Consider the following 60,948-nt stretch of genomic DNA (forward strand, 5'->3'; position numbering starts at 1 on the left):
TAGGCTGTGTCATAATCAAGAAGCAGCTGGGTGACTCAGTCTCCAGGAACAGAGCAGGATTTCAGTTCCCACTTCAAACCCAAACTAACGGCTGAAGTGGAATAATCTGATCAGGAATCATAGAGTTCAGCCATTCTGAATCTGCAGAGCTTCCCAGCAGACTGATAATCACTGTAATGAACAGCAGTTTGCTAGGATTTCCAACCAGGGATAGGCCCACAGGAATGTTGCTCGGACCCAAACCTGGGTCAGGAGCTTGTTGAACTCAGACCAAGAGGACAGTGATCCAACTTTGCTCAAGATCACTTTGGGAGCACTAAGCTATCCTCTAAGACCCTGGAATAATACAATACTCATTTTCCCAAGAAAGAAGTCATAGTGCCTAAAGCACAATGGCTAAGCCCAGATATTTTCCAAGAAGTATGCAGAGCTCAGTCTGAACACAAAGTCCACAGTCAAGAGATGGGTCAGAAGAACAAGCAAATATTAAAATATGTAAAGAGGAAATCTAAAATATAAATCCAAAAGGAGGGCTTGAAAACTCCTCCTGGCAAAGTCTTAAAGCAAACAAAAAAAAAGACAGAATTCCTGGAAGAATGAGAGTTTTTAAATGATTTTTTTAAAAGGGGCAGCTAGGTGGCACAGTGAATAGAGCACTGACTGTGGAGTCAGGAAAACATGAGTTCAAATATGGTCTTAGCTACTACCTAAATGGGCAAGTCACTTAACCCCCAGATGCCTCAAAAAAATGAAAGATTTTTAAAACTAAATGAAAGTGCTAGATGTAAAAATGGGGAAAGAAATGGGAAGTATGGAATAAAGCTTTTGAAAGAGAAATTAATAAGTTGGAACAAGAGGTACACAACTTTACTGAGAATTATAACTGACAAAACAAATGCTAAAGACTATAAAACAAAAAGAAATGCTAACATTAACTCAAAAGATTGGAAAAAATAGAAGAAAATGTATAACCTGAATGACTTAGAAACCAGATCTCGAGAGAAAAGGAGAGAAAAACAAATGATCATTGGACTGCCTAAAATTTATTACCAAAAAAATAAGCATAAGACAGCACATTTCAAGAAATCATAAAAGAAAACTGCTCAGATATCTTAGAATCAGAAGGCAAAGTAGAAATAGGATGAACCTGAGTGGGATATTCTCTCTTAAGAGCTAATATTCCTAGTGAAGTCCTCTCAGGGTTAAAAATCATTAAAACAAAGACGGACTATTCCTCTTAGACTATTCTTAGAAGACAGAGAGAGAGAGAGAGAGAGACCTTGCATTCCAAGTCAGGCACCCTCCCGACACTGGGGAAAACAATGGACTATTTCCAGAGAGACCTTGCAGTTTTAGTTAGTCACCCATTTGATGATAAAACTATCTTTCCTGGGAGAACAGTAGATTGTTCCCATGAGAAAAACGTTTGCATTCCAATGAAGCTCATAAGACTACCCTTGTTCGATGATAAGTAGACTGTTACTTCTATAAGACAGTTACAATCCTGAAGGCCATTCTCACCCATCTGGATGGTGAGATCATATTTTATGAAAACCTTTCATTCTTTGTTGCTGGGGTAGATTTTCCCAAGTAGAATGTAACTCTAGGGGTGGCTAGGTAGAGTAATGGATAAAGCACCGGCTTTGGAGTCAGGAGTACCTGGGTTCAAATCAGGTCTCAGACACTTAATAATTACCTAGCTGTGTGGCCTTGGGCAAGCCACTTAACCCCGTTTGCCTTGCAAAAACCTAAAAAAAAGAATGTAACTCTGAAGACTTAAGTAATGAATGGACAGAGAGGGACGATAGGGAGGAGGAGAGGATCGCGTTAGGCCAATTCGGGGCAGCTCCTTGATCTTCACTACCTTTGGGAGACTTGGAGTGTGCCCTTTTCTCAAGAAAAGCCAAAATAAACTTTTTTTTTTTTTTTTGTTCATAGGAGTCTCTATATTTTTTAAGTGGATTTCTATCCCACACAAACCCATAGGTTACCCCCTGAAAACCCCCCAAAATGAAAACTCCCAAGAATCTTATAATCAAAACCCAGAGCTTCCAGGTCAAGGAAAAAATACTGTAAGCAGCTAAAAAGAGACAGCAAATACAAAGAAGCCACAATCAGTCAATCTAAAAGAATGTAGAATTGGGAACATAATATTTCTGGAGACAAAGGATCTGGGCTTACAATAAAAAATAATGTATCCAGCAAAACTGAGCATAACCCACAGGGGGGAAATGGATTTTTAATGAAACAGAGCTTCCAAGTATTACTGATCAAAAGACCACAGCTGAGTAGAAAATGAATACTACAAATATTAGAGTTAAGAGAAGCATAAAAAGGTGAAGAAGAAGAATCAATGTTATGGGATTAAAACTAAGACTAACCATTTATATTCTACTAGGAGAAAGCAATGTGATGCAGTAGGTAGAGCACTGGCCTTGTAGTCAGAAGAATGGGAGTTCTACTCTGACCTCAGACACTTGTCACTTGCTAGCTGTGTGACCCTGGGCAAGTCACTTCACCCTGATTGCCTCACATCCAGGACCATCTCCAGTCCTCCTGATTCCTATTTGGCCACTGGACTTTGGTGGCTCTGGAGGAGAAAGTGAGGCTGAGGACTTAACATAGCTCCCCTCACTCAAATCCAATTCATGTGTTTGTCACGGCATTATCTCCCTGATGTCATGGTCGTCTTCGAGAACAAAGGACAAAGATCATCATCATCATCAAGCCCCTCAAAATTCTATAATCATTAGAGGTCATAGAGGGATTCTAATTATAAAGAAGACTAGGAATGGTTCTGTTGCATTTTGATGATCATAAAAGAAGACTAAAAAAAAGGATAAGATGAATATATTTAAGGGGGAAGAAGGGAGAAAATGAATGGGGAAAAATGATCTCACATAAATGGAGTGTACAAGAAATCTAATCAAACAAGGAATGGGAGAAGTGTGCAGAAGTGACTTCAATACCAGTTCATAATAGGATGTGAGCCTAGAACATTTTTGTGGTCCAGGATATTGGTGGACCTGGGAAGCATGAGTTAAAACCCTCATTCTTACAACACTAGGTGGAATTGTAGTGAGCAAGAAAGTTCTGATGCAAACCTGGGGAAGCTGAGGTTAACTTTTCTTCCATTTGGATTGATCTGGGACCTAGCTAGGGCCCCTTTAGAAAACTAGAGCATAAAAGGAGATTTAATAGAGCAGATTCCAGATAAGATGACGAATTATCAGCCTTCACTAAACTTCAAGTTTCCAGGTTGAAATCTTTTTTTCTTAAAACAATGCAAAACCACAAAAAGGGTTCTTAACAATTTATCTTAATGGATTTTACATGTCTGGTTTACAAGTTTATTTACTTTTACTCAAATATACTCACATCAATCTCAGAAAGAAAATGAGATTCTTGGGGCAGCTAGGTGGCGCAGTGGATAGAGCACTGGCCCTGGAGTCAGGAGTACCTGGGTTCAAATCTGACCTCAGACACTTAATAATTACCTAGCTGTGTGGCCTCGGGCAAGCCACTTAACCCCATTTGTCTTACAAAAAAAAAAAAACCTAAAAAAAAAAGGAAACGAGATTCTTCAGGAATTTAAACTTGTACATAGGGTCATTTTAAAACCTTAATGTAACTCTTACTTGGAATGGCAAAAAATGCCTTTAATATTAACATAATGCCAAATTGATTCAGTCTCATATGGCAAACTTCCACTTGAAAATAGATCTATTGTTATGAGGGCTATCTGCAATACCATCACTTGATTGCAATGAATTAAGTTACAGATCGAAAAGTTTAGTAGGCCCTACTATGTAAATATTGTTACAAAACTCTCTTCTGACAGTGTTTGTCTTTCTTAAGAGAAACAAATATTCCTGGTGTTACAAGGACAATCACCCCAAACCTTAAACCATACATCTGTTGTGAACCTGTAAAATGACAGAGGTATCTTTTTTTTAAGGATTTTGCAAGGCAAATGGGGTTAAGTGGCTTGCCCGAGGCCACACAGCTAGGTAATTATTAAGTGTCTGAGGCCAGATTTGAACCCAGGTACTCCTGATTCCAGGGCCGGTGCTCTATCTACTGTGCCACCTAGCCGCCCCCAGAGGTATCTTTCTTACCCCACCTTAAAGCAAAAATAAAATTTTAAAAGTAGAATTTATCAAATCTAAGTTAGTATAAAATAATTTTAAGTATTATAATAAGTAATAAAATAAATCCCACAAAGTTCTTCACATGCAATACATCCCAATTATCACAAAACTTCTAAGTATCTTCATTGCAGGAAAGGGGTTTACAAAAGGAAGGATTTATTGGTTTAAGAAGGGAGATCATATCTAAATTACTCTGATCACAAATGCCAAAGTTTTACCAAGGTCTTAAGATTTATTCAAATATAATTTTTCTTTGTCTGCATAGAGGGCTTATTTGAATAGCACTGACAAATTCGCTATCTTCCATCTTAACTTATCTAAATACATCCTTAGATGGAACAAGTTTGACGGTTTAAATGACCCAATTTCTCCCCATCCTGTGCAAGGAGTTTGCCAGAATTTTATAACACTGATACTTTTTTTTTTGCAAGGCAAATGGGGTTAAGTGGCTTGCCCGAGGCCACACAGCTAGGTAATTATTAAGTGTGTGAGGTCAGATTTGAACCCAGGTACTCCTGACTCCAGGACCGGTGCTTTATCCGCTATGCCACCTAGCTGCCCCCAACACTGATACTCTTGCAACAGGGTTAGATTTTCTATTTTCTCCCCTCTGTAAAATTCTCAAGGTGACTCCCAAGAATTCAGTTCAGAGATGAGGGAATTAAGGAACTTAAAAGGTGATTGATCTCATCTCAAGAAACTGAAAAATGAGATGGGGATAGGGGTGGATGTTGCCTTGAGCAATGGAAGAAACATGGTCAAAGTGAACAATTTAATTATAAAACAAAATTTCCCTGTCCCAATTTTCCTCTATTATATTCCCCAGTAACTCCAACGAACAAATTCACAATTTTTCATGTGGACAAATACCCTTAAGTCAAATCCCTTTCAAATATTGGCTTTAGAGGGTGACATCACATGGTTAACCTTTTCATTAGCAATGAATTAAAATGACCCAAATCAAGTGGCTTAAATATTGTTAAATGCCCATTCAGATTTTCTTACAGAATTTGTCTCAAAAATGTTGGATAATTATGAAGTAGTTACATTTAATGAAAAGGATAACAAAAAGCATAAATGAAATTAAAGTTCAATTTTGCATTTTTTTTTCTTTTTAAACCTAAGGGGATTTTCCTTTCCCAAAGTTCCAGGTCTCTTATCCTCCCGTTTTCCATCACTACAAGAACTTCTAAGAGCATGCAGTGGGCTATGGTACCATAGAACTGCACCAGTGGGTCTCTGGCTACTCCAAGAATATTAGGTTGTTTAAAATTTCTTTAGGACTGGTCAGAGAAAACCCAATAAGGGTCATTACTTTAGGGTCAGATACAGTGTTGTGATGAACACCCCAATTTTAAATTCCCAAATGTTTAGTTTATTTGAGGATATATTCTTTTACTAATAATTCTAGCTGTTCTATTTACCAATATTTCTTAATATTATTTCAAAACCAAAATTATGCATTTTTCAAACTTTAAAAACTCCTTAAGTTAGTTCTATGTATTTTCAATTTACAGAAGATCTTACAGAGATCAGTTCTGATAGTTATCTAATTGAAGAGATAATAAAAAAATGAACATTCACAGAGCAATGGCCAACCTTATAGCCATGTGACCTAAAACTGTGCTTCTGTTTTCTCCTTAGATAATCACCTCAACCACCTTTCTTTGTATAGCATATAAATTTCTCAGTGCCAAAATACCTAATATTAGGTAGCTCTGGTGGAATAAACTATAATTTGGTATTGGAGCTTAAGCCTAAGAGAGGCCTTGAGATATAGAAATACAAACCTGCAAAAAAAATTCCTGCCATAAACTTGGGACAATTCCTTCTTACTCACCTGTCCCTGCAAAGTGGAAGATGCTTTTCTTTATCATGGTTCCTGCCTCATTCCCAGACTAGCCCCTAAATGAGAATTGCCTCTTCCTCTGGGATCTCCCCTGCAACTCCTAGATTCTTAGTTGACTCTCCCAACTCTTTCCTCTGGGAAAACAGCAGGTTAAAGATGCTAACATTTAGCTATCTATTCATTAACGAGGGTCAGATTCTTTTACTTCAATTCATCCTGTTCTCCCTAAGACTTTCAGCTGAACTGTCTCCCATTTGAAGTTAAACCATTCCATGCTTTTCATACTCTAGCTTGGCCTAGAACTTGAAATCTTAAGAGCAGATGATATCTACAATTCCCTATCAATTTCCCAGTTATCTTGCAAAAGCCCAAAAGAATAAGAGGAGGCTTCCTATTTTTAGACCATTTGTTTTAGTGAGACTGAGACGAGGATCAACTAAAATTGCACTTGGATTTCTCTACATACAGAGCCTCAGTCTTAGCCTTCTGGGTCACACTTTTCCCAAGCATTCACTGTTTCTGGAGTTCATTATGTTTCAGACAATTGGTTGCTAGAGAGTTTGCCTAAGTAGCAGTGTGCTGTTAGGATTTTAATTTTATCTCAATGATCACATCTGAGCACAACTTAATTCAGTTCAAATCTGGATTCCATAATTCCAGGAGGCATATATAACTTCAATTTGGATTTACAGTTGTCATGTAAAATGTTTTAAAATTTCCTTTTATTTACTTTCTAACATGCTTATGTTAAACATACCTTTCTTATGGTTTAGAAATCCCAAACTTTTCCCAGCTTCCATTTTTTTAATCCTTTTTATTTTCAAAGTCTTTCTAAATCCATTTTACAAATTTTCTTTTTAAATATTTTTTAATGTACTGCTTAACCATGTTCAGAGTCATTATTAGATCTTATATTTACAGTGAAATAATAATTAAATTTTAAAAACTTGCCTAATACTAGTAAGATACAGCAGTAAGAGATGAGAAAGATATGGAATGGCAATTCTCAGATGCATAAACTTTATTTAAAATAAACATAAATTACTTTACACAAATAGAATGAGATCTAAATAACTGAGCAAATATAAAGCATCTCTGACGTACCACCTCACATCTCTCAGATTAGCCAATATGACCAGAAAGGACAATGATCAGTGTTGGAAGGGATGTGGGAAATCTGGGACACTAATACATTGTTGGTGGAGCTGTGAACCCATCCAAACTTTCTGGAGAGAAATTTGGAACTATGTCCAAAGGGCAACGAAAATGTGCATACCCTTTGATCCAGCAATACAACTACTGGGTCTATACACCGAAGAGATGATGAAAAGGGGTAAAAACATCACTTGTACAAAAATATTCATAGCAGCCCTGTTCGTGGTGGCAAAGAATTGGAAATCAAGTCAATGTCCTTCCATTGGGGAATGGCTTAGCAAACTGTGGTCTATGTATGTCATGGAACACTATTGTTCTATTAGAAACCAGGAGGGATGGGAATTCAGGGAAGCCTGGAGGGATTTGCATGAACTGATGCTGAGTGAGAGGAGCAGAACCAGGAAAACACTGTCCACCCTAACAGCAACATGGGGGTGATGTTCAACCTTGAAGGACTTGCTCATTCCATCAGTGCAACAATCAGGGACAATTTTGGGCTGTCTGCAGTGGAGAATACCATCTGTATCCAGATAAAGAGCTGTGGGGTTTGAACAAAGTTCAAGGACTATTCCCTTTAATTTAGGGGGAAAAAAAGATATTGTCAGATCTTGCTATCTCTTATACCTTTTGTTTCTTCCTTAAGGATATCATTTCTCTCTCATCACATTCAATTTGGATCATTGTACAACATGGAAACAAAGTAAAGACTGATAAATTGCTTTCTGTTGGGGGGGGGAAGATTGGGGGGAAAATTGTAAAACTCAAAATAAATAAAATATTTTAAAGTCTTTTACAGTGGAGTATCATTATAATGTTGCTGCTAACTGTATACATTGTTTCCCTGTTTCTGTCCAATTTGCATCGATTTATATAAAAATCTTCACAAGTTTTTGGGAGACTATCCTGCTTTATGTCTTTTATAGCCTCATATTATTCCATCACAATACCACTACAGCTTGTTCAGTCATTCCCCAATTGATGAGAATCCCCTTGATTTTCAGTTTTTGACATCAATGGATAGAGGGGATAGAGTGCTAGGCCTGAGTCAGACTCCTTTCTGACTCTTACGAGCTGTTTTACCTTTAGCATATTACTTAACCCCGTTTGCCTCAGTTTCTGAAAATGAACTGGAGAAGGAAATGTCACTCCAGTATCTTTGCAAAGAAAACTTGTAAGTGGAGTTTGGACATGACTGGAAAAACAACAAAAATATATTTTTGTGCAAATAGGTCCTTTCCCCTTTTCCTTGATCTCTTTGTGATACAGCTCTAGTGGTGTTATAGCTGGGTCAAAGGGTATGCACTGTTCGATTGCCTTAGGACATAGTTCCAAATTATTCTCCAGAATGGTTAAATCAGTTCCCAATTTCACCACCAGTACATTAGTCTTGTTTTTGCACATCCCCTCCAGGATTTGTCCTTTTCCTTCTGTCAGGTTAACCAATCTGATAGGCATGAGGTGGTATCTCAGAATTTTTCATTTGTATTTCTCTATTCAACAGCGATTTAGAGCAGTTTTATATGACTAAACAGCTGTGATTTTTTTCTTCTGAAAACTGCCTGTTCATATCATTTGACCAATATATCAATTGAGGAATGGTCCTTTCTTTTTGCAAATTTGACTTATTTCCTATCTGAGAAATGAAGCCTTTCTCAGAGATGTTTACTGTAAAACAAATTTGGCCCCACTTTCCTGTTTTCCTTCTAATTTTGGCTGCATTCGTTTTGTTTGAGCAAAAGTTTATATAATTTCATGAAGTCAAAATTATTTACTTCCTGTAATCCTTACTATCTCTTGTTTGGTCATAAATTCTTCCATTATCCATAAATCAGACAGGTACATTTTTAACAGGTCCCCCTTATTATGATATCACCTTTTATGTGTAAATCATTTATTCATTTTGACCTTTTCTTGGTATACAGTATGAGATGTTGGTCTATGACTAGTTTTTACAGAACTACTTTCCAGTTTTCTCAGCAGTTTTTGTCAAATAGTGAATTATTGTTGCAAAAAGCTAGGATCTTTGGCTTTACCAAACACTAGATTACTGTGGTCATTTACTCCTATATAGCATATACCTAATCTATCCCACTGACCGACTCTTCATTTCCTAGCCAAGACTAAAATTGTTTTCTTGATTAATGTGGTTTGAAATCATTCCCTTGATGACTGCTTTGCCAGTTGCATTTTATTATTGTTTTTCCTAGCTCCACGAAAAGAATTCTTTGGTAGTTTGATTGGTATGGCACTGAAGAAGTAAATTAATCATGTCAGATATCAGTTCAGCCTACCCATGAGCAAGATTTCTCCATTCATATCTGACTTTATCAGAAGTGTTTTGTAATTATGTTTATATAATCCTGGGTTTGTCTTGGCAGTTATACTCCAAAGTATTTTATAGTGTCTGCAGTTATTTTATTTTTAGGTAGGCTTTTTTGGGAAGGCAAATGGGGTTAAGTGGCTTGCCCAAGGCCACACAGCTAGGTAATTATTAAACGTCTGAGGCTGGATTTGAACTCAGGTATTCCTGACTCCAGGACCGGCACTCCATCCACTGTGTCACCTAGCTACCCACTCCTCTGCAGTTATTTTAAATGAAACTTCTATGTTCCTGCTAGGTTTTGATGGTAATACAGAGAAAAATGTTGACAATTTATATTGGTTTATTTTATATCTTGCAGCTTTGCCAATGTGGTTTTAATTTTTCTTTTTTTATGATTGTTTTTTTTTATTGTATTTGGGGCAGTGGGGTTAAGTGGCTTGCCCAAGGTCACACAGCTAGGTATTTACGAAGTGTCTGAGGTTGGATTTGAACTTGGGTCCTCCCAACTCTAGGGTCAGTGCTCTATCTACTTGCACCACCTAGCTGCCCCATAGCTAGCATTTCTAACAAAATATTGGTGGTGAGGATAGATACCCTTGCTTCACCCCTGATGTTATTGAGGTTTCCAGTTTATGCTCTAGAGAAAGTGCCTTTTTAAATACTAGTTGTCATCTTAAGATTTCAATTCTTCTTATGCTTTCTAATGCTCTGATAGGAATGGGTATTATATTCTCATCAATTGGCTTTCCCCCCATCTATTCATGCTTCCATATCGAACCAGTTCCACATCCTGAGTTTAAGTCTGATCTGGTATATGATCTTCGTGATATGTACTTATAATCTCCTTGACAGTGATTCATATTTGTATCAACATTTATTAGGGAAACTGGCCTAGAGTTTTGTTTTTGCTCTGCCTGGTTTAGATTTCAAAACCATATTTGTCATAGAAGTAGGATTCATTCTTTACTTTTTTCAAATAGTTTATATAGTATTAGAATTGTTCTTTAAATGTTTGGTAGAATTCTCTTCTAAATTCATCAGTTCGATTGTTAGCTCTTCCAAGAGGTCTTTCCAGATTTCCTCCCTCCTCCCCACTTTGTATTTGCTTACTTGTCCTTGTAAATGGGCTGCATCCTCCAGGGAGAATACATTTCCTTTGGGGTAGGGGTAGGGACTATCTCATTTCTCAGTCTTTAGTGTCTGGCACACCATGGGCATTTGAAGCTTTTTGACTAAAGGGTCACTTTTCCCCTCCTTAAGGACTGGGGGTGGGGGTGGTCCCTGAGCTCTGCCTGGAGAAGAGCAGGTAAAACAGAACCTTTTCTGACAACATACTTGGCTATGAAGAGCCCAAGAATACAGGCCAGTGAGAGATCCTGATCCCATAGGAGCCGAAGCTGGTACCATCTAATTGGGTCTTCGTGGCCTCATTCTTAGGTGTGTAGGTAGAAAGGATGGGGGATATCTGCTCACCTAGGGAGCAGAAGTGAGAGCAGGTATCACAGAAATACTCTGAACATTCTACCATTGACCAGGCTGTTAACTTGAGGGATAGGCAAGGTCACCACTCCTATGACCAGATGGTACTATGTTACCTAAGATGTCTAGGATGGTAGATTCAGGCTACCTGAGATGTAGTGGAGCCAGCTAGCATATATAGATTCGTCTAAATCTATTTGTGACCTGTGTACTTGGTTGACCGTCTATATGATATGCTTGAGGAAAATGGCATGTCATTTACAGATCACCTCTGAAGGCTTGTGAATTGCAGGGAAAACCAGAGGGCTGGGCCCTTTGGATTTTGAGAGCACAAGAGAATCCTGCTCAAAGAAGTGTGGAGAAGGCCTCTAAGCATTCAAAAGAGAATCCTGAGAGTTGGGAGCCACAAAGAGCAATCCCTGGACACCTCAGCCGGTTGTAAAGCCAGACTAAGATGGAGGGTGGCTTCCTGAGGATTATCCTCATCTCTGATACCTCAATGATAAAGGACTCTTGGGGAACCTAGGGGACTGGGACTCTTTCTTGCCTAGTAAAGTCAAAGAAATGCCCTTCAGAGGGGAATTTCTTAAAGATGGGTGCCCCTGTTTCCCCTTCCCTGGTGCCCCACTCTAGCTATCTGCTTACCTAGCTAGCAATATGAAGCAGCCCCAGGCATCAATTAGAAATTCAGTTTATTAAAGGTAATTCTAAATTAACTATGAAGGAGTGCATATATCCTGAATTTGAAGAAAAAGTGATGGGACTAGGGAATGTGGGGGTGGGGCAGAGCTCTTGTGTCCACCCCAAAGTCATGCCATTCCTCCTGGACCCTGCTAGACCAGATAGAAAATTCCTGCCTATGAGGGGCCAATGGCCTCTGGGAACCAGGGTAAGAGTGGGCAAGAAGACTGCACAAGCCAAAGGCCTGAAGAGGATGCGTTGGGGAGAAGAGAAGGGCAAGAAGGGGGAGAGCCTTGGCTACACTACGAGCCCAACTTGGCTAGACCAGGGTATATATGTGAATGGGGTGCGAGGGGGGAATGTGATTGAGTGACTGAGTCCCCTCCTACTGGGACCTAACTATCCCACCACCTGTTACATTCAATTTCCAAGAGAGCTGGAGTGATCTGGAAAAAAGTGCAAGAGAGGATTCCTGGAAGGAGTAAGGCACTGGGGGAAGGGGCCTGAAAATTCTGCTCTTGCATTGGGGAGCAGGCACCAGGTGGGCCTCATTCCCCACCTTGAGATGCCTTTCTCCAGGGAGGGCCCAAACACGAGGCCCACTTGGGCAACTCACCAGGCCATGCCTGCTGTGAGGTAAGGATGGAGGGAGAGGGGAGAGAGAGGCAGCACAACGGCTCATTGGGTGCCCACTGTCCGTTGAGGGATGCAGCCTTCGAGCTCCAGGGCCTCCGGCCAGCCCTCATACTTGTTGGTGTTCTTGCTGTTCTTCACATGCTGTGGAGCAGTCACGAGGAAAGGGAATGATGGAGAAGGAACCCTTGGATGGGCATCCCTAATTAGCAAAGGGCCCAGGGCAACTTATCTTCCCCTCTGGAAAATAGGCTTCATTTTGGCCTCCTTTCTAGGGGAGCTTAGGAGTGGAGAAGGAGGGGGAAATCCAGACTCTAGCTCCAGTGGAATAGGCCCCCGGCCTAAAGGGGGAGCCAGCTAGAGTCATTCCGGGCAGGGTGGGGGGAATGACCCTACAGACCTGCTCAAAGGGACTCTTGTCCTGAACTCCTTTGGCACCGACAAACACCCAGCTGTCCCGGAAGGCCAGTTCCTTAGCATTAGTGCTGCCAAGTTCACTGAAGATTTTCCTCGTTTCATCATTCATCCTGTAACAGAAAAGTAAAAAAATCTGGGGCTTGGGGAGTGGAGATGGCTACAAGAAGGTCAAATGGGGAATGGAGAGGTAGAGGCAAGAGCTCAGCTCAAAAGCTTCTTACTTGGTGGCTGGGTCATCATAGGAAGCCACAAACACCAGTGTCCCTTCGTGGAGCGGCCGGATGAACTTCAGTAAATCATTAACATCTGGGGGAGAGGAGAGGAGAGATACACTCACAAGATACCATCTGAGTTCTCCCTTGGGGACACTGGAAACCACTCAGTGGAGCCTCCTACGGGAGAGGTGAAGTGCCGTTCGGAGAGTTGGCGTGACAAAAGCTACTCGAGGCCAGGTCTTGGTGCTCCCACTCTCCAGAAGTTCCCTTGGGGAACCCTCCACCCAAGACATGGGATTGTTCACCCCCCTTTGCCCTCCCATCCCACTGTTCTGCATGGGCACCATACATAAACATTACTTTCACAGCAGCACTTTTAGGATTAGTACTCACTGCCAGGTTGATGGCTGACCATATCGTGGTACCTAAATGTACCTTTGGCAGCAATAAATGATTGTTTGGAGGTCTGTGTGCACTGGCAGAGGCTAAAGAATGTCCAGTTCCCAGAGGAATGGAGCAAAGGCCTCGGGAAACTGAGCTCTGAGCAACTGAAAAACTCAATGCTTCCCGAGAATACAGTGACACCCATATCTCTTCTCTTGGCAGGTGGGAGCAATTAGAGCAGGTAACAGTTACTGGGTATCTTTGCTTAATTGTTTTTCTGTGTCACAAAACCAGGGAGGATTCCACTGCAAAGAGGGGAAGAGGGGACCTTTCTAGAAACAACTGTGATATAAAAACCCAAAGGGGCATCAGCAGAATATATTTGCGAGACCTGGTCATTGTGACAAATGATTGCAAAAGGAAAGACAAAAAATGAGGGGTGATCTTCTCTCCAACCCATCTGGAGCTCTTAAGGGAAGGGAGGTCTCACTCACCTCCAGCCCACATATCAAAGGATCTGGCTTCAAGGAGTTCTCCATTGACTCCTGCAATGGGAAGGTGACAGGGTTAGGGCCTACAACACCCCCGAGGGGCCAAAGGGCACCCAGTTGCTCAGAAGACAGAACTAATGAATCTTCAGAAGATGGAGCTCGGAGTTTAGACCTCTCTTAGGAGTCTTTGGCAGCAAATACTTGTGAGAAACATGGGGAGCATGAAGAAGGAACCCCTAGGACTATCATAAGCAGCAGTCAGAGCTCTCTTGACAAACCATATCCAATACAGTGAAGCTGACATGGGCCGAATGTAGTGTGTCTAAGATGGTGATTCAGCATGATCTGGGGACAGGCTTTGGAGAAGATTTAAAAACCTTCCCCTGGATCCTGGCCCAGAACTTAGACCAGGTGGGTTCAGGTGGCTGAGACCCTCGAGGAGTGTTCAAGTCGCTCCTGGGTGGTGTGGGTTGTGTTGTATTAGTGAATGAGTATGTGGCCCTGTGATGGGTTTTTGGCTGGACAATGAAGCCCAGAAGAGCTAAAAGGTTGGACACCCCAGCTCCAGACAATTCCCTTTCCCCTGCCAGCCAGGTCCCTTTTCATTCTTAAAAGCTGGGCTGAAAAGCTACCTCCTCTATGAAGTTATCTCTCATGACCTTTCCATTACCACAAAACTGTCTTGATTCTCACTATTGAAATCTTTGTTAGGCAGAGCCCCTACCCCCAATCCAAGCTTTTGGTTGACACCCTGTCAAGAGTCTGCCCTCCAGTCCCCACCCTCATTTCTAAGGAATCCAGGAGAAAGGGTATGAACACAAGGCAAGTATTGCCATTCCTGAAAGGGAAGAAAGGAAGGGCCTCCCGATGAAGATGGGGAGGAAATGTACTACCAATCTCATTTGGTCTTTGAGAGAGGCTTGTGAGCCATAGGCCCCAAAGGGCCTGGTAACAAGGTGGACAACATAGAACCTAAGGGAAGGTGGGAGCTCATTTGTTCTGGATTTTAAATAAAGCCCATTCCACACTCAGTGACTTGTTTGCCCAGAGCACTGGAAGGGCAACCGAGGGTTCCGTGGAGAAGTAGTCAAACAAGCCAGCCACCATAATGGAAAAGTGCAAAAGCCAGAGATTTTGAAAAAAAACCTCCCAATTAAAACTGCAGAGACAATGGTCCAAATGACACACGTGAAAGAACAGCAAGGTCACACCGCAGACACTATTTGGAGGCTCCTTTCCCTTCCACAGGAGATAGGGTGGGGGTTCCTTTTACCCTTCTCTCTTTTCTGGGTTCCTTGTATGGGATGTAGTCCCAGAGACCGCCAAGTCCAGAATGGAATGGGCTAGGGACTCACCATTCACCAGGGCAATGTTCAGCCCACGTCCAACATTGTCCTTTACACTGCTCATTAGCCTGGGGAACAGAACAGTCACACCTGTGACAGGGAAGAGGGAGAGACAGAGGAAAAAACCTATTCCTCTCTCTGAACCCTCTCCCAACTTTGGGTTTCATCCTCCCTCCCATCTATCACTCCTCCCGGCTATTCCCAGCCCCTGTTGACTAGCCCCTCAAATTTTCTCACATCTTATCCTCGAGGCAGATCTTAGGTCCGATAACATTGGCGGCCCCACTGACCACACGGAAGGCCAAGTGCTGTTCGGGACATGGTTGGGGCAGGCCACACTTATACTTCCTGGCCCGGGGCTCTGGGCAGAGACAGTGGTAGGTACAGTGTGAGCAACTACAGGGCTCAGGGACATGGAGCAGAGATGCCTAGTCAGCTGCCCCAGCCTCAGCAGCCTCAATGATTCATGGCAAGTGCCAGCAGCACCAGGAGCAGGAAAGCAGAGGGTCAGGGAAAAGAGAGCAAAAAGAGAGACCCCAAAACACAGGAAGGACCTGGAATGGGGCAGCAGTAGGCAGGCCAGGAGACTAGGGAAATGAAAGAAAGGTAGAAAAGGAAATTGTGAGGAAGGGGGAGGGGCTGGGTCTAGACAGGGCACTGAGAGGAAGGGTACTGACTGATCCCTTGGAAGCTGGTCTGTTACTCCTGATGAAGGAGCCTCCCCCACCCCTGCCCCTCTGTTCCCACCCCGACTGCCTTTCTTGGAAGAGGTCAGGGTTCTTTCTGTGCCCAAGCAAACTCACGCAGACACACTCACTGTCATGCCTGGCAGGGCGGCTGGCCTCAGGGCTGGGCTGGACAGACCACAGGGAGAAGGCCCTTTCTGCTACTGATAGGAGAAGAGAAACGGGGAGGGGAGTAGGGATAGCGACAGAGAGGATAGGATGGGACAGTCTGTGAAACAGTTGGCGTTAGCACTCAAGGTAAGTAATACCTGGCAGCAGGGAACCAGATGACAGACAATAGGGGTCACAGGGTACAAGCAGGAAAGGGCAGGCAAGGAGGCCACGTCTATTCCGGTCTCCCACCCCAAATTCCAGAGCAGAGATGAAAGGTGGACGTGAAAAGTGGGCTTCCAGGATACCTCTCGGCTCTGCCCTTGATGCTTCTGGGTTCTTCCCCCCCCCCCCAAGAAATCAAGGACAAAATTCCCACCTAGGGGTGCAAGAGAAAAGAGAATTCTGATTTCTCACAGACCAGTACCCCCAAAAAGTCTAAGTCAAAGAGCCCCTGGGGATCTTTCCAGTGTATCTGATGTGGGCAAAGCCCCTGGTGCCAGCCCTCCTTGTGCTGAGAGAAGAAAGCAAGAGCAGTTTTCTCCTCCCTTCCCTAAGTGCCCACTGGGGCAGAGGGGGCACTTCTGGGCATGAGAGAAGTCTGTGCTGCCACCACCATGCATCACAAGAGGACAAGGAATACAGGGAAGGGGCCACCTACCTACCTACCTGTTGTGACGGCATTCTCAGGACCTGTGCAAGGGTGGGGGGGGGGGGGAGAGAGGGAACAGTGTTACACCCCAACCAGAAGCAGACCCTTCTCCTGCCTGCTGAGGAGGTACCGACTCACGTCCTCCTCCTCAGCACTTGAGCTGAGGGAGTCCCATTCGAAAGGATGTGCTCAGTCACTTTCCCAGGTCCTGGGATCTCTCCCCCAAAATGCCCTCTCCCAATGCCATGCAACACTTTCTCTTTGACTCGGTCTAAGAGAGTAGCCTAGAGAAGTCCACTTGACAAATCAGAACCTGGAATCTGGAGAGTGCACTGCTAGATGTCCAAGTGGATATTTGGGGAAAGAGACAAAACATGGAACTGGGCTGAAAGGAGCTACCTAAGCAGGCCCCAGAGGAAAAGGCACACTCACTGCTGAAGAGTTGTTGCAGCCGAGAGAAGCCAGTGCCATGGGTCCCTAGAAGGATGCTGCCCATGATCCAGGTGAGGCCAGCGGTCAGGATCAGCACCACGATGCGCAGTGGGCCTGAAGACAGAGCCATAGTGGTCCTGGAATCAGATCTGAGCAGGAATAGGCCTCACCCAGGGCTTCTTGGAAATGTGCTACAGATATCACTGTCTCCCCAGACAAATCCTTTCACTGTGGAACTCTGGCACAAATTGTCTCCCCACCCTACCTTCCCTTAGGATCCATCTCTTTAGCATCTCAGGACCTTGAAGACAGATCCCATCTCCTTTTGTTTTCTTCAGGTTAAACATCTCGAATTTGATCACTCAGACAGCCTAAGATTCAGTCCCTCTGGTATCCTAATTTACTTCTTTGGAGCATCGGCTCCAGTGGTTTGGGGTCTTTTTGGGAAGTAGTGCACCAGAAGTAAACACAGGACTCCTGATGGAGCCATAACATAGGGACTATCTATTCCATCCCTTCTTTCAGCCCCTGGCCATGTGTCTCAGAGCCCCCAAAACATACAGCTTTTGGGGGCTGCCACTTACCCTGCCAACCTAAGCTACATATCCAGGCCTGCCTTAGGTCACACCACACTGCCCACATTTGGCACTCACCCGATAAGGCAAAGAGAAAGAAGTCTAATTATCAAGCTTGGATGCAAAGAGAAATGAGAAGCAACTCCCTCTCTCCTTCTCTCCCTGCATAACAGATTCAGTGGATTACAGGGCAGAGAACACCACTCATACTGTCAGTCAAATTGCTTCTCTGTTTTATCCTTGCTACAAGGGATGGTTCTCTTCAGAAGGGAGAGGAAGAGGTACATTTGGAAATAAAAATGATCTAACAGTAAAAATCCCACCCTCCCCCACCCCCTTCCTATTTCATCATCTCTAACGAGCACACTTTTCCCAGGCTTCTGGGATTTCTTTTATTCCCAATCTAGGCATCTGCTGCAAAGCAAATATCACTTAAAAGTCATTCTTTTCCTAAAGATTTATTAAAAATGCTCAAGAGGAGCATGTTAGTCAGTTGGTCTAGCATTGCCAAGGCAACCAGACAGGTCTCAAAACTCAATAAATCTAGGAGCTTTTGAGGGGTGAATGAATCAAATGTTTGACCAAATATAACCGGCAATTGATGTTAGAAATATCCAAGTGGTCCTTGGCAGGAAAAAAGTTCCTCATCTCTGCTCTAGACGATGTCTCAGTTTTGTTCTCAAGACGGACAGCGCATCAAATACCTTACTAAAATCCAATGAAGTTTATGCTTCCCCAAAGGCCATGGGGTTAGTCTGGCTCACTAGCTTCTAGGGGCAACTGGTCCAGGCTAGACTGAGAAAATCCAATACTGTTTTGGTATGTTATATTTGATGCCACTGTGGAACTGATTCTAGTCTGTAGAACCTAAGTCCTATTCTCTGGCTGAGAGGGAAGAAACTCAGGTCTTCAAAAATTCAATCTTCTGAGGTGGCTAGGTGGCGCAGTGGATAGAGCACTGGCCTTGGAGTCAGGAGTACCTGAGTTCAAATCTGGCCTCAGACACTTAATAATTACCTAGCTGTGTGGCCTTGGGCAAGCCACTAAACCCCATTGCCTTGCAAAAACTAAAAAAAAAAAAAAATTCAATCTTCCCATCTCAATGACACTTTTCTTATTGATAACTTTTAATTAAAGGAAAACTGAGTAAAAAGAGAAGTCAATCACTTTCTTGAGAGATTACACGTTCAGTGTTTTCACAAAACATTTTCTTTCAAAGGGAAGTGTTATCTGAGGACCACCTACAAAGCACTCTAATCCAAGGAAATTTGTTATCTTGGTTCCAATCCAGTACATCTCTTATCTCTATCAGGCCAGTATCCCAGGAAATAGAGGATTTTAGTAGAGGAAATCTGTTATCTACCATTAGTGATTTCTGCCAGATCCAGGACAATATCGACCAAAGTAGCTCAGAGGAGGAGGAGGAGGGATTGTTCACAGGCCACATTCCAGCCTTTCAACCAAGCATGCTGTCCTTGTCCCTGATTCTGGAAGTCCTTTAATCAATCATATTGTTCCCCCCCCCCCACTTATTAACTTGTTCTTTGTTCTAGGGTTATGAAAAGGGGCTTCTCTCCTCCAGGTCTTTGAACTCAGAGGAAGCCACTGACCTTTATTAATAAATTTGTTCTTTACTAATAAATTGATTGTGTTCAGTGTTTGGAACTCTCTTGACATGAGACATGACTGGACACAGAGAATGGCCTGTGTAGGACCTCTCATCTACATCTCACCCTCAAGCTGGTGCTATAGTGCTCCCTAGATTCATAGGCCTACAGTCATCTTGTACTATTCCTTTCTGATGCCTTTCAGGTTGCCTTCATTTAAGGCATTTGAAATGGTTTTAAGTTTCAACTGGATGGATAAGGTAAAAAGAGCAAAATAGGCTATAATCAGTCCACTAACCCTAAATATGTCTCTTTTCAAAATTGCCAGCAGTGTTCTGGATCTCGGGGCGGGGGGGGGGGGGGGGGGGACAAGTCCCAAAGACATAGAGACTTCAAATAGTTGAATAATAGCTGATATAATCCCACTTAAAGCCTTTTCTTCTCTTCTCTGAATGTATCTGGGGCTCACTTTCTCCTTTTTAAGTGGACAACTTATATTAAGAGGAAGTCTCCAAGGTTTCTAACAACTCTCAGGATGAGGAAGATCTTTGAGCCTACTTCTATACCTTTGGAGCAGGACACTAAGATTGAGGGGACCTTCTAGAGGTTAAGGAAGGAAAGCCAGCAAAAGGGAATGACCCTTCATCTCTAAGGGTGGGAATTGGAACTTTTGAATACCTGAACAAAACAGCCCTGGGCACGTTTGGTTTTGTTTTCTTTCACTTGCTGACATGCTCCACCCTAGGCTAGCACTCTCTGCTTCTTTCCCACTTCCAAGGGGTATCATGTCAGGTTTTTTCTGAGTGCCTAGTGTACCCCTTTCCATACTGCTCTCTCTGTATACAACATTGCTTTCCCCCAGGGAATAAATGTCAGTTTCTGGAGGCATGGGGGCAGGCACATGGCAAATGTTTATGAACAAATGAGAGCATTTTGCAATTTTGTTTGGGATTTGTCCCATTCTTCCCTCCTAAATTTGAAAGCTTCAGCCTTTAGCTTGATTGGACCTGGTTCTTGGGGAGCTCTATCCTTAGCAAAACCCTGAGGCCCCCTGAGTTAGGGGCCATTAACGTCCAATTCAGTGGTAAGGCTTCCTTGGAAAAGTTAATCATTGGGGGACTTTCTTCATTTCTCTCCTTCCTAAAATGATTTTCATCCATGCAATCCGGGTTCCTCCAAATAACCAGGATTCAGGGAAGATGCAGAAAAAGTTCTGGAGGTAGACTAGGGAGAGAAACCTTTTCATACTATGAAGATGCAGCTCAAACGGGAGATAACTTAGAAAATATCAGAGAAAGACAACCCAGGGTAGACTTCTGCTCTCTTCAGAGAGTTCTGTGCAGGCAGGGAAAGAGAAGACAACAGCATATGTGGCATGTGCAGCAGAAGGGCTGGGTCTGGAGTCCCAACTGCCCAGGAAGCTCGAGTCACATGTACGGCAGGTATGTCCAGCTGTCTGCCTGTCTGCCTCCCCTTGGGACTCTGGGTTTCCATGTCCCTTTATTTGTAAGGGGAACCGATCACTTCCCAGGAGTCTAGCCACAGCAGAAGAAAGGACAGTCAGGAGGATGATTTCTCACTGCTCCTATGGGTGTCCCTGAAAGCAGTCTAGAACAGACCATAGTCCTTTCAAGCTTGCCTCGGCGGCCCGCTAAGGATGGCCAGATGAGCTCTGCAGGGAAGCTTCCCCTTTGAACCCCCCGTGTGTCCAGCTACGAGACCCCCACCTTCTGGGAGATGCAGGCCCATGGGTTTGGCTGCCTTGGTCCCCCTCCCCTCCTCGTCTTCCTTCTGTCCTCAGTAGGGAGAGGCAGAGGCAGACGGGTTGGCCTTCCCCGGGCCTCCGGCTATGTGCGCCAGGGCTCTGGGCACGGCCAATCCAGGCTCCTGTGGACAGGGGAAGGCAAGACCGCCGCTGCTTTGCACAAGGCCCGGCTCATCTCCGGGGGCGCTTGTTTCCTCGGTCACTGTCGGGGTGCCAGGCTGCCCCCGGGGGAGGCGCCCTCCCCCATCTGTCTCCCTTCCCTCCCAGGGCCCCCTGGCTGAGCATCCCGGGGGCTGTCCCCGGCTCTCTGCGTCTCGTTCGGCTGCGGTTCCCGGGCTCCCATCCCGCCCGAGGCCCCCAGAGCCTGGGCCAGCCGCTGGAGCGGCCCCGCTGCCTGCAGCCGCCCGGCTCTCCTCCGCCGCCTCTCTCGGCCGCAAGCTTGCTGCAAGGCGCGGTCCCGGCGCCCTAGTCCCCCCTTTCCCGCCCCCCCCCCCCCCCGTCCGGCTTCCCGGGAGCCGGCCTCCTCCTCCTACCTGCCACCCTCATGGCTCCGTGCGGGTGAGAGTGCGCCTGCGCCTGTCAGCTTGGGGGGCCGGGGCTGTCAGGCTACGCGCATGCGCCAGCCGCTCTCCGCGGCGACTCGGGAGGAGGAGCGGCTCCGGTGGCTCCGGCCCCCGCCCCGTCGCGGACCGGTTCGGCTGCAGGCGGGGAAAGCGGCCCGCGGGGGACAGTAGAGGGGCGGGCCGGGCACCGCAGCGGGCCGGGGCGGGGATCGGCTTGTGCGCAGGCGCGGGCCCAGCCCGGGCCCAGTGCGCAGGCTCCGGCGCTCCCGGGCCAGTGACCCACAAGCCTCTAGGGCTGGCCGAAGCCGGGGGCCTCTCCTCCCTCCTCCCCGAGTTCTCCCCCACCCCCGTCCCGTGCAGGTGCCGGTGGCGCCTACTAAGTGCTCGGAACCCCAATTCTTAGCTAAGGCACTTCTGCCCCGTCTTCCCTAGAAACCGCGAGATGCGAGACAGAACTGAGGGGACAGAGGGAGCGAAATCTGAGGCCTGCCATGTTGGTGCCCACCAAGCCCGTCCAGCAGTTTTGCATGGACTCCCTGGTGGGCTTCTTCCCCGGCCTGGGTCAGAATGGACGAGGAGCCAATGAGTCGCGGCCTCCTGGCGGCTCTTCGGACTCCACGTTTTGGGTTGCTCTGGGGCCTGGGAAGGCCATTTCCCCCTTTCTAGAATGTCCTAAGGATGAGCATGGACTCGGCCTCCTCTGGGAATAATGAGACCGGTTTCCTGCCTTTTCGGGAGGCTCTGCCTTCTTGTTGCCACCACCATGGAAGTCAGATGTGTGGACGGGACCGGGTTTTCTCACACCAACGAGGGCCGGTCTTCAGATGTATAGCCAGATGGACACAGACCTCGACGAGGGCCGAGGCAAACATTCAGACTCGCGGACCCCAATTAGAGGCTGAGAAATCAAGCTGTGATCAAAATACAGAATTAAAAAAAAATCTCAATTCTCGACACACTGCAGAACACTTTCTAGATCGCATCTTATTGGAGCCTAACAACTCTGGGAGGTAGGGGGTATTGTGGTCCCTCTGGTGAGGGAACTGAGCCAGGGATATGCATCTAGCGGCTTTCAACACGGAGCCGATGGTTTTTATCTACCATTAGCTGTCTCCAAGCCCAGGGTCCCATCCACTGTGCCACCTGGCTTGCTGGTTGAGTAGTATTTAGAGAGCATCCTTCACTAAGGTGGTATAATGCAAACATTTGATAAAAAAAAAAATCCCAACATCCCTCCTCCCCAAAAGAAAAAGAAACCTAAGCAACTGATTCTGCAACATCTATATCCACAGAAGGCAAGGGAATGCAGGCTCAAGCCTAAGAAGCAAAGGAGGAACTCCTATTACCTGACCTCCTCTCCCCAGTTCTGTGATAGAAGAACTCACCAATGATTCTGCTTCAATCTAGCTCAACCTGCAGCCTGGTAAAATTTCCTCAGCTTATTGACATACAATTCATAGGCAAAGCCAGGAACACTTCAAAGGACTTTGTACAGTTTTTTTTTTCAGTTAACCAAAACCTACCTTCTCTCCCTCCCAACTTCCCCTCTCCAAATGAAAAAGAAAAAGGGGGGGGGGCACCTAGGTGCCACAGTAGACAGAATCAAGAGGAATTGAGTTCAAATTTGACTTTAGGCACTTAATACTTAGCTGTGTGACCTTGGACAACTGCATTGCCTTGCAAAAAAGAAAGGAAAACAGAACCTTTGTAACAAACACATACAGTCAAAACAAAACAAATTCCTATGCTGAGCATGTCCAAAAATATGTGTCCCTCTTAACCCTAGATAGGTATAAAAGGCAATCAATAATCTCAAATACTACAGAAAAATGAAGAAGGGAAAGAACTGAAAAAAAGGCCATCAGATTTGCTATTAAAAGAACATAACTCTTTGAAAGAGCAGTTTCAATCAAATGATGAAGTTGGAAGCTAAAGTTCAAGGGGTTGCAAAGTAGTTATGATAGAAATTGTCCAACCATGCACTGATAGGTTCCACTGACAATCATAACAATCAATAACACAGAAATATGAAAACATTTTATGTTCATAACATACATAGCAATATCTACAAAAAACAGTAAGCCCTGAGCAACAGTTTTACATAACCTGAACTAGGTTTTTGCTTATACAGACAGGATGGGTACAAAAGACTTTTACAGAAACCAAAAGTGGAGGGGAATGACTTGCACATCTAAGAACAGAAAGCTGAAGTGGAATATCTATATGAGAAAAAACAAGAAACTAGTCAAAAACACCAGAGATATGAACAATATCTCAAGACAGAATTTAGAAGCAGCAAAAATTAGTTAACATCAGTGCTACAGTTAAAATCTCAACTTGATTTTGCAGACTTTAGCTTTTTATGTGACCTGTTCAACTTAAGAAATTGGTGGTAATACATGAGTCAAAATTGTCTTATCTTATGAATAAAAACAAAGGATGGTATAGGTAAAAAGAAAGAAAGCTTTTTTAATAATCCCTACAAGTGGGAATTCAGGGAAGCCTGGAAAGACTTGCATGAAGTAATGCTAAAAAAGACAAGCAGAACCAGAAAAACTCTGTATACCCTAACAGCAACATGGAGACAATGATCAACCTTGATGGACTTGCTCATTCCATCAGGGCAACAATCAGGGACAATTTGGGGCTATGTGCCATGGAGAATACCATCTGTATCCAGAGAAAGAATTGGGGAGTTTGAACAAAGACCAAAGATTATTACCTTTAATTTAAAAAAAAAACCCCATTATCTTATCATGTAATTTTGCTCTTATACTTTGTTTCTTCCATATGATTTCTCTCTCATCCCATTCAACTTAAATCAATGTATAGCATGGAAATAATGGAAAGACCAACAAACTGTCTGCTATGGGGGGTGGACAGAAGCAAGATTAGGGGAAAAATTGTAAAATTCAAAATAAATAAAATCTTTCTTCAAAAAAAAGAGTCCCTATATACCTCCTTCTCTGTGAATACCATTCTCTTATCTCTCCAGTCAGAATAGGATATCAGTGAGACACTTGCTGTTCAGCAGTTGTTTGTTCTGTGTGAGATAAAAATCCACTTAAAAAGTATTGAGAGACTACTCTGAGCAAAAAAGAAAATAAGTTTATTTACTTTTATCCAAAGAACAACACACTCCAAGTCTGCCAAAGGTAGTGAAGATGAAGGAGCTGCCCCGAATTCACATTGAGTCAAGATTATATGGCCTAATGCCATTCCTTCCTCTTTCCTATCCTCTCTCTCTGTCAACTCATTAGTCTTCAGAGTTACATTCTACTCATGAAAATCTACCCCAGCAACAAAGGAAAGAAGGAAAGGTTTTCATAAAATATTATATCATGATCCAATTGGTGACAACATCAAAAAGACTTTTAGTGATCTTCTGTGTCTATCTAAATGAAATAATGTCTAAGTATACAGTCTTGTGCCATCCTCCTACTCAGCAAAAAATAATCTGATCATCAAACAAGAGGCTTATGAGTTTCTTTGGAATGCATGGTTTTCTCATGGCTAAAGTCTACTTTCCTTCTAGTCAGTAAAAGTAGTCTTATCAAAAGGAGAGTCACCCATCCTGTTTGGAAGGCCAGGGGCTTTTGTCTAGAAGTACTTTAAGAATAATAGTTTGCTTTTTCTTAACCAGGAGAGGACTTCACTAGAAATATTAACCCTGAAATGGTTTTATTGGGAATAGTCCATTCACTTCTATATTCTGGCCCTCAGGCAAATGAGCAGTGGTGACTGGAACCCTGGGAATTTTCCATCCTGACCCTCTTCTTTGTTCTATATACCTGGGGCAGTTTGTGACTACTATGAAGTAACTCATTCAAGGGAAAATGGCAGTCCTTGATTGGGCCATGAAAAGGCCATTCCTAGCCAGCTTTGTGATTTTTCACTTTATGCTCTGTGTAGCCTAATCTCCAAGTGAGTTCATTTCTAACTGGAGCTCCAAACCCATCACTGCCAATTTTAGAGAAAAAAAAAGCATGCATCCACTAATTCTGTCTGAGAGCCATCTCTGAGGTTGGCATTATGGATAAGACAGGTGAGCAGACTCTTTCATGGTAGGGCTGTGACTTGGAACCACAAAATGACCTTTTCTCCTGAAGTTCCAACCCTGAGGGATAGATGAGTCTCTTCTTTATTTTCTGCTCCAACTAGTTCAGTTGAACATTTTTCTTCAAGCTGACTCTGGAGATGGAGACCATGCTGCTGCAGACATGACTCTTCTGTCAGTGACCTATGTATCAGTTAGAATTCAACTAACAATGTGTGAACCTTAAAACTATAAGAACCTTAAATATATAGGGTTAAAATAAAATGACAAAAAATAGAAATTAGACACTTTTAAGTTTTATTCTCTAATCTATAGGTGGAGGCCATTCTAAGGTAATGACCACATGAAACTGTAAAGAAATTGGACTCCATTTAAGAAGAGAGAAAATCATGAACCTAATGGCCTAACAGTAGAAGTTGAGCAATATTGCAACCTAAAAACTGCTCCTAACATATATTATCTGTAGATAATCTCTGTAGAAATTTTTCTCTCGTCTCTTCCTGGGAGGACTGTCTCCTAACATCCTGAGCGTTGTCTCCTTTGTAATTAATGGGGGAGATATCTTGATCTGAATATCCTCTAAAGTAAATGATTCTTTTATCACAGTATAGGTGTGAGAAATTAGTCTTTCACAATTCCTCATTTTGATCACAGCTGATGTTATTACGTTAGCTATAGAGCAACTAAAGAGGTATAGAAAAATGAGGGGCATGTTGGTGGGAGAGATAGCATCTCTTGGAGACCTAGGTCTCCAGAAGAATGGGCAGGCAACAAACATGAGGCCAATCTACAAAAGGGGCATAACAATGTACAGCACATTTACAGAATCAAGGGGAAAGTTACAGAGATCAAAAGAAAAAAGGGGCACTCCCCTTTGATAAAATAACCCATAAAATAAACAAAAACGTGAGAAAAGAGACAATAACATAAATTTCTGATTCACTTCTGCTACTAGTCCATTTCTTCTTTCTTCTAGAGACATCTTTGATGCACTTCTGTTGCTTTAGATGTTGTCAATGAGCAGATTTTTCCAAGTACATTCAGGTTACTAGTAGATATCTTTTCCCCCAATAGAACTTCTTAACCTAAGTTTGAAAACAGGTCAAAACTCATACTTTCTTCACTAGAAATGAAAACACTGGAATTTCTCAGATCATGACACTTTACATTCAGATACAAATAGAAATCAACCTAGTTTTGTTTTTGACATGATTTTGCTCCTTTTCATCATTTATAACCCCATCTGGAGGATTTTATTTCCATGTAACAAAATAAACTTCTACAAAAATGAAATTTATACTGCCAAAGCAAATTTTTTAAAAAATCTATTGAACTGATTTACCATATACATTTAATAACCACTTTCGAACAGAGAGTATCCAAGCAATTTTACAAATAAACAGTTTTAACCTTTGTTAATATTTAAAATGAATCAAAAATCCTTAACTGAATAATGTATTTTTTTCTTTAAAATATTATTTGTTTTTGCTTTTTTTTTTGTTTTGCAAGGCAATGGGATTAAGTGGCTTGCCCAAGGCCACACAGCTAGGTAATTATTAAGTGTCTGCGGTCAGACTTCTCAGGTACTCCTGACTCCAGGGCTGGTGCTCTATCCACTGCGCCACCTAGCCGCCCCATTTCTTTAAAATATTTTAAAAGCTAGACTACAGCAAAATGTGACTGACAACAGATTCCAAAGCTATATATATTAACTGAACTGACTATTAGAACATTGTATAAATGTAGGCCAAGTAATATACATTTCTATGCCTGATTTCTATAGTTATCACATGACTTGATTATAGCAATTTGCCACAAAGACTAGGGACATCAGAAAAGGAAAATTCCTTTTTGCCCATAGGGCAACAAAAATGTGCACCCCCTTTGATCCAACACTACAACTACTGAGTCTATAGCCTGAAGAGATGATGAAAAAGGGTAACAACATCAGTTGTACAAAAATATTCATAGCAGCCCTGTTTGTGGTGGCAAAGAATTGGAAATCAAGTCAATGTCCTTCAACTGGGGAATGGCTTGACAGACTCTGGTCTATGTATGTCTATTGTTCTATTAGAAACCAGGAGGGATGAGAATTCAAGAAAGCCTGAAACTGATGCTAAGGGAGATGAGCAGAACACTGTCCACCCTTAAAGCAAGATGGGAGTGATGATAAACCTTGATGGACTCACTCATTCCATCAGTGCAACACTCAGGGACAATTTGGGGCTATCTGCAATAGAGAATATCATCTGTATCCAGAGAAAGAATTATGGAATGTTTTGAATAAAGACCAAGAACTATTACCTTTAATTTTAAAAAAAGGTTATCTTATTATGTAATTCTGCTATCTCTTATACTTTATTTTTTTTCCTTAAGGATCTGATTTCTTTCTCATCACATTCAACTGAAATCAATGTATACCATGGAAACAATGTAAAGACTGACAGACTGCCTTCTGTGGCAGGTGGGGGGAGGGAAGTGAGATTAGGGGAAAAATTTAAAAATGCAAAATATATAAATAAATAAATTTTTTAAAAAAAGAAAGGAAAATTCCTTTATTTATTTGAATTTCTATTTCCAGGTTATTTGGATAGCCAAATGTTTGAAGCCAGATTCTAAATCTGCCAGGTGAGTCTTTTTCTAAATGTCACATTTGGGAAACTGAGTCCAAAAGAACTAAACTCAGATCATGTGAAACAGCCACTCTTTTAAATCTTATTCCAAGGAGCCTGTCACCTGTAGTGTGCAAACCCCATGGCATCAATAGATTATGGCCCACCAGCATTTCTTTGATACCTGGATTTCAGATTCAAGCTAGAAGGTCAATTTTCAATCTCATGATGTCTTTAATAGAAATTTCCTACAATCAGACAGAGATTTAGCTCTAAATTTTATAGTTTAAAGGATTGGAAAATGCACGTAGTGAGTGTAATTTGCAATCATAACAATAATAAAAACATCTCAGAAAAATCACATTTTATCCATATTGCACAGGAGATTTTACATCAAAAAATTTGGAATGTAAAAAACCAATAGTCTGAAACTTCATGTAGAAGAAAATTGTATATAGTTTCCTCTATTAATATGCCCACTTATTATCCATGTTCAAATGAACAGGAGCAATAAACCTTTGCTTCTGTAATGCTTTTCAACCACATCTTTACTTGATTCTTAAACAATTCGCCTATATTTCTACAGATGTCCTGAAGTTCAGATGTAACAAATAACATACACAGTAGTAATAATTAGATTTCATTGCAGAAGTGAAGAGAGGAAAAATATGAGTAATAAAAAATTTTCATATATATAAAGTAACCCTAACTTGTATATAAATGGGTAGAAAAATTATAATAATATATTTAATTATCACAGAATTACGACCACCATATTACAAAATTTTTAAAAACCCACTGTTACAAAATTATACCCCAAATCATATCAAATCTTATACCAATCCCCCCCCCCTTTTGAGTCAAATAGGGCATATAGCGTCACCTGTTGACCTAAAGAAAAGGGGGCAATATGAAAACTTTATTCTTCAGAGGGCAGAAAAGGAAGCCCTTTCAAATATTCCTCATTTGATCAGGGAGCACCCATTTTTACCATTTGATGGGAGGTGACTACAGATGTTACGATCTTATTCCCCAGGGTAATAGAACATTTTTGTTTCATTAGTTTATTCATTTCTATTCAGATATACTCCTATCAATCTTTAAAAGAAAATGAGATTCTTCAGGAACTTAATCTTCTATATGATCATTTCAAAATACCAATATAACACTTACTTATGTCATGGAAGGCAACAAATTTAAATCAAAACAACCAAACTTTTCTACTTGGAATTATTATAGTAACGTTAAATGTGTTAATATTAACCCAATAGCTAATTGTTTCACAAATAGAAAATTTTATATGACAGCTATTGCAATATTAGCACAGCATTGCAATAAATTAGTTCCCAGATTTGGAAATTTATTAGGCCTGATACAATTCAAATAAAAAACTTGTAGTCTTTTTCTAAATGATTTAAAAAACCAAAACAACAATAAATATTCCTGATGTTAAAAGAACAATCATAAAACCTTTATGAAATACATTAATTGTGAATGTGTAGTTTATCAAACCTAAGTTGTATAAAATTTATCTATAAGTATCATAAAGAGATCCCCCCAAATTCCTTAAATACCAATTTCCTTGAGACAGAAGGCCTTCACAAACAGAAGGGTCTGTTTACTTACGGTAGAGGGAAGGAAGGTATATAATAACAAAATTTACTCAATCCATTCCTCTTGATCTTAACTTTATCACTAGTAAGAATCCAATGTTAAATCTTTAAATTAACCAATATTTCTTAATATTAGACTATTTTGAATATTAAAATATATCATGATCACAAATATGAATTTTCTAACTTAAAAACCTTTCAAGTTAATTCAATATATATTTTTAGTAATTGCCAAAAAAATCAGCCTATATATGGTTATCTAATATATTTCTTAATTTGGGTGGTCCTGTTCTTTTTCCTTTTCAACTAAATTTGGATTAAATCAAACCAAATCTGGAGCAACTAGGTGGTGCAACGGATAGAGCCCCAGCCCTGGAGTCTGGAGGACCTGAGTTCAAATCAGACCTCAGACACTTTAATAATTACTTAGCTGTATGACCTTGGGCAAGTCACTTAACCCCACTGCTTTATCATAACCAAAAAATAAACTAAAAACCCCAAAGTAAATATGAGTTTATAGGTCCGTAACTCCTGATACATATATTCCCCTCTCTTTTTCTAACAAACCAAAAATACCCTTTTGTTTTTGCAGTTTCTAACTGAAGAACAGTTTATAGCAGAATAGGATTTTCAGCTTCCATTCTTTATTTCATGAGAATTCATCAAAACAGTACTGTGCTTACCTTCATGATACTAGTATTCAACTTATTCCAAACTATTTCCATTCTGGGTTCCATACACCCAGAAAGGTTTCATGAGGAGTCATTATATTTTTTTACAGAGACATGCTCACACGTACCATATTTTCTTAAAGTTTCCTCATACTTTCTTCACATGCTTAAGGCCTCCTTTCCTGTTAAATACACCTCTCTCATGGTCTTAGAAAAACCCCAACATATCATAACCTTCATTTTCCTTTTCACCTTTCCTATTCTCTTCCCAAGTCTCTCAAGATGAATTTTACACATTTCCTTTTTATTATTTTAATGTGCTGTTTGTTTAATCCAATTTTCAACTATTTTTCTTTCTATGGAGCATTCCCTCTCATATTTTTATGGCCTTTTCGGCAATACATTGCTACAGCCAGTCATTCAATATTTGAAGCTTTGGTATCGCACTAAAACTTTCTTTGTTATAATTCGGGTATCCCTGAAACTATTCACAACCCAGCAACCAAGCATTTTCAAGTTTCTGTATCAGTTTATGGAGAGGAATAAGACATTTTTTTTTAAAATGTAAAATGCCGAGTTTCAGAATGTATTTGTTTCCTGTATAATTTGCACCCCAATATCCCTTTTAAATCCAGAAAATCATCCTTAATCGGGCATCTTTCAAACACCCAGTGCCACCTCCCTATTTCCTCTCTTTTTCAAACCCACTTTGAGTTCCAAGGAGCAGAGAGCCCATGCCATCTTCGGAGATGTAGAGAGAGGCAGAGAGATGCAGCTGGGAAGGAGAGGAGAGAGGTAAGAGGAGGGCCTGCCTCCAAAGGAGAGCCTGGGCAGCAGGGTAGAAGCAGGGAATCCATGGGCAGCTTCAACCAGGAAAAACCAGACTGGCTCTTCTTATTTGGAGAAATCACATTTCTGTCCCATTTAAGCTAAAAGGAAAAGAAAATCATCGAAAGAGAAAATGTGACTCTCATTTCAGAGCGAGAGAGAGAGAGAGAGAGAGAGAGAGAGAGGAGGCCAGAGGTGCCCAATCCAAGCAAGAGGCCCCAGTAGGAATCCCTCAGCTCAAAAGGGGAAGGCCACTTCAGACAAGAGGCCACAACCAGCCACACCTTTGGCCTTGCCCTTGCTGCTGGCCAGTGGCTTTGGGAAAGGGGGTGGGAGAGGCACAGAGACAGAGAGAGAGATAGAGAGAGAGACAAAGACAGAGAGAGAGGGACAGAGAGACAGAGATGGGGGAGAAGGAGACAGACAGATCGATAGATGATGGAGAGAGAGAGAGAGAGAGAGAGAGAGAGAGAGAGACAGACAGACAGACAGACAGACAGACAGAGAGACAGAGAGACAGAGAGGGGGAGAAGGAGACAGACAGACAGATCGATAGAGGATGGAGAGAGAGAGAGAGAGAGAGAGAGAGAGAGAGAGAGAGACAGAGAGAGAGAGAGACAGAGAGAGAGGGACAGAGAGACAGAGAGGGGGAGAAGGAGACAGACAGACAGATAGCAAGAGAGAGAGAGACAGAGACAGAAAGACAGAGAGAGAGGGATGGAGAGACAGAGGGGGGAGAAGGAGACAGACAGACAGATAAATAGCAAGAGAGAGAGAGACAGGGAGACAGAGAAAGACAGAGAGGGATGGAGAGACAGAGAGAGAAGAGAGGGAGAGGGTGACAGAGAGAGAGAGAGAGAGAGAGAGAAACTGCCAGTCACCCAGACCAAAACTTAATGACTTAATGAAATTTAGGAAGAGAACAATAGAACCCTTTTCTCCTTCAAAAACAACACAAATTTCAGCAAAATTTGTCCTGTGGCCTCAAATTATGAGTTTTGGGAAAATAAAAAGCTCCAATTTGAAGAGGGAAATTGGTCAGTCAGCCCCCAGACAGGACAGCAACTTGGGCAGGCAGAGCCAGCTGAGAGCTCCACTAGGGCTGGACCACCCAGAACACCCAATTTAAACAAACTCCTCTAAAACACACACACACCGAGTCAGAACAGCTCAAACCAGAGGCCCCTGGATGCCAGGGAAAACGCCCATGGTTTTCACTCTAGAGGGTCCTCAAAACTCAACACAGAGACCAGAAGGTACCAGACAAGCCCGTTCATTCATCAAGAATGCCACAAAGATCTAGCTTGGCCCTTTCCAAAAAGAGATGTCCCACTTAGATCTAGGGGCATGTCCTCAGCACCCACCCCAGTAGGAAAACACAGGCAATTGCCCACCAAAGGTGATAATCCCCATAACTAGAGATAAAATCCAGAGAATAATTTCCAAATAAAACAATTGAGTTGAAAAAGTGGTTGTCACACCTTATTCCAAGGCCAGTATTGGCTCAAAACTGTCCTAGCTTTTTGTTCGGGATCCCATATCCAGTGCTGGCTTAAAAAAAAATTTGCAAGGTAATGGGGTTAAGTGACTTGCCCAAGGTCACACAATCCAGCGTGGTTAAAAGGTCGTCTCCTCCATTTCCAAGTCAGAATTGTCTAAACCCACATCTGTGAACTAAAACACTGGTTGGGAACAGAGCTGGGATTTGAAAAGTGACAGATGGCTTTCCTCCCAAGGAGCCTGTCTGAGTCCAGACAGAGGCCTGTCTGTCCTCAAAAGCCTTGGGCCTTCCATTATCTGAACTGGAAAACTTGAGTCCCAGGTCACCTCTCTGATAAGTTCAATGTCTTCTGACTCTAACTCCTCTATCAGGCTTGGTCTTTGGCCAAGCCCACATATTACTGCAAAAGGTGACCCAGGAGCATTATGGAGTAAGGCCATTTGGATTTGGTTTTCCTTTCTGGTACCTGGCACACAGATTGGCAAAGTTTTTTCATGCATTTTGTTGCTGTTGTCATTTTGTTTTTTATTGCTGAGTGAGGATCATCTACTCAGTTGGGTTTTGTGTGCATTGAACTAGTTTAAATTAAAAATTTTAATTGTATGCTTGGTTAGAGTTGTAAAAAAAAAAAAAAGATGCCTTACCTAGAACTCAGAACCGCTGTTAGTGAAGTAAAGAGGATCCTTTACTGTAATGTTCTTAAGAACAAGTGACCGTAAAGCAGACATGCTTGGAGCATATAAGCATAGCCTTCTGTTCCCTATCTGGAAACACGAATCCCTCCCCTGCCCCCCAATTGGCTGGGAATTGCAAAGGTTAAGGCCTCTCTGAAGTGATTAAGTCTGCCCCCCCCCACATGGGTTCCCATTCCTTATCAAACCCACCCTTCCCCACAATTTGGGTGACCCAGGCCCTTAAGCTCTTCTGTCATTATTTGGATATATAACACAGACATGTGGATCTCGCACCTAGACTGTTGTTAGTTTATTCATTAATTCACCCAAATTTTAATTTTATGGTTTCCTGAATTCCTGTTGTAAGTTTACCCTCTTCTTATCAGTAGAAGCAGATTCCATTCTTTATGGCTTCCCCCATCCTCCCCATTACACATCAACTTAGTTTATTGTTTTCTCCATCTTCCCTAGCTGTTTGTTAATCTGTAGACTCCTTGCCTCAGTTTCTCCTAACTGATGTAAAAAATGAATCATTTATTACAGAGCTGTAGAATATTAACTCTTGGAATTTAAGTGGCTTGCTAACACAATGTGGATTAATTGTATCTGAGGATTTGTGGTGTTCTGTCTTTGAGCGTGTTTGTCTGATGTGTAATTGGTAGTTAAGTGGTGGTATTTGAGTTCAGACCTTTCAGATGGGGCAGTGGTGTTATAAAGGGGAAAGGGAAGTTAGGGCAATTCTTATGTATAAGTTTCCAGAAAGAACATGTGCTTTTCAAATGTCTAAGAAGTCTGATCCTCACTGTCCCTCATACTGCCAGAATTGGGTTGATTTGACTCATGATGACCCTAGACTTTGCTGACCCTAATGGGATAGTTTTTTTTATCTTTTAAATTATTTTATTTCTGTATAAGCTAAAAGGAAATTTACACACTTAAATCTCAAAAGACCTGGGGCATGCATATTAACCTTGTTAGAGGTTCTTCTACATCTCCCTTTTTTCCATAGGAATTTCCCCAAACATTTACAATCCATAGTCTTTTACTGTATATACATCCTAAACCATAGCAATCTATGATTATGTCATTTTACATTGTGCAAAATCCTCAAACAAAATAGTGGTAAAGAGAACAAAAAAAATCAGTAATAGGTAAGTTTCATTGCAAGACATTCATATAATTTTGGTCCTCCAAATCAAATTGATTAAAGCAGACACAATGTTTTTTCTAATACAACCCCTCCCAATCAAGTTCTAACAATGATCCATCCCTATTAACAGAATAACAACTGATGAAAGTACCTTATAAAAGGCCGTACAGTGATATGCCAGATTGAAAAGATTAAAAAATATCCCCAAATCGTCAGCCTTTTTTTTTAAAGATCTAAACTTAATCCCACCACATACAAAATAATAAAATAAAATAAACAGTGACCTTTGGAGCTCATTTTTGATAGCAAAAGTAATTCAATGTGTTAGACAAATTAAGAGGACATTCAATGCAATCTGAAAAAACACCTGAAGGGGATTTCACAGACAGTGAAGATTTGAGTTTTTAATTTTCTTTTTTTTTTAATTTTAAAAGTTTTGTAAGAAGGACACCACCAGTGTATTTCACAAAAACATAAATGTATACACCCCAGCAACACAAAAAAAATAAATCTTCAAAAATGTTCACCCCCAATTATTTACATTTTTCTAATATAAATTTAGGACTTCAGTATGTAAATAAATATACATTTACTACGTATATCTTTCTAGTGCTGCTGAACTTGAAATTTGTTTTTTGTTTTTATTTTTTTTCAAGTTAAAGCAAGTTTGCTTTTGGTGGTGGGAAGGGAAAGGAAGGCTGGAAAAATCAATAGAAACTGTCCAATTCATGTCTCTTATCAGTCTGCCTTCTCCTGGCAGCTTGTTGAAGGTGTTAATGTAGCTGGAAACATCAACACCTTGGCGTGCATGAAGGTTAAGTCGGGAAGGCTAGCAATCACCTTGGCAGCCTCTTCACTCAGACGCTCTTCTCTTTTAGGCTTCCTGGTAGATGTGCTTGTCTTCTCCACTGTGGACATGAGTCTGGCAAATGCATCAGTCACTTTTATGCTTGAGTTGGAGGTTTCCAATTTTGAAGTTGTCAGCTCATACAGCTCTGGATCCACGCCATCTAAAGGGTTAGTAAGGCCACTGCTACTCCAGTCAAACTGGACAGGTGGTAGACATTCCTGTAACTGATCAGATGTACATGCATTCATCTCTGGAGATATAAGGGGAGTCTGACCAATAGAAGCTATTTTCTCTGCAGCAGATAGTGGTTTCAGTGGTTCCTTTGTGGGTTCTAACATACCCAGGCCTGCTGCATACATGGGCACTATAACAGGTTGCTTCTTATTGCCCATAAATAGAATATTTCGTGTGTCGATTCCCAAAGAACACAAAAGCTTCTTGTTGCCATGGGAGCCACGCCACTGGTATCTCAGGCCATATGCATCATGGATATCCTGCAGCTCTGTCCACACAGCCAATAGCTACCAATTTTCACCCAGAGCCTCTCTTGTTCTGATCTGCGGGTATTGTTTGCTTCTAGCAAATGCTCCAGGGAAGTAACACCTTCTTTAGTTTCCGGGACAGGTAAGGAAGGAAAACAGGCTTCAAATATTCATTCAAGGTGGTTTAGCAATGCTATCTGAGTAGAAGAAGCTGATTCATGTGAATGGTCACTAACAGCTGCTCCTTGAGAAGTTGCCAGAGGAACAGTGTGATTCTTTTGGGTCATCAGATTAACAATACTTTCACCTGTCCTATGTGATTCTTTTCTAAGAGGAGACTCCACAGTTTGCTCATGTCCAAACGCAGCCCAAGAGCAACTCTCCTTTTGCTCATCCTCAACGGCATTCCAATCTGCAGCTTGGTTAGGACCAGCTGAACTAAAATCTGCAAAATCATCAGGGTCTTGAAAAGCACTGCATTCATCTTGAATTTTTGGCCCCACATCAAGATTCTCAAATTGACTATAACCACCATTTCTTATCTTTGAAGGAGGTTTAATTCCTGACATAGAAGATTTTCTTGCATCTTCATATCCTTCTGATACAATATCAGAAATCTGTTTCAGTTCTAACTGAGAATATGCTATTTCTTCTTGGGAAGTAGCAGCATCTGTATCCCCCAAATCACCAAAGTCATCACCTGGTTCACTAAAATGTAGAAACTGCTCTGAGGACTCTTCAAAGGTTATGTCACTTATTGAATCTTGAGTACCACTAACAAAAGGTGGAGTTGCACCACTGACTGTGCCAAAGTCACCAAAATCATCTTCATTGGTATCACTGCAAGATACAAAATCATTACTACTATCCCCATTTTTCAAATCTGTAGAATCATCCAAAACATTTTCTTCTGGCAGATCTATGCTGGTGCTTTGAATATTTGTAAATTTAACAGTTTCTTCTTTGGGACAATAACTAATGTTGTCATTGGTTTCAGAAGTTTTAATATTGTCCATACAGAGGGTTGCACATTTAAAAGTTAAAAAATCAAATTTCTCATCAGTTTCACACTGTTCTCTCCTGCTAAATGTTTCTGCATTATCAATTTTGTCTACTAAATTCAAGGCTGATTGTGTGCTAGCATTTGATTCAATTTGTTCCAGTGTTGACGTTTCATTAGTTATTACACTGATTTCTGAAATGCAAACCTGATTTTCTTGACCAAGAGTCTTTTCTTCGTTTTCACAGCTTCTATCCAAAGATGTTTGTTTCACAGAACTTCCTTCATGGATTCTATTTATTTTGTTGTTTTCCCGAATAGTTAGCGCTTCTCTGACCTTTAAAACGTCACATCTTGTTTCTTCCAGTTTTACTCTTTCCTTTTTGGAAAATGTGGCAAAATCTGCAAATTCCTCAGCAGGGCTGGGTGTGGAGTCTAAATGAAGTTCAGTGCCATGACTCTTTAGTCTCTTTGAATCAATAATGTCTAAGTCTTCCTTTCCCTGAGGATTTACAGAGTCCAGTGCTGCAAACCCATTTGTAAGAATCTCTATACATGTGGGTTTCTCACCATTACAGTTATTTGCTTGTCATGACTATTTTCCTATCAATTCTAAAGCTGTCAGGAGAGAAGCTTTCAGATGTTCCAACGTTCTCGTTCTGCCCTACTACTTCATTTACAACTCCTGGACTTCCTCTGCTCTCAATGAAAGGATCTGAAGTTCTGCACTGAATTATTTCTTTGTTGGTGGTAGAAGGCACAACAGCAGGCTGTTCTCTTATAAGACTAGGAAGTTCAGCAATGCTGTCTTTACCATTTCCATTTTTAATAGGCTCAAAGCTTGTAAAGCTATCTACATTTTCTGAGAAACCATGAATCGGCATAAAATGATTGGAGGGTATAAATTCTTCCTTGGAATTAGTAAACTCTGGTGCATCAAAATCAACAAATCCTACACCAGAAGGACTGCCTTCAGAAAACCCACCAAATTCTCCAGATTCATCTTCATCATCATCATCAGCTCCATTGTCTAATGGTGGGGGAGAGGAAGAGTACATTCGAATGATATCTGGTTCCATTGTTCAACTGCTTTTAGAAGATTCATTTTATACCTGGCTCCTCCGGGGCGGCCGCGATGGGCATGGCTCTGGGCCGGGGGAGGGACTGGCTCCTCCGGGGCGAAGCGGGCGACCAGGGAGGGCAGACTTCGCGGCGCCATCTGCGTGCACCCGGACTGCCAGCGGCTCCGAGGGACCCCCATCCCGCTAGCCTCCGCCCGCCGCCCGCCCATGGGGTAGTTTGGATGGCTAAGGAAACCTTGTCCCTGGAGCGGGACAGCTTTACCCAATGGTAGAGGCAAAGGAAAGCGCACAGGTCTGAATTACAATCAGTGAAGGAAAATGAAATCTTTTGAAAACCTCCTTAGCAACCCCCAAACCACCCAACCACCTAAAATATACCCACCCGTCCAAAAGACTCCATCAGCTCCCTTTCAAAGTAAAAGCCAAACTTTTCTGAGGGGAAAAGTCCTGAGGATACTAACTGGAGAGCTCCAGGCTACTGCCAAGGGGTATCCTAACCCTAGGGAGGATTCCACAGACCTTGCTGAGCAGTTCCGACTCATTCTGGATTCATGCAGATCTGGGTTTCTGGATCTGTATCAACTCATGGCTGCCTTGGTAGGGAAGGGGAGACTAAGAACTGGTGTCAGAGAGTTGGATGGAAAGAAACAGAAGAGGATCTAAAGATTGATTGTGGGGGGCAGCTAGGTGGCACAGTGGGTAGAGCACTGGCCCTGGAGTCTGGAGGATCTGAGTTCAAATCTGACCTCAGGCACTTCATAATTGCCTAGCTGTGTGACCCTGGGCAAGTCATTTAACCCCACTACCTTGCAAAAACAACAAAAAAGATTGTGATATGCAGGGCCAAAGTAAAGAAGATTACCAGGCCACTCAAATTATGGGTGAAAAGCTCCTTGCATTCCCTAGACCCATTGATTTAACAAAGGTCCAAGATACTAAACAGAATGCTAGAGAAGCTCTCTATTAGTTTTATGACCAGCTCACCCAAACTTTAGATGCCCATTTCATCTCTGGCAGGAGAATGTGATGGGACAACTTCACCTGATGTCCTCCTCTCTTAGTAATCTTCACCTGCCCATCTCTAAACAAATTAAGTTGCCTGGTTCTGCTTAGCAGCATTCAGACATTGGGTTCTTCCTTGAGACAGCAGCATGGTTGGCAGAGGATGAGGAAATTAGTCAAAGGGAACTTGGAGAAACAAAAAAGACATTTGTCCCTGCAGCCCTTTTGCAGCTAAAACAAGTCATCCCCTACCAATCCAAACAAGCCACCCCTTACCATTCCTCCCCTGTAGACCAGGCCAGGACTTTGTTTTATTGGTAGAAAACTGGACCACTGAAGGAATGATTGTAAAATGGGGACTATGGCAGAGAAGAAAAAGAAAACAGAAAAAGCCCCCCTCCCCAGGAGGGAATGAGGGACCCTCCCTGCAGTCCTGATCCCTCAGCATGACTAGGCTCCAGGGAGGGTTGGCAGGTTGGGTGGCAAAAGGAGGGAGATATACAGGCCATGACCCTTATCCCCATAACTCCTGTTGGAGATCCCTCTCTGCCCGGGATGGTCAGCAGGGTCACGATCTCAGAACAGTCAAGGCTGTTGTAATATCTGGAGTACCAGTCGTCACAAACCCCCACACTCTGCTTTACCTTGTGCCACCCTGGGTCACTTATCTCATGGTGGATGATCTCTGTAGTGCTTTCTTTTCAATCCCAGTTGCCCCTGAAAGTCAATTCCTTTTTGCTTTTACCTGGGAAGGAAACCAATACACCTTGGACAGACCTTCAATAGGGACTTGCTGACTTACCACCCTATTTTTCACAGATATTACAAGACTTGTCCTCATTAGATTTTAAGGACCTCTGTCCTCCTCTAGTATGTTGATGACTTCCTCCTTGTTCCCCTCCCCAAGATATTTCTATACAGGTCTCTGTCTATATCCTGAAGGGCTTAGCAGCAAGAGGCCCTAAGCATCTAGGATCAAGCTCCAGTTTGCTCTCCCCTCTGTAAAGCTGCTAGGACCTCAGCTCTCTGTCTCTGCCCTTTGCCTCAACTCATCTCATTTTAAAGCTATCATTCAGTTTCCTGTACCCCAAACCAAGTGTTAACTACCTACCTTTCTTGGTTTGGCAGGTTCCTGCTGCCTCTAGATCCTTTTTTTCTCATGCATTGTTGGCCTCCTTTAGGACCTCCTAAAGGATTCTGTACCTGAGCCTTTGACTCTCCCCTGAAACCCAAACTTCCTTTGATTCTCTGAAGTCTACCCTCCAACAACCACCATCTCTAGGCTTTTCCAACTATTCTCTTCCATTTGATTTATTCCCCTCTGAGAAAAGAGGGAATGCAGTTGGTGTACTAATCCAAAAACGTGGTGAGAACTTTCAGCTAGTGGGACTCTACAGTAAAAGGCTGGACAGGATAATTTGGACTGTACTGTAACCCCCAAATTATCCAATCAAACCAGCCGTTCCCCCAGGACTTCTGCTTGGATGGTCACAGGTGATGGCCTTGTTGTATTGTCCTGCATGGTGAGCTTATCCTGGAATCATCACTCAAGTCCCAAATCCAATTGTTCTCTGATCCACCTGCCCATTTAGGATGATGTAGAAAATCTCTGGTTCCACAACAGTCAAGTGGGGGGGGGCAGCTAGATGGTGCAGTGGATAGAGCCACTGGAGTCAGGAGAACCTGAGTTCAAATCCAGCCTCAGACATTTCATAATTGCCTAGCTGGGTGATCTTGGGTAAGTCACTTAACCCCATTGCCTAAAATAAATAAAATTTAAAAAAAAACAGCCAAGTGGAGCTCCAAGGAATGGAGTCATCCCATGATTTACCAATTGGTTCCTTACAAAGTAAGTACTAATAACCTACGATCTGCTTTACTGGCACTCTGTCCTGCTTTGTCACAACCAAGTTAGAGATGACTCGGTAAAAACTTGGTCAACCCAAACCACAGGGCTGCATGAGATGTTTCCAGAGGAACAGATGAGAATTTTATTTTGCTGTTTATTTTTTTCCTTTTCTGCTTTTATCCCTCTGGTCTGCTTGTCAAAGAGGACTGCCTTGCTTTGATTTTGTCAAAACACCTTTCTCCTCTTTCTTTTCACATCATCTCCCCTTATTGTTGCTTGGGGTTATAGTCTAGAGTTCAAGAATGTGAATGAGTTCACTCGAAAAACTCTTGACACGCAGGTGTTAGGGACATAAAAGTTTATTATGAATTACTGCAGGCTACCAAGATAACTGAGTAAAGGAATTAAACAGTAAGGGGGGGATCGATTTATTGGGGAAATTTAGCAAGGAGAGAAAGTAAAGACTATTGCAATTGGACTGATCCTCAGGGGATAAGCAGTGAGGCAAAGATCAAAGAACTTTGGAAGAGAAGCAAGGATATGTTGTTTATTCTGGGAGGAGTGTGGACAAATCCCTGTTATCTCTGTGGATTTCAGTGCCTCAGCATCCCTCTTTAGTGGGATACCTTCTGAGATAATAGGAGTATGTGCCATTGTCTGGATCACAAGCTATACCAGATGGGCACCTCACCTTCCCATTTGGTAAGAGAACTTTGATGCTCCAGGTGGTTTCTTTCTAGATAACAACGGACTACAGGTCAGACCCACTAAATGGTACTTTTTAGTGAAAGGCCAGCCCAGAAAGAAATAGATTAGCTATTTGACATGGCCAGCACAGAGGGAACAGCTATCTTTTGTTAGTGTATCACTTTTCTCTTCCTAATACTTCCTCTGCCATATATATAGCCATTCTTTTACTACAAACCTGCTGACCTCCATCCAAAAATGCTTCCAGCACCCTAGTGAATAAAATCACGCTGTTCATAACCATTCTTCCTTGGTCAGCAGGACCAAAAGAAGGGAATGTGAGCCCTAGTTAAAGAAGCACGAGCAGCCCAAGCCCTTCTTTTCACTCTCTGGAAGAGTGAGGTCCCACCTCTTGACTAGGGTCAAAGGGAGAATTTTCAATGAGTCTGTCCAGTCTGGATCCTGAGGATCCAGAACCCTGGGGACTTTCCATTCTGACCTTCTTCCTTGTTCTATTGAAAGAGAAATGGCTGCCTAGTTTTTTTTAATTTTAAGAAAATATTATTTGTGCCTGTAAAAATCCCTCAAATTATCCAAAGTAATTCCATTGTTAAATGTCAAAGGGCAACCCAAGCCCATCCTTACCTCTGACCCAGGTTGTTCAGCATAAGCCCCTTCCCCTTCCCCTGCCCCAAATTGTCCAATGTAACTCCATTAAATGGCCAAGATAAGGATAACCTTAGCCCTCTCTACCTCTCCTCCAGTTTCCTGCCTCTCAGTCTCCCAAAGTGGGAACTTGACCCCAGTCACAGACCGGGTGGACCACCCTTTAATTCCTTTTTTCCTGACTCTTCTGTACACAGAAAGAGGGCAAGACTATAAAAGTTTGGCTCACACTCTCCTCCAGGGGACTTCTCTATGTCAAATCCAGTCATTTCTTATGATTGTTTTTTTTCCTTTCTTTCTTTATTTCCCTCAGGCATTCTCACCTAGACCTTTGTTTTTCAGTCTCTACTAAAAAATTGAATCTGGGAACTGCTTATACTTTGCAGGTCTGTGAATAAAAAGCTGAGCTTGTCCACCTCTGGAACCAGAATGTGAGTTCTTCTCTTCAGAATGAGCTCTTATCTTTGAGCTCTTTCAGACACCCTCACCCCCCCAATTCCCTATCATCAATTCCATGTACCCTGGGATATCCCCCTCTTCTTGGGGCAATGAAAGTCCCTGATTGGGCCATGATATGACCATTCCCAAACCTAGCTGGGTCAAATATGGCCATTCCCAGCCACCTTTTCGATTTTAGTTTAAACTGTGCAGCTTAACCCCAAAGTGAGCTCAATCAGTTTGAGAGAAATAAAACACACATCCAACCTAATTGTATTTCTTAGATCAAACTCTGAGGTTGACAATATCATGATGATAGGACAGTCCAATTTCAGTCTTTGTAGTGCCAAAGGAAGCATTAGGTCAAGATGACAAGATAATGACACATTAGTGCTGGAAGAGAGCCCAGATATCATTTAATCCTGTCTCATCTTCCTCCCCCTAATTTGAAAGAACACAGAACACAGTGGTATTCTCTCTAAGGAAGGCTAAGACAAATGACATATATACAAAATTAGTGATCAATGGGATGAGTTGTTCTAAGAAATGATTAGTTTTTGTTTCCACATGGGAAGCAGTAGAAGAAGCGATGGTTAAAAAATTATAAAGAGAAAACCTAAAATTAGAAGAGGAATGTTGGGTGAAATAATGAAAAAACTGGTGCCAGTGCAAGTATCAGATCTTCATGTCTGTGTTATATATCCAAATGAGAGCAGAAGTGCCCTAAGGGCCTTGCTCGAAGAATTGTGGGGAAGGGGAGGTTTGATCACAATTCTAGGTGCTTCAGACTAGGTGCTTCAGATAAGGTTGTGACCTCTGTAATGTTCAGGCAATGGGAACCAGGTGAAGGATTTGCATTTTGGGACAGGGAATAAAAAGCTGAGTCTATGTGCTTCAAGTACGTGTCTGCTTTAGGGTCACCTGTTCATTTTGTTTTACTAAGGGAAGTTCTAAGTTCATGGTAAAACATTTGCTTCTTGGAGCTGTGGGAATGGTATTAAAACAGAAGTGAGTAACCTCTGTTCCCCAAATGCTCCCACCAGGGATCATAGATTTCAAGTTTCCAGATGAAGAATGTAAGACCCCAGACATTGAAGTGTCTGGAAGGTCAGATAGAGGGAGAGTGTGCTGTCTTTCTTTGTATTCCTGGATTTAGCCCAGTGCTCCAAAAGAGTAAATGATTGATGTCTTAGTGACACAGCTGATTATATGCAGAGCGCCAACCTAACTACTTTAAGAGAGACTCAGTCCCAGGTTGACCAAGGCCAGAGCATCTGTGGAAAACCATTGTGAGGAATGTAGGGTGTTTGGCTTCCACAGAATGTAAGAGGAGATTATTTTTAAAATATATATACATCACAATGTAAAGACTAACAGACTGCCTTCTGTGGGGGGTAGGGGTCGGGAAGTGAGATTAGGGGAAAATTTATAAAATCCAAAAATAAATACATATATATATATATATATATATATATATATATTATATATATGTAAACTGGGGTCTGCCTGTGACTATCGGTGCCCATACACAACTATGTGTGCATAAATCAGAATTGACCCTAACTTGATCAGACCTGGGATTAGATCAGACCTGCTCCCTCTGGTCCTTAGTTGATCTACAGTCCCTGTCCTTTGCAAGTACTCTTGCTCAATGAAGTTCATGTGTATTACTATACATTCCCCTGTGCTCATTAGTATATTGACCAGGGCAGGGGAAAACAGCATTAGAGAGTGGTATGGGGGAGAATGCATTGATTAGATTGTAACCCTGACCAATGGTTGGCACTAAGGGGGGAGCAAGCCTTTCAAACTACATATAAGACTAGACATTGTTGCAATTTGCTGCCTTTTTCCACTAGGGAAATTGGTCCTTTTCTGCAGAAAAGTTACTAATTAAAAGCTATTATCACTCTAGACTAAGTATTTATAATTATAAGCCATTTGTAGCAACCATCTATTTCTTAGACTGTGTAGAGATTGCACTTTAGAAGGGAATCAGGAAAACCCCCACCAAGAATTATAGCTGTTAAGTATTTGTTATTAGTCCCTTCTTAGTCATTACTGACAGTATAGGTGTTGATAATTTCCATAGGTTTAATATCAAAATCCCTTAATCTGCCAAATTAAACTATTTATCCAACCCCCATTCCCTTTTATTTGCATATGTATCAAGTGTTTATACTAATCCCCTAATCTTTTCCTAATTACTACTTACCACAAGGGCCAGGATGTGGGTAGATTGGGAAAAGAGGAGGAGGAGGAGGAGGAGGAGGAGGAATAATAGAGCATTTGCCTAACCCTACCTCTCAGAAATGAAACAAGAGCTTCCTTCCTTTTGTGCTGGGGAGAACCTTAAAGTAAGGAGTGGAAAGATGCTGTAGGACTACTTTGCTCTTGGAACTGAGACTTTCTGGAAGGCTGTGATGGCAAAGAAATTGTAGAGTGGGTTTGAGAATGTGAATGAATTCACTTAAAAGACAAACTTGAGGGGTGGCTAGGTGGTGAAGTGGATAGAGCACCGGCCCTGGAGTCAGGAGTACCTGGGTTCAAATCCGTCCTCAAACACTTTACCTAACTATGTGGTCTTGGGCAAGCCACTTAACCCCATTGCCTTGAAAAAACCTAAAAAAAAAAAGACAAACTTGAACCAGAGATATTTAGGGACATAAATGGTGTATTCTGTTAAGGTAGCCAATTATAGGGATTAAACAGTAACAGAAATTTAACAAAAGAAAGGAATGACGGTTACAAGGCCATCACAACTGCATTGATCAATAGCAGCCAGCAGTGGGTAAGCAGAATAAAGAGAGAAATTAAGGACAGTCACAGAGTTGTTGCAACTAGACTAGATTTCTTAGTAAAATCACCGTAATTCCTTAAGAAAGTAGCAAAGCTAAGAGAAAAAAGAGACTTTTTTGAAAGCATGACTTGGTGTCTAATCAGGGGAAGTTGGGGAAGAGATATTATCCTTTGATAAATTCTCCCTTCTCTTTCAGTTCTCTGTGGTCCTTTTGGATTTTGCAAGGCAATGGGGTTAAGTGGCTTGCCCAAGACCACATAGTTAGGTAAAGTGTTTGAGGCTGGATTTGAACCCAGGTAATCCTGACTCCAGGGCCGGTGCTCTATCCACTGCACCACCTAGCCGCCCCATCTGTGGTCCTTTGGTATAGATGGCCTCCACTTATAGGTTATGATAAATCTTAGAGAATAAAACTTCACATCTAACATATGTTTTCTGTCATTTTATATTAACCCTAGATTTTTAAGGTTTCTTCTAGCATATGGAATCCAAATTCAGAGGATAGAGACTGAGCTCTCTTTTATCAGGTGTATGAAGGGGGCCATGGAACTATGGTGTTTTTAGGGGGGGTTGTTTGTTTTTAGCTTTTTGCAAGGCAATGAGGTTAAGTGATTTGCCCAAGGTCATACAACTAAGTAAGAAACAACCATGCCTAGATGTCTAAATGGAATTCAAGTACTTTGATAGCTTTAAACAATGGTAAGGAAGTCAGTGTTGCTGTAAGGCCACCTCAGAAAGAAAAAGATTAATAATAGAACATTTTCCTCTGCCTAATTATTTCTACAGCTGCAGTATCTAAGGTAAGGCTGAAATCAGACAGAGAATTAGAGCAGGGCCCTATATTGGAGGTGTCCCAGGTCCAGAAAACAGCCAGTCAGGATCTCTAATGTGTTGCCACTGGGATTTTGGGAGTCACCAATTAAAGATAGTAATTAGGGTAAATGAGAAATGAGGAAGGAATTTGTGCATTCTCTGGGAATTTAAAACTGCTCAGCATTTTATTATAAAATATAGCAAAGCAAATAGGTCAAAAACTTTTCTCCTCCCAAAGGGTCAACAAGCAGTTTAGGACAGGGTGAATAACAAAAGTCTAGGCATGGTTGCTTGAGAGACAGACATAGAGACAGAGAGAGGGGGATAAAGAGGGAAAACAAGACAGTCAGGGAGAGGTGACTGTGCCAGAGAGAGAGAGAGAGAGAGAGGACCAGCCATGTGGCATGGGAGCCCATGGTGAACCACCAAGGTCTAGTATGGGAGCATATGGCCTAGGAAGTAAAGAGAAATGCAAACTTCCTCCAGGGTGGAAAAAGAGTCAAAAATGTGTGGGATAAAAATTCACTTAAAAAATATAGAGAAACCTCTCAGCAAAATAGAAAGTTTATTTTGGCTTTTCTCTAGAAAAGGGCACCTCCAAGTCTCACAAAGGTAGTGAAGATCAAGGAGCTACCCCGAATTGACATTTAAGCAAGATTGGATAGCCTAACACAATCCCCTCCTCCTTCCTATGGTCCCTTTCTATTGACTCATTGCTCAGTCTTCACTTACATTCTACTTGTGAAAATCTACCCCAGCAATTAAGAAAAGAATGAAAAGTTTTCATAAAATATGACCTCACCATCCAGATGGTTAGAATGGCCTTCAGGATTATAGCTATCTTATTGAAGTAATATATCTTGTCTTGGAACTCAAGGTCTAGGAACAGTCTATTTATCATCAAACAAGAGGAGTCTTATGAGCTTCATTGGAATGCTAGGTTTTTTCCTCATGGGAACAGTCTACCGTTATCCCAGTTAAGATAGTTTTATCATCAAATGGGTGACTAACTAAAAATGTAAGGTCTCTCTGGAAATAGTCTGTTGTTTGTCTCCCTCATAGAATCAGGAGGGTGCCTGGCTTGGAATGCAAGGTCTCTCTCCTCTTTCTTCTAAGAATAGTCTAAGAGGAATAGTCTATCTTTGTTTTAATGATTTTTAACCCTGAGAGGACTTCACTAGGAATATTAACTCTTAAGAGGGAATATCCCACTCAAGAAGAAACAAGAAGGGCAGTGCTTCCTCTTAAGTACACTTCTGTAGTCCGTTGGACAAGGGGTGGTGCTTGGGGGATAGTCTAGCACCTGGGCCAGGTATTCTCCAATGGGAAGTGCTGTATTAGTCTTTCCTGTCCCAAGGTGTGTGATCTCTATGTTCAACTTGCCATTTCCTGTCACACCAGCATCAATGAGCAAGGTCAAGTAACTGGGAACCAGAAGCTGGATGAAGGAGGAATGGGGAGACAGGATACAAACAACAGAGTTCAGTCTACATCTCAGGAGCAAACAGCCTTCCCCAATTAACAAGATTTAACAACATAAAAGATTTTTTTCATAAGTCTCTGCATCATATATTGAGAGTCTGAACTGTGTGGTTAAAGCAACTTCCAGAAATCTTACTGGATTCGACTCCCTCATTTCTTCCTTTGATTGAATCCAGGATCTGGACCTGAAACTGAATCTTGGACACCGCAACTAATCCTAACTCCCCATTCCATAAACTGTAGTTATGGCAAAAGATCATGGGATATGGTTGGGCCCTGACAACATTTGATAGGTCTTTCAAACTATATTTCTGGTAAAAAGTCTGATTTCTTTCTGTTCTAAGGAATGGAATGTTAATTCCAAACTCAGGAAGACAAATGCTTAGAAAAGACAGAAAACTTGTCCTGTCCTCATTATATTTCAAATTCAGGAAGAGAAAACAACTCATTAGGTAGTATTGTGTAAGGAAGATAGTTTTTGAGGAGTAACTGTGCTACCTAATATTGTACAGTCTCACCAAGAAGCCTCCAAGGAGGTTAATGATTTCTTTTATCCTTTGATAAATTCTCTGTTCTCTTTCAGTTCTCTGTGGTCCTTTTGGATAGATGGCCTCCACTTATAGGTTATGATAAATCTTAGAGAATAAAACTTCACATCTAATGTATATTTTCTGTCATTTTATTTTAACCCTAGATTTTTAAGGTTTCTTCTAGCATATGGAATCCAAATACAGAGGATAGAGATTGAGTTCTCTTTTATCAGCTGTATGAAGGCGGCCATGCAACTATGGTGTTGTGTTTTTTTTTTTTTTTTTTTTTGGTTTGTTTGTTTTTAGCTTTTTTCCAAGGCAATGCAGATAAGTGATTTGCCCAAGGTCATACAACTAAGTAAGTATTAAGCAGCTGAGGTCAAATTTGAAATCAGCTCCTTCTGACTCCAGGGCCAGTACACCACCTAGCTGCCTCAGTGCCATGTCTTTTGTCATTTTAATGATCCATAGTGAGAACCTTTTTTTTTTGATTTTTTTTTTCAAGGCAATGGGGTTAAGTGGCTTGCCCAAGGCCACATGGCTAGGTAATTATTAAGTGTCTGAGGCCAGATTTGAACCCAGGTACTCCTGACTCCAAGGCTGGTGCTCTATCCACTGCTCCACCTAGCCACCCCCATAGTGAGAACCTTTCAAAGTAAATATTGAACTTGCTCTCTAGATGCCCTTATGTACTCAGTCACAAGCTGGCACAGGCATCCTGAGTCAGGGGAGGGAAAAGGAGACTTCCATGCTTTATGAATTCATTCCATAGCTGATAAAACATGAGACACTCCTCCTCTAATGGAACTGTGACAGCTTTATTACACTGAGACTAGACTGTAGGAAGGTTCAGTTCTTATTGGCTCCTGCCATCCAATTTGATGATCCTTTGTTTCATTCCTATAAATTACTTGTACTAGAACTTCACTACTGATCTGGTTTCTAAATGGGCTCCCAGGCAAGCTAAGACGAAAGCAAGCAAGCTTGTTAACCTAATTCTCTGTTAAGACAAAACTCTGGAGGTTGATAACTAATGTTTTATATCTGCTTCTGGGCTAGAATTCAGAACCTAACCAGTTAGGGTTTGTATTCTGCCTAGCCATTTGAAGACACACAGCTAGGCAAATCAGTGGATAGAGATTCATACCCCTGATTTCAAATATGACCTCAGATACTTGAAGCAGGGGAACCCTGGGCACAGAGAAAATGTTATCTTTTGAAACTTCTGCACTGTGGAGGGCATTCTCCATTTTGTATTGACTCTTTGGGATCTCCATTTTCTAAGCCAAGATGGACTTTTGGTCTAAGTCTTTGAGGCTGGTGAAGATTTAGTACATAGACACTGCTCATGCTCAGTGAATGCTCTTGCAGCCACTTTTTGGAGATTACACCTATGGCAGTTTGGAGAATACCTGAAGCCAGGTGCTAAAACCATTCTTCAAGTACCAGCCTTGTCCCACCCACCCTGGAAATTCATTTAAGTAAAAATCTGCTGCTTCTCCCTTCTTTCTCTAAGCTAGATCCACATGGCCTGGCCATGGTGTTGGAACAATATGGCACCAGCTCCATGCAGTTGGATCTACTCTGATCTAAGCTTCTTTTCTTTCCTTTTTTTCCCTTTCTAAATACTTTAGTCTTTTAACCCAACTTTTACTAATCAGCCCATCCCTTAAGAAACTCACTATCTTGTTGCTTCTCCAAAGAATTTAACCTGACTTTTTTTTTATAGTCACTTGGGAACTTTCTGTAACTAACCTGTGAATTCAAATTTAAGCCTTTCTTAACCTCTGAGTCAGAGATTAGTGAATTTTCACAAAAAATATACCCACATAGATTGCTCTTTAAGCCCCTTTTCCTCAAAGCCCACTTCCTTCCTTCTTCACACTTACTAGCAGCATGATCCTGGGCAAGTCATTTAACCCCATTTGTCTCAGGTTACTCATCTGTAAAACGAACTGGAGAAGGAAATGGCAAACCACTCCAGTGTCTTTGCCAAGAAGACCCTAAATGGGGTCACGAAAAGTCAGGCAAGACTGAAAGACAAGGGCGGCTAGGTTGCACAGTGGATAGAGCACAGGCCCTGGAGTCAGGAGGACCTGAGTTCAGATCCATCCTCAGACACTTCATAATTATCTGGCTGTGTGTCCTTGGACAATCCACTACGCCACCTAGCCGCCCTGCATGTGTATTTGATAATAACATAAAATATCAAGTTAGAAGAGGAGAAAAGAGAAAAGTCCTGTTGTTGGAAAATCGGTGTCTCCATTTAAGATCGAGAGTTGGTGAAAGTGAAAGAATTCACATTTAGCTGTGGAGTGTTAAAATTGCTCAGGATTGGGGCAGTTAGGTGGCACAGTGTATAGAGTACCATCCCTGGAGTCAGGAGGACCTGAGTTCAAATCCAGCCTCAGACACTTAATAACTGCCTAGCTGTGTGACCTTGGGCAAATCACTTCACTGCATTGCAAAAAAAACAAACAAAAACCAAAAACAGCTGCTCAGGATTTATTTTACAAGCCTGTTAAGTTTACAGATTAAAACTTTTCTCCTCCTGGAGAGACAGCAAGCTGCTTAAAGAGAGATTGAATAGTAAGATCTAGGTGAGGTGCCCAAGGGAGAGAAAGGAAAGGGAAGCAGTCAGGAGAGCTGGCTGAGCTGAGTGTGGGAAGGAAAGGAGAACCAGTCATAAGACCTGGTTTAGACTTCAGCGATTTGACCACATGGCCTATAGGCCCATGGTTCCCCAGGGGCCCTAGGCTGGAAGCATGTGGCTCTAGCTTAGACGGAGAAAGAGAGAAATCGCCATTCTCATAGGGAGAAAGTAGGGAGAAGAGAAGGAGCTTCTCTTCTGGATCTGACTTAAATACACAAGGTGGCATTTGGGGAGTGGTCCTGCACCTAACTCCAGGTATTCTCCGATAGGCGAGTTATGTGTTGGTCTTTCCTGTCCCAAAAATGTGTGACTTTTAAGTCCAACATGTCATTTCCTGTGGAAGATGATTGTCACAACTGTGTAAGCTTGACCCATCAATGACAGCATGAGTGGAAGTGGGAGGAGGGGGAATGGGCTGACTGAGGCTGCTCCAATCTTGGCCAATCTCCATCTAACATTGGAGTTCTATTGACCAATAGGAATCAATTCACATCTGACTAGGGTCCGTGCAGCCAAGGAAGTCCTCAGACAGGTATGGAGAAAGTTTTAAACCAGATAGATATTTCTCCTATGTACAGACATTTTCCCTTCTACATATTCCCAACTGAGAATTTAACAGTGTAAAAGATTACAAAATTTGTTTCTAATTGTAAGATCTCGGAGTAGCTAGGTGGCACAGGAGGACTTGAGATCAAATCCTGCCTCAGACACTTCATAATTGCCTAGCTGTGTGACCTGGGGCAAGTCACTTAACCCCATTGCCTTAAATAAATAAAACTAATTGCAACATCTCCTATGTCCATAACTCCCTGAATCACTGCTAATTGGATCTTTGTCAGTTCTGACATAGAACAGACTTTCAGAATGGGTAAAAGGATCATAATGTAAACAATGACACCTTTATATACTAGTGCGTATCCTGGTTGGTTGACCACTGTCATTTTAGTCTAAAATAATTAAGGTTAACAATATTTACTTATATATAAACTATTTATCTATACATAAATCATAGCCTTTGTCAAACTCCATAAGTTTAGCCTTAATAAAGAATTAAATTAAACGTGGTGTTAACCTCCAGAGTTTAATCTGATAAGAGACAAATAGCTTCCAAAGTTCAATCTCAAGAAAGAATGAACAGAATTAGGTTAACATAAACATATTAAATTTCTCTAAGTTTGCTGATTATTCATGTGTGGAATAAAATGAAATAATATCAGATCCTTGTGTCACTAGGGAGCCACTGGAATTTATTAAGTGAAGGAGTGTCATGGTCTAATCTACTCTTTAGGAAAATCATTTTGGCATTTGTATGAAGGATGGATTAGAGAAGGGTAACCCCGGAGACCATGTACCCAATTTGGAGGCTATTCTGACAGTCTCGGTAAAAGAAGAGCGAATAAACTGGGAGGGTGTAGCTGGTACTGTTAGACTACTCACTGTCCTCAGAACAGAGGCCATTGCTGATCAGAAGGCACTGGACCTGGCAGAATTTTCTCAATGCTGCCTGTGTAATTGTGGTTATGGGCACCTAGGAGACCCGAGAGGCAAAGCCCAGCTTAGCTTGTTAGCTTGCAAGGCGAGGGAATTAAATGGAGAAATTTGGGGTACTAGCTTATGTGTAGTTCTGATGGAAAAAAGTCCCACGATTGGCTATATACCCTTTGGAGCTAGGTCACAGCCTCTGCTTTGGAAGCCATGGAGCTGGACTGGGTTAGTGTCTAGAGTAGAGTGACATCTGGTGGGCAAATTATATAGTACTCCTTCAGTTGAAGAAGTTGACATCTTGTTTTTCTGTGTGTAGGCCGATCCCCTAGGGTAGCCTTCCACGTCCAAGTGGGTTATAGGTAAATCCAAACGCAACCTCCACCTAAATAATAGATCTATCAGGACGTGTGGGCACAGCGGTGGTGAAAGAACGAATCAATCCAATGAAATGAGTGACAAGACGCTGTGTCCCACTATCTTAGCCAGATGAGAAGATATCTAATCAGTCATAGGGTTGGGGCCACACAGGTAAGTGGAATCACTCACTCTGAAGTATGCTCCAATTGACTGAAGAAATTTAGTCACAGTCTCCTTAGGCTAGTAACTAACACTTACTAATACAGGCAGGTTGTTGAGAGCCAGGTTGAAGTTAGGGAATCGATTGGGGGAGTGGGAGAAGGAGCATAGCCTCAGACCTCAGGATTCCCTGACTTTGGCCAAAAAATGATCGCGCATCTTCTACTAGTGTTTCCAGATCAGCAAATGAATGTATTGGGAGTCAAGGATAGTTTGAACTGGGATTCAAGAACCCTTAAAGAGCTCAGCAGAAAAGAGGAGACCATCTTAAGGACTTTCACAAGCTGCCATCCCCTTTCCTACAGGGATACTAAGCATGGGGCCACTTTCCCAAGACTCTATGAACTGGTAGACTGTCACAGATGTTTGGAGGAGATCTGATAGCAATTGTTCCACTTTAGTAAACTGACAGACAATCATAGAGCTGAATTTCCCTTAATCTGAGGACACAAGTGACTAAGTTATGGAGTCTTGACCTGCCAGTTCAAGAGGGAAGTGGAGAGTAGCTACAGAGAAAGGTCTCCCATGATAGAAGGTAAGCTCCTTCAGAGCAAGGTCTGTTTTACTTTGTCTTCTATATTCTTAGCACTCTGTACAATACCCATCACCTTGAGGGAATCCTTTATGCAACCTTATCTAAGGAACAAAACATCCACTGACCAAAAGGAGGTTTATTTTGCTCAAACGTGGCAAAGGTGTCCAAAGGTATGGCAGCCCTTTATCTCCATCTCCATCTCCATCTCCATCTCCATCTCCATCTCCATCTCCATCTCCATCTCCATCTCCATCTCCATCTCCATCTCCATCTCCATCTCCATCTCCATCTCCATCTCCATCTCCATCTCCATCTCCATCTCCATCTCCATCTCCATCTCCATCTCCATCTCCATCTCCATCTCCATCTCCATCTCCATCTCCATCTCAACATATCTTGTCAATGTGTCATCAGAGGATGGTGGCTTGAGTGGCCTCATGTACCTGAGTCTGAGAGGGTCTGCCTATGCTCCTCTGGGACTTTCTCTTATATGTGGAATGGTAGATTTGGCTTTGCATGTGTGTTGGTTATCACGTAAAGAATTCTTTCCCTTCTTTATCATAGTAGGTGCTGTAATTAATCTGACTTTTTTGTCACTTTGTATGGTTTGGGCTAGCTACTTTCTTCTTTGTAGGATGCCCACTTTCTCTAAGCTAGAACCATGTGCTGTGGGCCCAGGTCACTGGAAAATTATGGCCTCAGTTCCATGTGGCTGGACTCACTCAGACTCACTCTGGTCTGGGCCTGGCCATCTCTTATGGCTGTTTCCTTTCTCTCTTTCCCTAGGTATAAAAGCCTAGAACTTTGTTTTTCAGGCTGTCCTCAAGTAGTTTATTATCTCCCCAGGAAAATGTTTAATTTATGACCTCTGTAGGCTAGTGAAATAAAAATTCTGAACTTTTCTACCTCCAGGGCTAGTGTCAGTTTTTCATTTTCAAGAATCCTGATCTAGGGGTGGCTAGGTGGCATAGTGGATAAAGCACTGGCCCTGGAGTCAGGAGTACCTGGGTTCAAATCTGGCCTCAGACACTTAATAATTACCTAGCTGTGTAGCCTTGGGCAAGCCACTTAACCCCATTTGCCTTGCAAAAAATCTAAAAAAAAAAGAATCCTGATCTTTATTAAGGTACCACCAGTTTCCAGGGCATCATATTGGCAAACCACAAAGGGACATGAATCTGACCCTGGACTTAGACTTCTAGAGGGCGAGGGACCTTTGAAGCACATCCATCTCTTCTACATCAGACCAAATTGGACTCTTAGCCAGCCTTCTCACCTTACTCTCACTCCTGGGAAAATTGCAAAGAAAAGAGGTCCATGTTGTGTGACTTATGGAGGGGGGTGACTAGAGACAATGCACAGGATACTGTTATTGCAGTACCCCTAGATTTGCACACCTGTTGCTCAGACCCCCAAGGAACAGGTGGGTTTTATAGAGGCTCCCCTCTTTCTAGTCAGTCACATGCATCAGTTGTTAAATTAGCAGTGAGTGAGTTTGTGGGGGGGTGACTAGAGGCAATACAGAGGACACTGTTACTGTAGCACCCCTAGTCTTTCTCAGTTCTAGCTGGGACCCCTGAAGAGCATGTACATTTTATTGACTGAGGGGACTCAATTTAGGCTAAAGTCCAACCAGTGTATTTGTCTCCTAGGGAATCTGGCAGGCCATGTGCAGTAACCTTGGGAGGCTTTGTACAAATCTGGGTTTTTTTTAAGGAGTTGGTTTGGTTTCTAGTCTCTCCCCTTGTTTCTGGAGAAATTACTTATCTATGGCATTCCCTGCCTTGATTTACCTAATCTGTTCTGCCTGAGCTTTCCCTCCCTTTCAGAGAAGCAGTTTCTCAAAGTCTCTTGGTTCTAGAATCCCACAGTCTGGGCACCAAGGATTGTATTGATCCAGGCATTGTGGTTTTAAGGAGAGAGTCTCTGCAATGTTCTGTTAGTTTCAGTCTGGGTTTCCTTCTCTCCATTCTCTCTCTCTCTCTCTCTCTCTCTCTCTCTCTCTCTCTCTCTCTCTCTCCTAGAAAAGAGAAATGGAGCCTTTCTTTTTACAAGATCCTCTCCTCCCCTCCACTGCATTGGCCCCTCTTTGGGAATATGTCAGAGATGGGGAGGGGAGGTAGAGTAGGGAGGCATGCCCTAGGATGCAGAAGCCACTAATCCTGGCCCAGTTGAAGAGACCTCCTGGTTGCACTTCTCCATTATGTGGGGTAAGTTCTTCAAGGCCACTCCAGTTCCATGGCTTGTTGAGGACTGTCTACACCTTCTCCCTCGTTTGGGAGTACAACCTTTCCTAGACCCTAGCCACGTGGTCACTCATCCCCAATTCCCATCACTAGGGAGCCCCAACTCCCACCCAGAAGGCCTGCCCATAGGTCTAGGAGTTCATGCTGGAATAGAGTCTCACCCTTGGAGGGGGGCAACCAGCCTGACCTAAAACTGGGAATGGCCAAAAGGGTTTCTAAAAGCTTGTCAATAAAGACTAAATTCTGGTTTGGAAGTTTTCTAATTTTAATTTTTAAAATAAATGAAAAGAATTATATGAAAAGTGATAATTCAAAGTCAACTTATAGACTCTTTCTGGGATGGAGGAATCTAGATTCGAACTCATTTAAGGAGTGTGCCAAGAAGTAATGGGGTAATGCTAAATCCTGATACCAGACTATTACATTTGTAAATCATAGTGCAGAGAATTAAGTGAAATAAATGTTTTAAAATGGAAAGCATGGAAATATCTGCCAAATGAATATTAACATTTTTTATTATGATCTCTGCAATTATATAACTGGATTTGATCTTCTGTGCAAGGTAACTTAAGAATTCAACTACAGCAAGGAATTTAAATTACTGGTTGTTTAAAATCTTAATATATAATATGACATTCATCAGGAAATTATAATTGACCCTAAAATTATTTTTCAGACTGGTCTTAATTAGTACAATTCAAAAGAAATAATAATATAAATATATGTGTGCATGGGTATACATTTGAAATCCGAGGTCTCTGTGGAGCTCCCAGCAGCCTTTCCCTCCTCTCCTCTGACCAAGAGAACTGAGAAGAGGTCACTGAACTTGTCTTGGGGTTTAGTGAGCTGGCCAGAGCCCTGAAAATCTCTATACAAGTGAACCAATGTGTGATCTTTGTTCTAATGAGGATTGTGTCTGAGTGTGTGTACATGGAGATACCATGAAGTAGTAATGAAACTTCTGGGAACACGTGACCCAGATCTGAAATGGTTTACGGTGTGTTCCTGTTTGGGGTAGACTGAGTTCATTTCTATTTCAGTCTAAATGAAATGAAAGTTCTGAAATGTTTATTATTCCTTTTTATTTGGGGTTTGGATTTGTTTTAAAAAGATCAATTTAAAATTAATAAGTAATGAATAACAGATTACCATCTGAGTTACAATATCATCATTTTAAGATCTTAGGGCCTGGCTCCTCGCTAGAGAATTTTCACAGTCTAAACTATTTGGCTTCAGTTAGAAACTACAAAGAAAATATTTCCCTTTATAAATAAAGTTAGTAAATCAGGTTGAAACTAGAGAAAGGGTTCAGACAAAAAGGCAGAATTTGTTGTAATGTTACTCTAATAGTGATCACAATGGTGACCAAGCTATTTTACTTAATGGGACTCTGGGACTTTTGAGTATTCTCTTTGGTGAAATTTTGGAATGTGAGTGGTATGTGATAATTATAATGATTTATCTTATTCTCTGTACCAGGGAATCTAAAGCTTTTGTATAAGGAAAGATTCAAACTAAACTTTGGGGAATTTAAAAGTGTGTTGTTGGTAGCAAACAGAATGAATGATTTGAGGTTTCATCTAGTGATTTAGTCCTTTACTTTCAGATTGTAAAGGTACGCTATGCTGAATTGTCAATGATTTCTCAAGGCCTTTTACTATGTATTTACAAAAGGAGATATATAGATATATATATGACTTGAGTAACTTACTTAACATTTGTTATTTGAAAATAAGATAGTGCAAAAAATGTATGAAATTTTTGTGAGCTGGACCAGGTGACTTATTGTTTCATCTCTATATGATTGTATAGTGCTTGGCACAAGTCAGTTAATTGTTTTTGTTCTTGTTTCAGGGCAGCTCCATGGCACAGCTAGTAGAGCACTGACCCTGGAGTCAGGAGGACCTGAGTTCAAATCCAGCCTCAGACACTTACTAAGTACCTAACTGTGTGGCCTTGGGCAAGCCACTTAACCCCATTGCCTTGCAAAAACCTAAAAAAAAAAGAATATATATGTTTTTGTTTCAAGTAATATTAATTTTCTTTGTTCTTTGGCAATACTCCCCCTATCTTCCCCTTATGTTAATTGCAAACTCAGAAAGACAGTCATCAGGATACTGGAAGACTCATGCCGTCCTCAAGATGCTTTAAGACTCCAGGAAGAGAAAACAACTAATCAGTTTTGTATAAGAGTGATGGACTTTGAAGAATAGTTGGGCAACTTAATATCATTTGACCCTTAGTAAGGTTACTGATGAGGAAGAAGATTAATAGTCACCCTTCTTTGATGTTTATCAGTTTTTTTATCTACTTTTGTAACTGCTTTAATTTCCCTTCACCTTTATTTAAGGTTTAGAGGTATTGCACCTACATTTAATTGGTTATCTTTCTTGAAAATATAAGCTATTTGAGGGGGCGGCTAGGTGGCACACCTAAAACACTGGCCCTGGAGTCAGGAGTACCTGGGTTCAAATCCGGTCTCAGACACTTAATAATTATCTAGCTGTGTGGCCTTGGGCAAGCCACTTAACCCCATCTGCCTTGCAAAAACCTAAAAAAAAAATAAGCTATTTGGAATTGCTGTAATAATGCTGAAGCCTGAAATTAGTAATTGATTACTTTATAAAGATAATGAGGATAAGAATCAAAGGTCATGGCCCCTCTCTGACATCCCTGGAATTTCTAAACGAGGTACTGGACTTGCTTGAGATCTGTAGGCTTATGAATAATAAAATCATGAAAATGTTAGGTTTAGTAAAATTGAACCATTCATGTGTAAAGAGTAGTTTTTATAAAAATTCAGTTCTAAATGTGATTTAGGATTTGTATTTGCCCATCCCAAGTTTTATTTATACTTCATTTACAGCACGGTCCTTAAATGGATGTGCAGGGATTGATTGAATTCGTTATCATTTTTCTCTGGGTCTCTTTACTGATATCGATCATCAGCATGGCATGGTACACGTTGATTCCTTTAAAGCTGAAGTCGCCTGCATCTCCAATTATAGGGAGTTGCTATATTACAATATATATATATTGCTAAGTAGTCTGTCTGACATCAGGTATGTTGAACAAAAAGATACAAACAATATGCTAAGGAGGCCATTAGCCTTGCAGTGTTTGATGTTAAATTCTACAGGTGGAATGGCCTTTGAGGGAACGGCCATCAGCATCAGTTGAGATAGGATTCCCTTAAAAGTGCCTCACCAGCTGGAGACTCTCTCCCTTTCATTTGTTTTGAGTGAAGAAAAGAGCTGGTTACTATCTAATATCTGGTCATCATTCAGTATTTCTTTTTTTTTTTTTTTTTTTTTTTTTAGGTTTTTGCAAGGCAATGGGGTTAAGTGGCTTGCCCAAGGCCACACAGCTAGGTCATTATGAAGTGCGCCCTATCATTGAGTATTCATATATGACATTCATAGATAACATTCAGCCTTTCTCTTCTCAAGAGATAGTGTTCAGGTCCGAACAGCAAAAACTATGTCTATGGTGGAGAAGAAAGAATACTGATTTCTTGTCAGAAGTATGTATTATTTTTCTATATAGGTCAATTGTTTAATAAATGCTTGCTGACTTGATTAATAAAATGAGAATTTATACCAAAAAAGTGTCTCACCGGGGAGCGACTAGGTGGTGCAGTGGATAGAGCACAGGCCCTGGAGTCAGGAGGACCTGAGTTCAAATCCGACCTCAGACACTTAAAAATTCCCTAGCTGTGTCACCTTGGGCATGGCATTTAAGCCCATTGCCTTGAAAAAGCCTACAAAAAAGTACCTCACATAGCAGACTTGGAGCTTGGCTCATTGCAAAGGATTATCTGTGTGACCTCTATTTGGAACAGACCTATAAATACCTGAGGGAACATGTCCTTTTATGCCCCTGTATGCTCTTTATAGCAAATTATGCCAGGTGCTCATTCATCAAGTTTAAGAGACTGAGCCATTGGATCTACCATCCAGCAAGTATTTCGTCTTGGCTTTTTTCTTTTTTAAAAATCGTGACATCAGGATATGATTCTTTATCACAAGCTTCTTTAAGGAAAAAAATATCAGCATGACCAGTAATGTTAGGAGAATGGCTTTTGGTCTATTTTAAAACTCTCTTATAAAAATCCATCCTTCAGTTTGAGATTTTTGTTCATTCTGATTATGGCTAATGTTAAAACAGAAAAATTTATTGCAAATCACCTTTTGGACATGTGTTGTTTTAAAATGATTATCCAATGTATTTGGGTTTGGAGTCTTTTTGGTTTGGGGTTTTTACAAGGCAATAGGGTTAAGTGACTTGCCCAAAGTCTCACAGCTATGTAATTATTAAGTGTTTGAGGCTGCCAATGTATTTGTTTATACCATTCTTGAGATTTTTGGTTACACCTCAACTTGATGTGGCAACCTTTAATGAATACATATTATAATGTGAAAGTATTCTGTTATTGCCTTAAGATCATGGATTATGATTCTCTATAAAACCTGGCTTTTCTCCTCACTGCGCCTCTGGTAAATGACCCTCTTTGGTTTTGTTTGCTTAATCTTTTTCTGAGGTTTGTTCCTCTAGGCTACCAGGTGTGTAGCTCTAATAGTGGCTTCTATTAGATACCAACCAACCAGTACCAGGTCCCTACAACCCCCATCCTGTGGACCTTGCCTCAGTTGAGTTCCTACTACATTCCCCTCCAAATGAGCCCTGAAAAGGTATGACACACCTTTTCAATTTTGAAGAAATTACAGTAGACTGACCTACGTCCCAATTCACAGATGAACTTGGGTCCCAAAATTTTGAGGGGGGAATCTGAAGTAGGGTACAGGAAATGGCCATGTTGCACTTGGTCATGCTCTTTGAGACAGGAAAGACTAACACACATAACAGCACCCATGTGCAATGAGTACTGTCTTGGCCACTCCTTGGAGAGCCACCCCTGCAGGCCTCATATTGGAGAACACCTAGAGCCAGGTGTTAGACCACTCCCCAAGTACCACCCTTGTCCAACCCACTATGGAAATGCATTTATACAAGGTCTTCTGGAGTGGAGCTCTCCTTTATTTCCTCTTTTCTTCTTTGCAGGATGGCTACTTTCTCTCTCCAAGCTAGAACCATCTGCTCCCAGCCTAGGCC

General features: G+C 41.8%; 2 protein-coding genes across 5 annotated transcripts; both read right to left on the reverse strand.

Moving 5' to 3' along the window:
- Positions 1-3,602: 3,602 nt before the first annotated feature.
- On the reverse strand, positions 3,603-21,710 carry FAM3A (FAM3 metabolism regulating signaling molecule A). Of its 4 annotated transcripts, XM_074199561.1 has the most exons (10): positions 21,525-21,710; positions 17,045-17,158; positions 16,630-16,653; positions 15,942-16,013; positions 15,362-15,485; positions 15,134-15,192; positions 13,782-13,832; positions 12,910-12,994; positions 12,672-12,798; positions 3,603-12,415 (listed from the first exon to the last, which is right to left on the reverse strand). In XM_074199561.1, the coding sequence occupies exons 1-10, from the start codon at positions 21,535-21,537 to the stop codon at positions 12,317-12,319; spliced, it is 768 nt and encodes a 255-aa protein (XP_074055662.1). In that variant the 5' UTR covers positions 21,538-21,710; the 3' UTR covers positions 3,603-12,316. The 4 variants fall into 4 exon arrangements, with proteins under 4 accessions (XP_074055662.1, XP_074055661.1, XP_074055664.1 ...); XM_074199560.1 differs by lacking the exon at positions 21,525-21,710 and having other exon boundaries at positions 17,045-17,915; XM_074199563.1 differs by lacking the exon at positions 15,942-16,013 and having other exon boundaries at positions 3,604-12,415; positions 21,525-21,705.
- Positions 21,711-34,842: 13,132 nt separating this feature from the next.
- LOC141497732 (aftiphilin-like) lies at positions 34,843-38,109 on the reverse strand. The gene is given in 3 exon segments (XM_074200505.1): positions 34,843-35,852; positions 36,191-37,573; positions 37,575-38,109. Coding segments are annotated over 3 exon segments (2,334 nt in total). The 5' UTR covers positions 38,072-38,109; the 3' UTR covers positions 34,843-35,398.
- Between the last annotated feature and the right edge of the window lie 22,839 nt (positions 38,110-60,948).

The sequence above is a fragment of the Macrotis lagotis genome, chromosome X (assembly GCF_037893015.1).
Source record: "Macrotis lagotis isolate mMagLag1 chromosome X, bilby.v1.9.chrom.fasta, whole genome shotgun sequence".
NCBI lineage: Eukaryota > Metazoa > Chordata > Mammalia > Peramelemorphia > Peramelidae > Macrotis > Macrotis lagotis.

Coding starts and splice junctions, on each gene's coding strand:
- FAM3A (XM_074199560.1), bottom strand. CDS start 17,174: ATGGCTCTGTCTTCAGGCCCACTGCGCATCGTGGTGCTGATCCTGACC. Junction 16,014..16,629: donor TGAGAATGCCGTCACAACAG/GTAGGTAGGTAG, acceptor TTCTCCTATCAG/TAGCAGAAAGGGCCTTCTCC. Junction 15,193..15,361: donor ATCTGCCTCGAGGATAAGAT/GTGAGAAAATTT, acceptor TCTGTTCCCCAG/GCTAATGAGCAGTGTAAAGG.